At 35.5% G+C, this 66,494-nt stretch overlaps 2 protein-coding genes across 4 annotated transcripts in view; one reads left to right on the plus strand and one right to left on the minus strand.

The window, feature by feature from the left end:
- The window catches only part of LOC109859099 (protein Wnt-10a), a 15,805-nt gene extending 12,095 nt beyond the window's left edge, over positions 1-3,710 (minus strand). Inside the window, exon 1 of the mRNA XM_020436999.1 lies at positions 1,678-3,710. Within this exon, the coding sequence (XP_020292588.1) occupies positions 1,678-1,781 (104 nt within the window). The 5' untranslated portion in view covers positions 1,782-3,710. The remainder of the gene's footprint in view (positions 1-1,677) is intronic.
- A 26,769-nt stretch (positions 3,711-30,479) lies between these two features.
- LOC109859095 (protein Wnt-6-like) lies at positions 30,480-59,047 on the plus strand. 3 transcript variants are annotated; one of them, XM_020436994.1, is made up of 6 exons: positions 30,480-30,785; positions 30,921-31,331; positions 43,649-43,869; positions 55,622-55,741; positions 56,094-56,293; positions 56,599-59,047. In XM_020436994.1, exons 2-6 carry the CDS (start codon positions 31,264-31,266, stop codon positions 57,058-57,060), a joined length of 1,071 nt encoding a protein of 356 aa, XP_020292583.1. In that variant the 5' UTR covers positions 30,480-30,785; positions 30,921-31,263; the 3' UTR covers positions 57,061-59,047. The 3 variants fall into 3 exon arrangements, with proteins under 3 accessions (XP_020292583.1, XP_020292582.1, XP_020292584.1); XM_020436995.1 differs by having other exon boundaries at positions 30,518-30,543; XM_020436993.1 differs by having other exon boundaries at positions 30,480-31,331.
- The last annotated feature ends 7,447 nt before the right edge of the window (positions 59,048-66,494 follow it).

Genomic DNA, 66,494 nt, shown 5'->3' on the forward strand with positions numbered 1-66,494 from the left:
ATATGTTAGAAAACAATCTATAAAAATAGAAATTCAAATTTTCCTTTGCGAAAACTGTTGAGAAGTAAAAAACTTTCCTGGAGAAACATATACGAGTTACGAAAACCTAGAGAAGACTGAAAGATGTGCTTATTTATTGCTCTAGCATATATAAACATACATAACATTGTATGTGGGAAAGCATCGATTTCTTATCTTATTTTCCTCTTACATAATCACAGTTCAAGTATCGGCAGCAGAGCAGGACGTTGAAGTCGTATCTTATCGCTTTAACATATACAAAGTTTTAATGTGGATATCATTACAAAATAAAACAAGAAAATTAAAACATATTCAGTTATTTTAACTCGTAAAACATCTGTTGTAACGTTTCTGAAGAGAAATTGAAATTTATAGCGTTTTATCTACTTATTTTTGTGAAAAATCTAAATGACGCATATATGCGTTCCCCGGCGTCAAGGTGTTAATATGCTTGCTTTCTCTCTCTCTCTCTCTCTCTCTCTCTTTCTCTCTCTCTCTCTTTCTCTCTCTTTTTGTTCACGAAAAGAACCTTCAGTAAGATTCTGGCAAAGGTGCGATTATTAGTATTATACGATCAAAGGGCCATAATATAAAGTTCGCAGCAGGATGTTCATCGTGATGTTATATTCAGTCACAAACAGCCTATTTGCAGTTCATTATTGACCACCTCCGTAGAACCGTCGATAGCATGGTGGCCTTGAAAGAAGAGAGCCTATTGACAAATTCTTTTCACAAAGAGACTCGAAAGAGTGAATACATCAGGGATACAGAAGACACCATAGAGGAAAAAAACATCGAAGAAGCCCAGCTGTGTTACCGTGCTCGTAAATTTTCCTCGACGAAATTAGACACGGCACCTCGTGTTCGCAGTACAACTTGGTTGGTCTGCGACATTGTCATAGTCTTTTAATGTATCTTTCGCCATGTGGTAAATGTGATGTATCTCATGGATTGCGATTTGAAGCGCTCCGTCGCAGCGAACAGACAAAGCGGGCGAGAGAGTGACGTTTTGACGTCTGTATTATGGTCCACATCAGCGTGCTGGGAGTATCGTGTAGATCGAAGTACAGAAGGGAAGGAGCTCTCTTGAAGAGTATTCACGGCGAGGGCGATAAAATGTGAAGTGAAGGGAAAGAAAGAAGATGATGAGAATGAGAGAAATATATGTACTTCGAAAGAGATGTGTTACTAGTCAATCACAAAGAAAATATAATGTAGATAAAACGTTCAAGAGAAAACATATTGATGATGACGCTGAATAATGAACACGTATAGCGAATGCTTATTACGTAAGATTCATGTACATAAATGTACAAACATTTTATGAAACAGACTATGTATATTACGTTTTACTTTGCGATTAAAATCCAAGAAAATATTCCGATATAATTTTATATCTACAAGATATTTCATATATATATACATATTTACACGAAAAGAATATATTACATTAGTTTATCACATTTTTAAATTAAATAATAAGGAGAACTATAATTATAAAAAATACATTCTAAGATCAACACAGATATAAAATCGTTAACAATGTTAACGAGTGCTCTGATCTCAATGCCGATACTTTAATTTAATGTACTTTTTGAAGAAGAAGATTTGACGTTTATTATTAAATAAACCATCAGATTATAGAGATATACTTACTGTCGATGTTCGAGAAAGATCAGCAATAGAGCAATGGCCAGGCCGGTCCTAGTAGTGATCTTGAGCGGCGGTCCTTCGTTTGGTTCTGCACGAGACGGAGGCATTCTGTCATCGCCACAAAAACGTCTTCTTTTTTTTTCACGGTTTTGCCCACTTTAAAGAGTTGAGTACGACCCCTTGTCCAGGGTTGTACACACCCCTAGCACCCGAACGGAAGAACCCCTTCTCGTTTGAAATGATGCTACTCCTTTATCTTTCTTTCTCTCTTTCTCTCTCTCTCTCTCTCTTTCTCTGTTCCTCGTCCTTTCTCTCTTGCTCTTATCGAGGTAGCCTTTCTCTCTCTCTCTCTCTTTTTCTCTTTCTCTCTCTCTCTCTTTTCTCGTATTCTTTGGTCCTTTTCCTACTCTTCTCGCCGCGGTGCCTGTGATCAGCAGCCTGGCACGCGTCGAGGACTCCACCTCGCCCCGGGCACCGGCGCTTCTCCTTTGACGTACCGCACGATTCGAGAGCTCCCAGTTTCGCCGTTTCGAAGGGTCGTTCCGAAAACTACCACGGAACAATGATATTCCGCGACGATCGGACGATTCATCGAGCGTGTATACGCGTTTCGATCCCAGCTCTCGTGATCGCTTATTGCTCGTCAGCTCGCTCGCTCGATGACGAGGTACGTTCTCGATGTGTAATCACCTTCCTTCTCGTGACTCGTTCGTCTAATAATGACGCTCCGCTATACTTTGACGAACCACTTACGCGTACGTTCTTATTAGAGCCTTTGGAGTTTGTCGAGAACAAAATCGATGTTCGATGTAAAATATCTCAGAGATGATTTTTGCTTATTCTGTTAGATATATTTATCTTTGGAGAAGGAAAATACTGTAAATGTTCTCTGAACAAAATATGCGAAGAGAAATCTAGCAATGTCCAGATTTCGTCGAGGTACACGATGAGAAAAGGTCACTATCACTAAAATTCTAGTTGCACTTGTTTTACTTCCGTCTTTGGCATTCTCTTCGGCGCTGGAGAAATTCTTCAGCATAGCTTTGGAACGCTTTTTTTATCCAATTTACACCTTCGCGAAGTCGTAATTCACCTTTTCCGGCAATATCTATCCAACAATCCGGTAATATTCGGTCCATTGTATATTCACCCTCCTAGTACACTTTGTTCTTCTTTTGGTTTCTTTCATCAATAACGGAATTTCGATAAGTCAACCAATCTGTCGACACAGTGGACAAAAGAAGAAAAGATAGTTTGATATCTCACTTGATACTTCCGGTATGTGCGCTCACGGCAAAGTGTCAAACTCAAATAAAAGAAAAGTCGCCCTTCGGATTCTCCTACTCCTCCTACACGCGAACCATTACCATCTCCCCTCTACCTCGCCTCTCAGCTACAGGTCCTTTTCCTCTTTCTCCTTAACCACACCGCCTCTTCCTCTTCTACTGTGAACTTCCTCTCTCTCCCTTGTAACCGCGCTTATCTCTCACTCGTGCAAACAATCGAATAGCAAACTTCCCGCGATCGTCACGCACGGTGCGACGGTGACGACAGATCCAGGCGAGGTTTTGATGATTGCGGAAGAGGAAGAATCAGGTGGGAATAGAAAAAAAGACATAAAGAGAGAGAGAGAGAGAGAGAGAGAAGAGAAGAAGGGAAGGAAAGAGAGAGATAAATCTGATCCTCTTCGAAAGACTCCACGAGTGGAGGTGTCAACGCGTTTTGTCGGATCGTGTCTGCGGGGTGAAGATTCCCGCTGAGAAAAGGATGCGATCAAAGGTGAGCCGCTTCAGTACTTGAAGAAAAAAGCACTTTGGTACTTGAGAAAAAAACCTGACAGACAAGACAGTGGAAATGATAAGAAGTTTGGCAGAGGAAGTGGACAAGTATGACGATCGAGAGCAAGTGTCCGATCAAGGAATGCGAGAAAAAAGTCACGCACTTTTGTTCTCCTCCTCTCCTTCGTTCGTTGACACCGACACGAAGCTATACCGCAGAGACTGAGAGATGGACAGAATCTGAATGATTCCGCTTGGTCAAGACTCGACGAGAAGCTGTCAGGGAGATCGCTCTGTCTATGATGAACTCGGTGCGCAGTGCGCATGGGAACCCTCCTCGCCCTCCTATAGGGATAGTATAGGCTCGAAAGAACCAACTACCCCCTCCACCATAACCATCACCATCCAGACACGACCACCACCACCACCGTCAGCCACTACCCCGAGATTTTATATGAAAGACGAAGAGAAACGAACAGAAACTCAATCATCTGAACAAAGACGCCAAGACCAGGGATGGAAAGAGAGAAATAGCGAAGGCAGGAAGCACGTGAGACAGAGAGAGAGAGAGAGAGAGAGAGAGAGAGAGAAGGACAAAAAAAGCGTGAATGCTTGTGCATCTCTTTTTTCCCCTTTTTCCTGTCTTAAATTCTTCCTTTTCTCGCCCTCAGCGTGGTTCTCGCTCTCGAAAACTTGTCTGGAAACATCTTTCTCCTGACCAACAGGTATGCTAGTATTAACGACCTGAATTTTCGCATGTCGGAGAGTGTTTGTAATACAAAAGTTTTATTTTTTTCTAGTTTGTCTTATATAAATTTAGAATTGTTATTGAACTGATATTTATAATTATTATTTTAACGTGTAAATTCAATTTAAATTCTATGTGTATTAATTTACACGTTAAAAATATATATTTCGCACACGTACAGCATTTGACTCTCAAAGTCATAATTCTTAATCTATTTTTTTTCTGTGTGTTCGATCTTCTGTACATTTATAATTACGTATTTAATTAATACATTTGTTTTAATTATTTCTTACAATGTTATTATTTATTTAACAAAACTTACGTGTGCATTTTGACACGCATACTTTGTTTATTACAGATAAGTGAATCATATCCAAAGGCGTTCCTTACGCATTTTTCGGAAAATCATCACTCTCTTACTATATCAAAAGAAAAGAAAACAAACAGGAAGGAAGAAAGGTTGCTTGAGATCACGTGATGGGATAGTGGGAGGAGCGAAATTCCCCTACTCTAGCGTCACTGGAGGAGTCAATCGGTATAATTGAAGCCTATCTTCCTCCCTTACACAAACTGCCGTCCGCCTACTCTCATCTCCCCTCCCTCTCTCTCTCTCTCTCTCATTCTCTTGTCTTTCTTCAGATTCTAGCTTGTATCAAGAAATAATATTTCAACTTGGAAATCTTTTGCTAACGAGGTATAGAAGTAATTATTGCTCCCTCGCATTTCAGAAGTTTTTAAAACTCATCATTGCTATATTTTGTACATTGAGAGCTTGATGAATATCGTGTGATATACAATGTAAATTACAAAAAACATAACTTAATGATTTTTTACTTATAAAAACTATAAATATTACGGTGTGTGTTTTGAAGTAAAACAACTTTTAATTGTTTGAAATACTAATTTTATTTCAGTCGCACTTGTGTGTGATAATTAAAAAACTGTATTGATATTTACAATCTGCATATATATGTATATACACACAGTTCGTTTCTTTTATTGTTCAAGCAGACAAGCAATTGCAAAACAAACGCGAATAGATAACCAAATCAAAATAGTATGCGACACGCCGGTTTGTTGTTTTCTCTACAGCTAATTAACAGCACATATCTGATATTATATCCGTACAAAAATTCTTGGTCATCGCGATCAGAAAAATCATACCAAGGGAGGATTATGTCCTTCTTGCTTGCAAGCAGATCTCGATCTCTCGTCGTCGCGATGTGAAAGTTGTCGCAGATTTCACTGATATGGTTGTTGAGCTGGCAATTAACTGCAACGACCCTAGCTTGTACGCCGCTTGTGTATTCACTCCACCGCGCCACGTGATCGAAGATCAAACGACATCCTAGGCACAAAGCTCAGTCAGCTGGGGTCTCTTTCGGCAATCAGTAACAACAAGAACAAATCCGTGGTGACTCTCGTTTCGTGCTCACCCTCAATTCCGTTCTTTATGCTATGCTTAATTAGGCCCCATACGCTGGCAAAAACAGCTGTACGACTTATTGGGCACAGTTGGCGAAATAAATAGTTTTAAATAAACAGATCTGCAGAAGTTAATTTTATAGATAATAAAAAGCAATTTTGAGACTGTAATTTGTATTTTTATTTTACACATTATTTTGATACGTTTATAAAAAATAATTTATAAAATATGCGTCTCGAAAAGTCGTTTGATTGAATTTATTTTCAATTTTCAGCACTTTTAACTAAAGTAACACATCAAAAGACAAAGAAATTTGATAAGTTAAACTTTGTTAATCTATTTGATGCAAACGATTTTAAATACCTACATCACATTCCGATCGCAAAAGCGAGTCAGCGCACCATTATTGTTGCGTTTCGAAACTAATAAATGCGGAAAACAGAAAAAAAAACGATCTTATGGCTCTTACTGTTACCTTGTATGTCAGAAAATATTAGACAAAAGATAAAAAAAAAAGATGGCAATTTATCGTGGTAAATCATTTACAACACATATGCTGCCATATGATTCTTTATACCTCGCGAAAAAAAATCAGCCATGTCTATTCATTTCGTAGAGGGACACTCATTGCCGCTCCCGCGATATCTTGATAACCTCGTGCTTCCACACAAACCCTGCTGAAAGCGCGCTTCTTTTGACCGATCTCTCTTCTCTTCCTTCTTCATCTTGTCTCTTTTCGGAGCGTACATCTTCTGTCATTCTATCAGGGTGCATTACTTATCGGGCTATCAAGTGTCTTGGCCGTGATCATGGCACGCGAGCGCCGATACAATCGGAACGCTCGATCATCCTATCACCGCGCAATGCACCGTCGCTTGGCAATCTAATTGGCCAGCTTGGAAAAAAAAAATATGAAGGACAAACTATGCAAGAAAAAAGAAAAGAGAAAGAGAAAATAGTTGTGAGCGTTATCAATTTCTATAGATACAATTCTTGTGAGATAATTTCGCGATTCATCGTTCGAATGCAAGAAATGTCGGTTAATTAAATGTTCTCGTAAATATTCGCGTACTCGAGTTCGTGCGTTATTGGCAACGCAGCATTAGCAAGGGAGTGATTTATGCCACGGTAAAAGATTGAGATTACTTTAGCTTGCTTGCCGCATCATGGCCGTAATTTATAGTACGATTCAATGCTAATGGTCGTTTTCTCGACAATGCGCAATGAGAGAGAGAGAGAGAGAGAGAGAGAGAAGAAAAAGAAGAAGAAGAAGAAGAAGGGAGGGAGGAAGAGAGATATCTTGCCGCATTTATTTACCTATTTGTGCATACAGTTTTCAATTTGAGCTTAAGAAACATTAAGTGTCTCTCGCAATCTGAAATTATGGTAAAAAGTGACGTATGATTAGTACTTACTATATGACTCTCAGTATATGTCAACAAACAATTATCTATAATATACTGTAAATTGTATGACAAAAACTTTGAATATAACAGAAAATATTTTACAAACAATCATAGGTGAAAGCATTATAAAAACAAATATAAAAAGTAGGTATTCCAAAATGACATTTTTAATTGTAATATTTTTTAATTGTAATATTTACAAGATAATATTTCCAACTTGTTCAATACTAGAAACAGTTATAAAGTTTGTAAAGTTGGTATACATATATATATATATATACACACATATAATACACAAGTTATGATTTATTACTTCTACTATAAACAAATTTACTATAAACAAACATATAAGTGCCAAAGATGTTTGTAATACGGGTAAAAATGAGTCTATTTATGCTGCTCATACTTCGTGCAAATTTTTGTACTTTGATATATAAGAAAAGAAAACCGAAATAAAATTAAAAAAGTGTAAACAACACAAATAGATTCAATGTATGTGATAGTAACGTATAACACAATAATTGATTGATGCACGTGCAAAGCATAGTTTTGTTTTTTTTCAAAGTAGCTATTATTCAAAGAGAAGAGAAAGCAAAAGAAGACAAGAAAAAGAGACGCGATGAAATAGCAGTGTGAAAATTGTCGATAATTGCAGCCGATCCCCTTCGATCTTAATTGAGACATCCGTCCGTTAGCAAGAATGTAAGTATAAGAAGGTAATGAAGAAATGATAATAGATGCGCTATCTTTATCCTTTGCGTAATATTTCGTAATAAAAATCAAAAGCAAAACCCAGATTATTTTGATTTTTATTCTGCTTATTTTGTTCTATAAAAAATGAATATCAAAAGCTCTACGAAAAATGTTCTTTTACCTATGTATCTCATATCATGAGAGAAGCAATTTTGCAAGAAGATTAGTTACTATGTCGAGTGAAAAAAATCGACTAAGTTTACTGAATTTATTGTTTTATCAAACGTACATATGTTGCTTATAAAACGTATATTGTTTCAATTTAATAAGCTCAGCAAATTTTTTCTGTTGTCCATATATATACTTAATAGCAGAACAGTTTTTGGAATTGAAAGCTTATCGGATGTAAAAAGAAAACTTTATAAAAGAATTTTTCTTTTCTTATTTTACCAATAGTTACATTTCAAACGTGCTGATGACAAAATACAGTTTTGCTTTTGGTTAAGCATCATCCTATTTAACGTTTTTTGTTTATGGCGCGTCAGACTGCAAAAGTTTTAAGTAAACAAAGAAACTCGTAGTAATTGTTCGCGTTCTTCGAACGCTCGTAAAAGATAAAATTTTTATATAATGATGGCCAACAGAATTCTCGAGAGAGAGTTTCAATCGCCATGGATACGCTGAAAATGATGAATCTGCCCGACGTCCCTGCAAAGCACGCTGAGGTCGATGTGGGGAGCACTCTGGAATGTTTTAATAATATGCATTCCGGTAGAGAAACGAACTTTTGAAGTTCCGAGGGAACAGGAGAAGGGCTGATGGGGATGAATATATATATTCAACACATTGTATAATGATAATAATAATTGCGACCCTCTGTACAACCTGCGTAAAGGATATACCCAGTTTATTCGCGGTCGATATTAACATTTATTTACTGTTGTGGGGTAAGTTGCCGTCCGTAATTATGGACTTTCACCGATTGCGTGCGGGCTAACAGGAACGATGACGGGTTAGTGAGATAAGTAAGACAGATAAGATAATTTACAATAATACGCGCGAGCACACAGGATATACGTCTTAGAGACTCGCGACATAATAAATTTCTTGATTGTTACTATGTGCAAGCTTGGGAGTACTCACATCTCGCCAAAGAAATATAATATACGCAGATATTTTTTCTAAGTAAGGCGTGTATCGTTGGCTAAGAATATTTGTGATCCTGAAAGAATTGTTTAATATGAAATTGACAAATAAAATTTGAAAAAGAATACTACATTAATACTACATACATTTTTTTTTTTACAATTATAGTTCCTATATGTATTCTTTTTTGTTTTACATCACATACAATGAAATAATTAGATAAATTATCTTATTTAAATGTAAATTATACATATGATCTAGCAATCATCAAAAACATTTTGCGGCACATTCTATTTGCCTATTATGTCTATTAACTTCTTCTTAATTTTCTACATGCTTATAACATAATTAATATTAATTATGTTAATATCAATTGTTATTTTTTCTTTCTGTTGTAAAATTGTTTTTTCTGTCTCATGTACATATATTTAATAAAACATAGAATTTATTACTCGTTTGTATATACGCGTATTACAGCGTGTGTGGTACTTTCGCCGTTAGAATATCGCATATACGGCATACATTTCAATGGGAAAATCGAAGCAATAGATTAACGATGCGTGAAAGGTACCGATTGGTTAAGCCTTCAAGCGCGCGATGCAGTCGACTATGAATTTGCATATGGGGGCGTTGGGAGGAGCGCCGCTTTATTGCTTAGCGCTTCGTGACTCGCTTACAGCCAATAATTCCATTCGTTCGATTAGTGGGATAGTTATGTAACATTAGATATATTTTTCTCTCACAGTTCAGTGTGTGTGCTATGTTGTAATAAAATTTAAGAAAACGATTTTATTTAAAATTCTTTTTAATTAACAGAAGAATAACATATAGTAACATTTACATCTGAGAATCAATTTGTATTGTAATCTTCTGTACGTAAAATAGTATTCTGTAGTAAAATGTCACAAAAAGGTCTATTGGTTTTTGTTTTGTGTTTAGAAAAAGTTCAGACATAATTTCTTATAGTGTTTGAAGCGCAAGAAATCCAATAATGTTAGTTGAAATTATAAACAGTTATTTAGAACATATAAAAACTCTAGTTTAATTCGGAAAAATACGTAGTAATTATTAGCGAGACAAACCGCTAATATATCGTGTTACCGATAATATACTAAGTATACAGCGTGATACTACATCACATGTTTTGACAAAAAACATATTGAATATACAGAATAAAATATAGAATATATTATGAAAATATTATATTATATACGGCACAGCAAAAATAGTGTCATTTTATAACATCTTTTATTAAAACATTTCTAAGTTTTTGAAATCGGAAAAGAACACTAACAAAATTTTTCTCTTTTTAACTAATCTCTTAGAAATCTGCTCTCAATTTTCCGCGGTGTTTGCTACAATGCTTCAATAAAAGAATTTAAAAAAAAATTAAAAAGATCATGAATTTATAGTTATAGTGTAGGTCATAGTTTTTGTGGTCTTTCTTTCGCGATAGTTTAGTAAAACTTCATTATAAAAATTCTCTAAAATATTAGAGTTAGATCTCTTACCGAATTTGCATAAGTGAGAAACAAAAAAACAGATATCGCTATAAAGCTGGTTATACATACGTATAATAAAAACACTTTCTTACAGAAATATACGTGACTTTTTAAACTCCTTTTTTTATACATATATTTTTTGAATAAGTAATATAAATTTCTAAAAGTAAATTTTTAAACAAATATAACTCTATCACAATTAAAAAGTAAGAGTTATAAACATAAATCTTCAAAGTCTTTTTTCAATTGTGCCTACTAATGGGATCAAATATAATATCTAACTCCGAAAAAAAAAACGAATAAAGAAAACTATGCACATGCTGTTGTCACAGGTTTATTCTTTTAATCACGGTTACTCCGTTTGTTTCTGCGCGAGCTTACATAGTTAAAAACGTCTGCTAAAAAAATTGCCCTAGACTGTTCGACACTATAAATGTTCCAGAAAGGAACAAAAGTGCAGATCCGGTAAGATCGTTGCGACAATGCCTTCATTTATGATATATCGTACTATAATCATTCTTGAAAATCTACTTTTTGAAATAATTTAAAGAAGAGAAAGATGATTTACATTTTCACAAAAACACAAGCAAAGCGGTATATTGAATACCGATAAAAATAAGAAACATTCAAACAAAATGAGAACCAGAGAAAAAGATGTTTAATAATCGATTAATTGATTGCGAGTAGAAACTTTTGATTGTATAATAGTTTTGTGTGATTCAATATTTTATCATCATGTCGGCAGTTGAATTTTTACAATACCGCAAATTTTTATAACATTACGAATTAGACAGAGATGCGACAGCTTTTTTTCAGGCCGAGAGGAAGTGCGGTAGCTCAGGTACATCGTACCTTTCTTCGCTGCACACCGTCGTATGAACAACGCTCGATGAAAGGTATCTATTGCAATGTGTAACGCTCGATCGCACGATCGACAGGCCGGATACACCGAACGTATCATCGCCGTCGTTTTTCCGTTAAAAGGCACTTGTTGGAGTGCGTCCGAGCGTAATCAATCTGCTCGTTAAAGTAGCCCCAATAATCTGCTTTCGAGGATCATAGAGGTTCCGCCCGTTCACCACGTTCCATCGCAGGATGAACGTTTCGTCCAGCACCATTTTCAGCTTCTAGAGCTCGCGTTCATCTTTGCGCATTCATGCGTTTACACGCGAGTCCATAGAAAGATCGGGAAAAATCACAGTCGAGAAAACACGGTTACTTGAGAAAGGAAACAAGAACAAAGTCTTGGCAGTGATGACGATCTTCGACCTGGATGTCTTTTTTTTCTTTGCCGAGGCGCAATACGCACAATAGACGCTTCGATACGCGGGGAATTCTTTTCGCCGATCTTCGTTATAACGACTTAAGCGATTGAAAGGGTCTTCAAGGATGATTCTTCCGTTTTACGTTTTTCTTTGTACATTACGCGATATTATACCATGTACGTGTGCGCGCGCGCGCACATACTTATGTTTTTTTGCAAAGAGAGTAGAGAAAGAGAAGGCAAGAGAGACAAGATATACACCAATATTCATGATATCATCAATACGATATCGTGTTCGTTCTCTTTTCTTCTGACATTGATCATCAGATGATAGGTTTACAATCCCGTACGACTTGAATAAATCATCAAGCGAATTAGGATCGTGCCATTGAAGATAAACTCAACGACAAATGTATCATAGAGAAAAATACAATAAGAAAAAAATTCTTTTTTTTTTATAGGTAAATCTCTTTTGAGAAACTCAAGTCATTGACAAACTACTGGTTACTTGGAAAGCAAGGTATAGAGATACATTTTCAAGTATGGCGCTTTCAAAATAATTTAATTTCAGAACGTTTATCAAAAAAAGAAAGGAGTATCTTATAATCTTATATTTTTGTCTTATGTAAAGAGATGATAAAAAAATATAAAACACATAAAAAAATAAATTAACAAAGAATTAAGGCTTATATAGTTTAAAACTAAGCACGAATTTTAACATAAAAAAAAAAAAAACAAATTTGAAACTAGTAATTGTTTTTGATTGTGCTTTCTTTTCAATACTATTATTGTATTTATAATTATTTTATAAGCACTTATGTGTACAACTTTTATTTCTTAACTTTTTTTATGTTGTATTTTTAACGTTCCCGTTGATGCGATTTTTGCGAGCACACACTCGTTCTTCTCCCAATACTTATTCTTCGTTTCCTTTTTTGCTTTTTCCTTTTTTCTTCATCTTTGTTCAATAGTACTCCTATCAATCGATGCACGGCCATCTTTCACACTGAACGCAATTTTATTTCTTAAACATTACAATAGGTTAAGTTAGAAAAGGATGAGCATTCCAGAGATAACGACAACAACAACAATAATAATATAATTTAATAGGTTTAAAAAACAATATTTAAGATATTTAAAACTGAGTCTCTACAGAGCAAAAGTATTTGTTCCTTATATCTTCGTAAATATTTTTACTCGACTTTACTGTGAAATAAATATGTAAAAAAAAAATGATTGATTGTTGCATTTGTAAAAAACATCTGCGGTAAATATCATGCGTTTGCATAGAGATGCGTCTGCAGGTGAAAAATGGTGGCTGCAAGCGCGAAGAGGAAGGCCGTTGCGGGTCATTGCGGTGGGCCACCATGCTTGCCTATTATGGCAACCGAGCCATGGGGATTCGAAGAGTGGCTCTCGACCAACAGCAATTCGAATAAATAAAAAGAAAAAATAAGATATACGTGTGTGGGTGTGGCGGCAGGCGGGACCCGGGCTCATTGCCACCTCCGAAGCTGTCGGATCTCGCACTCGCCGATAGCTATACTATAGTAAGCGTACAGGAGATTCGTTGTTTGATCGTATATATATAGCACTCAGATTATCTCTCTTTCATGCTCAACCATCTTCGTATATAGCGACTACAAAACGTTTTTTTACATCACACGCTGACATTTTAGACCTTATAATACTCACTCACGTCCCGAAGCAATATATGTTTCGCTCATTTTTTCGGAACTTGTTTTCTTATCTTCTATTTTCCCCCAAAAGGAATTTCTTGGATTTTGCACTTAACATATATCTGTGTATGAAGTTCAGAACTTTATGACTTAATAAAGATTATATAAAAATTAATACAGCCATTTTATATATGTCTTAATGAATAATCAATATTTTAATTCTGTTTTATGTTTCAAATGCCTGTAAATCAAAATATTAAAATAGAGAGATATATATGTAAATATAAGATGTACATCGTGTAAAGACTTATTAAGATACTATTTCACATTGCCGATAATTCTTTCGTATCATATTCCAATCTCAAATTCTCATTTGTTCGTGAAAGATGTTAAATTTATTTTTCTTTTCATTATCGCGTGCTTGGAATGACAAATACGAAGGATCGTCGCAAGATCTAGATCGTGTAAAGGGTTGAAGTTGATAGAGTATCCTTTCTAAGCAATCTCTATCCCTTCCGAGCAAACTTATGCCTGCGACTTACCGATAACCATCTCTTAAAGCCACCTACGACAGTGAAGATTAGAGACGGTCGAGTAAGTGTGCACCGAAGAAGGCTAATCGCTGTTGTTCTACTTGTGGCAAAGTCCGATTAAAATCTCAACATCCACGCCGCAGATATTTGTGGACGTTTGTCTACATCACGTATGAATGTTGTTTAATTACGTAATGTCGCTTCAAACAACGAGTAAACAGAAGTGAAAAGACGAAAGAAAGAAGTGTTGAAATTTTTATTGTTGTGTGTATATAAATACACAACAATAGTCGATAAGTATTATGTTGACTACATTATTGAAAAAACGATAAATTTGATTGGTAATGTTGTACGTAGTTCTCAGTCACGAGTATTATTTATGACGAAAACATGTATTGGAGAAATTGATCGCTTATTTTTTCATTATCGAGACAGACAATCTGTAGAAGAAAAAATATATGCTATCGTATGCTAGAAAACAAAGTTTTTAAAATAAATAAATAAATATATATATATATATATATATATATATATATACATTTAATACATGTTTAATGAGAATTTATATGCAATTATGTTACCAAAGAACCATACTTGATGCGTTTAATGCGCTTAGTGCAACTTCATGTAAATTCTGATAAAATTTTATACTTGTTTTTTTTTCTTTTTTTTTTGTAAATTTTGTACGGCAGTTAATTCTAAAATATTAAACGTTGGTACTACCGTCGAGGACATTCCCGTATTCTCGTCGCGTATCTGAAATGGTTTCTCTATACTTTTCTGGAATTTTAAGTGCATGATGAGAAAAACACGCATAACGATATGCGCGTTTTTGAATGTACGGCGAAACGGAAGGGACTCGGTAAAGCGGTTTTATTGGCTCGTTTGTTCTCGAAGGTGGCGGTTTCTTTGTCGCAACTAGTAACGATCGTTTTACTACCGGTTTCAGCGATTAGGGCTATCATGACGTTACGCAAATAAAGAGAAAAAGGAGGGGAGACGTTGGGTGATTTAGCGGTCGTAAACGATCGTAATCAACTGGAGGTCGAGCTTTGCTGGTGTATCAGGCACTTTAGGGTGTTCAAGAATTACAGAGAGAAATATATTAGCTAATATAATATAAATACTTTATGTTCCGCCTGACAGAAAACACTTCGTTCAACAGGATTTGCAGCCGTTTGTGGTTCGATAAGCCTGTGATATGAGCGTCGCTTATCGAACAGTCTCTTTTTATCGGCGTGTTTTGCTTACAATCTTTGTCGAGTACTAAATACTTCGTACGTACATATGTCGGTTTGTATCGCATACACGCGCCGCTTTCTCTTTTCTTTTTATCGTGATTTTTTGGATCACAATAATAATAATAACAACAACAACAACAACAATAATAATAATAATAAAACAATTGTTTAAATAAATTTTATAATTTAATCAATCTTTTTTTTAATTTGTTCAAAAATGTGAGTAATGTAGATGTTGTATTTTCATGATAAAATATTAATTGATTATATTAAATTTATATTATACTAGATTATATAGTAATATATAAATTTTTTTTCTCAAAACGAACGTATCAAGATTTTATTGTTAATTTGCGATGCTGCAGATTAGTTCTGTCTCCTACATGTTTGAGTCAAATGTGTATATTTTTGACAATTTGAGTCACACGTACACACACATATAAAATTGTATTAAGTTTGAAATATAAATGATCTAAGAATGTATATATACAGTATTCGCAGTGCCAGGTTTCTTCGTGCACCAATACACTGCAATTCGCGACGATTCACCAAGGCGAGCGAGACGAAAATTGCTCGAACAAAGAAGTGTTAATTGCGTTATTATGAGCGACCAGCTTATCGAGAGCTCGCCCATCCACCGAAACGATCGCGATCTTATCGCGTCACGTCGTCCATTGTACGATTATTAAATACGATGATGCAGCTCTATTATTCAGACATCTCTCGATCGGTGAGAGCCGATCTCTGATCTCCTTCCCCCTCTCAATCTCTCTTAACCCCTTCGCCCGCGTACGATAGAGTTCCACGAAAAGATCAACGAGATTTCCTGCGCGGCCGCGCGGTGGGTCCCTTGACGTGATCCACGATGATCTCTGTTTCGACAGCACTATAAATAATGATATATGATAATTGCCTGGTTTTATTTAGGATGTATTAATATCAGCAGACCAATATGGTAGTAGTATGGTAATATGGACAAATTATATTTTTACTTTTGAAGAGAATGATATTATAAATGTTACAAGAGAGTTTTGACGTATCAAAATAAATAATGTGCAAAACTTGCGCAACACAAGCGGAAAGGAAAAGAAGAAAACACATTAGTTGAAATTAAATTTTTTTGGCATTTTTCAATGTTTACCCGACAATCCAAATCGATCTTATTCAGTGGCGACGTTTACAAGTTAATCGGATATATCTCATCTGTCATAACGTTACTATGGTATCCGTGGTGACAAAAATTGATGACAAGCGATACACAGGCAAGAAAACCCATTACAAAGTCAAAACGCACCAGGTCGTATCTTAAGCTTACAACGATTTAAAGCGGTGAAGATCTCGATCGTTGTATCAGGGAGAGACAGACCACCCGTGCAATCATGTGTGTGCTCTCGAGATATAACGCGTTTCTTCTTGAATCTCGCCGGAGGTCAATCGCGATCTACGATTCCTCCTCGATCAGCGCACACGAGGCCACAATTCTCTCGGGCCTGTCCCGAGGGAATTGTGGGACTCGTCTTGATACGTTGGCAGATCTATCGTCGTGAGATAGCGAGCAAGATTTTACTTACGGTGATCTTCACGTATTAAGCTACGTCCCTTTTTACACGCAATTACCAATTTAATGTATTTTATACAATAAACATTTAAAAATGATGTCTCTATGTGTAAAAAAGGTGAAGAGAAAATTAATTAAAAAAATAAAAGATATTCAGTGCATAGAGAGATTTGATATTAATTTAAGCGTCTTTTCAACAAAAAGCGCTTATTATATGTTACATAAAAGTCTAATCTTTCTTTTGAATCATCTTGATCACAAAGGGCTTCATTATGCATTATATGGCACTTGTACGAAAAGTAAACGAATTGCACACTCGCGACGATAATCTCTCGTGCGTATTTTAATTATTTATTCGAAGGCTCACAAGTCACGATAATTGACATCTTAGTATATATGCGTGTGTCTGCTAGTTTGTTTACACGAGTCTATAAATAGTCATAAAATACAATTTGTCTCCTCTTCTATGTCTCGATTGGATTGAATTATGCCACTTATGATCATGAAATGTAAACCAATCTTGCGAACACAATCGTGTGCCAAAAATTAACTTTTAAACATTGTAAAAGAATTGTGTATGTTAAATTAAGAAATTTTCTTTAAAAAGGAAAGATTAAAAATATTTTATATTAAACTAACGTTTCTTCGTCACACAAGATAGATTTAAATTTATAGACTATAATTATATAAAAAAAAAAAAACAATTGTACGATGCTTAATTGAGATTAACATGTGTGCTTGTACGCGTTCGTAGCAGAAACACGTCTGATTATAAACCAACAAGAAGATTATGCGCGTGTGTTACATACACGTGAAAACGTATCAAATATATTTTTTCTTTTTATTTTCCTCTTTTTTTCTTTGCTCGCGAAGAAATCCCGATCGAGACTGGCGTTTATTAATGTTTATTAACGTTTTGTTTATATGTCACGATTAGAGCTAATCGATTCTCCGGCAAAATGAGGCATAATATAGAGCCGCGATAGGTTCATAAATACTCATTTGTGCGAAGCAATTTTGCTCCTTGGATTTTCACCGCCGCCCAAGTTGCCTTCGTTACGCTTATATTAATGTCGGATCGAATATGTGAATTTTGTGTACATATAATCAACCGGCGGTTATTAAAACTGCTGACTATTATTTATTGCGCCGCGACGATGTCTCGCAGGTATGATTGTATAATGTCACAGACATTATCGTAGAATGATGTCAGCAGGCAATGATAGAAAAATATCTGCGATAAATATATGTAGTTGCAGCTTTTAAATAAAGGATTTGCAAATTGGAAGGTTACTAATTGTTTATTGTTTAATTTTTCTTTAAATTACGATAACTATACTCACATTATTTTACTGTCTATCTTTGTACATTATTTATGTTCTGTTTTAATAAGGATTCTGATGAAGATGCAGAGCTCGAGATAGATGAAGCGATATCTATAATTCAAACACGTTATATCAAAGTGCTAGAGAATATATAGAGAATATGGCGGCATGTTTTTAAGATTAGAAATTTTAATATAGTAGCACGTGCGGCAATATAACGTATTTTAAGATAATTCTGCGCATGAGCAACCTGTAATGTCAGAGATAGAAACTCCGTAGCAGCGTGTTGATTCACGGACCGATTAAGGATCGTTAACGTGTCTTAGATTGCGCGGTTCGTATGTGTACATACATCGGTGGTATATTACACACAGATCGGACCAATCTACGATTCGTTCAGGCACAATGTTTGACCCTTTCTCACGCTACTGCATTTTCACCGAGTCAGAAAGTAATCGATGTATCGATACACTGTAAATGTGTAAAAACACACACACACACATATATATATGTACGTACATATGTACATATATATGTATACATACATAAGGAATAAATGTAAATATCACACTATTATAATAATGTAATATAAAAATCATAAATTTACACACAAGCATATTTTTTTATGCTGTATTGTAGTATAAATATGTTTTTGGTTAAAGTTGTATATAAATGACATAGTATAATGTTATATATGTTATATTTACAACGTTAAAACATGTTATGTTACGTTTACGTTATGTTATTTTACATTTGCGTGTAAATGTTACAATACGTTTGAAAAGTTATAACTATTGCTGTCGATCTCAATATTACTTACAGTGACCTTCACGTAGACGTTCCTACATTTTCTTTTCTTGTTGTAATTTTATATCACAATTTTTATAGTGCACAGCTGTTTGATTGATATCGCAGATTTGTCGCGTGTGATCCACTATGCAGATACACATTCTCTAGAAGAAATTTCTTTTTCTGTAATATATATTTAAGAGAGCACACTGGAGAGTGACAAATAAAAAAATTCAAGTGTCTTTAACACGTAATTATGCTGTGTTGCTAATATACTTAAACATTTTAATTGTTCACCAACTCCAAAGTTTGTTTTTTTTCGAGATTGACTTTTTATATGTATAAATCTATCTTCCGTTTTTACATGCATTACAACTTTCTTTCAGTGTACTTGATGATCGTTGATTCATGAAAGATAGAGATATCATTCTTAATTTTCTCTTTCTAAATCTCTTCGAGTTTCCCCTCTTCGATCTTTACTTCTCCATCCCATTTTACCTCTGCTCTGCTCTGCTTCTTCATCTCCCACTCTTTATTTTTTTTTTGGAGCAGCATTATCTCATAATCGACCGGATGATTCTGCCGTCGACCAGAATAGCATGGCCTGCTGAGCACACGTTTGAGTTCGTTAATGTTCGTTCGTGAGAGTGGATCTAATGAATTTGATGACTCCTTTCTCCGTTAATCTTGCCTCCTTCAGCCGAGCATTCCTCGTTCACTCTTTTCTTTCTCCTCGCCTGAAGCGTGTTTCTTCAGTATCGACATAATCTCTACATTATCTTTACGATTCCAGCAATAAATCGAATTTGAGTTTGAGATGAATATTTTTACAGGATCCGACATAGACTATCATGTTTTTATTAATAGAAAATACATGTATTTTATACCAATATATATACATATATATATATATATGTAGAACGCGTGTAGAGACTCGCTGAAACAGACTGAGGGTAAGTGACGGCCACCGTGGCGATTGGAAGAGGGAGAGGGGAGCCCCGTAATTAACAATCCATTTTGTATTCGGCTCACCTGATCGCGTCGTGTGCGGTCCGTGACGTCATAATTCGGGGCCCTTCGAGGCGTACCGCCTCCTTAATGCGGACCCCGACACCTCTCGGCTCCGCGATCCAGCAACGCACACTCTCTCTCTCTCTCTCTCTCTCTCTCTCTCTCTCTCTCTCTCTCTCTCTCTCCTCTTTCTCTTTTCTCTCTCCCTTCTGCATTCTCTTTCGCTTCTTCGAACGGTTATAAACGAAAGAAGAGGAGAGAAACCAAGGAGAGATGCAAGAAGATGAGGAAAAAGGAGAGTGAGAAAGAAAGAGCTTTTCCCTCGCATCCTTCGTTCTCTTCGTCTTTGCGATGCCCCTCAAGAGATGCCTGGATGGCATATACACCTCGAAGGCGGTCAAGGGGGATATAATAGCTCGGCCGGACTTCACACGATGCCGACTGGTACGCCGGCCCGGAGGATGATACAGAACCTCGTGAGGCCCACGTAAGGAAAAGAGCTACCATCGTTCTTTCGATCTTCGCGAAGAATCTTCTGCTCGCTCAATCTTCCGGGGAATGTCGGTTGTGTTCTAATCTCTTACTTACTACATACATAATTGATTTCATCGAAAAAGGCAGACTTGTATCGTGGCACGTGTCGACAACTGCCGATCGAATATTACCGATTAAATAAAGATATAAAAAGTGATAGCTTGTGCTTAACTAAGGAAGCACTTTCGTGCGTTACGAAAACAAGACAAAAATCACAAGTTTTTCAATAATAGATTCTTCCTACTTTAAACGTCACTGTATTACAGTCGTGTCAAGAGGAAGAAGAAGAAGCAGCTCAAAGAGAAAGGGAGATTAGATTGCTTGAAGGCGTTAGAGTGAAAGAGAGGGAAAAAAGTAAGGAAAGAAGAGGAACTCCTCGTGCAGAAGAGTCGAAGGGTGGGCTCCGTTACGCGTCTTTGTATGAGGAGCCCCTTGCCGCCGCTGTCAGCCCGCGGGGGCCTTATTTCAAGACCGTACCGAATCAGGCACGACAATCGCCCTAATATCCACACGAATGCTGGTGCCGGAGGCCTCCACGGTGCAACGGGGCCTTCGCGATGAGTAAGAGATCTTTCCGTTCTTTCTTCTCTTCTCGCTCTCTCCTGTCGCTTTTTTTTTTTTTACTTTCAACCTCGCGTGTCTTGAATTTTGCTGAGTTTTGGCTTGTCCCTTGAAACTTACTTGAAGAAAACAAATCGTTGGCGAAAATGTTTCCAACTCGGCTGAAATTTTTTGATTTCTCTCTCTCTCTCTCTTTCTCTCTCGCGCGCGCGCGCGCGCGTTAAAAGTGTACATCACACTCGCGTGTTTTCAATAATTGCTTGAGTCACGCAATTGTTTCTTCCTACAACAAGCAGTGATATTTTATTTTTTTACTTTATTCAAACTTAGTTCGGATGTAATGGTCTCACACGTTGCAGAATATTTAAATGTGCACTTTATTCACTTCTTCTAGTTGCAAAAGTAGATTGTTGCCACAAGTATCGGTTTTTTGTACAACAACGAATTTACTTAGATAAGTTTTACTGAATAGTAAGAGCTGAAATCTTCGGCTTAAAGTCGCATGTCAAAGACACGATATTTCAAGCACACTAATTCCTAATATTATTGCTTGCGATTAATACCTATCGTTACTGACCATTAATAACATTGCATTATGAGAGGCTTGTGCGTGGGGGGAACTGCGTCGGGCCCTGCGGCATAAAAACACGTTGTTGCTGACGCAACCACGACCGCATTGTCTGGGGATGCGGCGCGTCATTAGTGGAAGCTTCAACGCTACCATCGCGCGCTTCCCGTCGGCATTCAGCGATTCGCCTCGTGGATTCGTTCGTGACGAGCTCCGTGCGAGTAGGTGGCTAGCAGCTAGCAGGCTTACAAGGAAGGAAAAGAAAAAAGGAATCGTTTAGAGGGGTAATAGGAGGCCCATAGGCCTCGTGGCTCGGTTTACCGAACGCGCCTGCCACAAAGCCCGCAGTGAGAGAATAAACGTAGTCGTTACGGTGTTTGCGTCGGCATTTAATTGTTTGCTCTATCCTTTCAGACCGAGTTTTTTCCATCCTCCGTCTTCTCTCGACGAGAACTTTTCTTCCTTTTTTGTTCTACGCTACGTGATGTATAACATCTGGATTAGTTTGTAACTGTCAGTGATCAAATGATAATAAACGCGAATCACTAAGTGACATACATATATGTATGTTATGGACGTCATTACATATACATGTATAAAGTTTTCCGTATTTTCTCAACGATAATTGTGTGAAAGAATTATTTGTAAGAAATGTAAAGTGACATTAAAACATGAATAAATAATGAGTAATGTATTAGTAATATAGTATTTTTTTGTCCATTATTTAGATTGAAATCAATGTGTAATTGCCATTGCACGTTCTTGCAACCAGAATTTCGAAAAATCCTTTTTTTTAATCCGTTCACAATGAAAGCGAGTCGTTCATCAAGGTGCGGCTGATAAACGGATTAAGAATTTTGTATCTATCTGGAGACTATTTTTCTGTTACTGCCGGCTACAAGATTAGAGATACGTATAGCTTATATATACACATATACATTCTCCCAGCGAGTTTATCTCTCTTCTATTGCCGACTTTAAACCTGTCGTTGGAGAACTTGTCGTTGTGCCTCCCTTTGTGTTTGTTCACATTTCTCTGAAATTTCTAATTGTTATATAGTCTTAATTGCTGCATCCGCATGCCTTGCTCGCTCTTCATTTGCCGCGTACTGTTTCCGTTATCGGTTCTGTTATCGGCACTAACATTGTGACTAGTTCCGCACGAATTTTAAATAAGAAACTATTTGTCGGTATCGTGTCTCTCTTTCTCTCTCTCTCTCTCTCTCTCTCTCTCTCTCTCTCTCTCTCTCTCTCTCTCTCTCTCTCTTCTCTTCTCTCAATTTCTTTTTTACAACTCGAGAGAATTTGTTGTCAGTTAGCCAAATATATCGACAGTGGTTATCGCTGTCAATACAATTGTTCGTGGATACACATTTATCTTCTGTAAATTGGAAACGCTTTTACCTTATTAAGTTGATCACATATTTTATATATTGTTAGCATACGTATGTAGATTTTATATACTCATTCCGTCTTAGTAAACTTTGATAATCCATTATATATATAAATAAATGTTATTTCATGATTAATATTTCTGTTCAAAGGTATCACAAATGTTAAAACATAAACTATAAAATAATTTTATATTATTCTAGCTTAGTAGCCACAATTTATATAAAATATTTATGTAATTTAATTTTGTTCTTGCTTTAACTTATTTCATATCGTACATTTCCGAGCATTTAAACAATTGAGCTTTCGATCATCTTGTTTTGTTACGAATGTTACTTTCATAACTCGAAGATTGAAAAAACAGCGTTTGCGCAAAATCTAGAAACGTGGAATTTTCAAAAAAATCGACAAAACTGTTGCAAAAGAGAGAAAAAGAAGAGAGCCATGGTGCCGCGGTACCGTGGTGTAATAACAGAGCGCTGCATACAAGCCGAGCTAGCTGATGACTTCATTGAACTGGACCCGCTTGGGCCTTAGGTCCAAGACCTCCCTGAAACCACCTCAAATTATAACGCTGGCTCAAGCCCGCTTTTGATGGGCTCGAGACACCTTTTGGGCACCTAGCAAAACACAAACAGACTTGATCATAAAATCTCAATTTTGTGCAGAACGACAGAGATTTTCATTTTCTATATTTTTTATATTAATTGTTTGTTTATATTAACTCATACAAACAAAAATTTTTAATTTTAGACAAATAAATAAAGAAAACTGATGATGTATTTAAACAGTATGTATTTAAACAAGCGCTTCAAAATCAATAGCAGGATGTGTGTAAATTAATAAACAAATTTTTCAATAAAAAATCAATATGTTTTGGCTTTTTTTTTAGCCATCTTCAATTGAAAAATATCTATAATTATTAATATAATATCGTAATATAAATAAATAAATACATCATGTTTACAAAATTTCCGGCAATAAACCAGAAAACTTTCTCAAGAATACACGATCATGAAAAGCAAAACTCTCGAGAAATATTTTGAACGACATATAAAATATTATCCTTATATATACATATCTGCATTGATTTTATAAAATATGGAACACTCACTGTTAAAATACATACTCGCCTGTTTTGTCACATTGTAGTAAACATTGATATATTGATCGACGGTCCATCTGATTGTGTGAGAAGATAGTCGCGCGTGATTTATCCGTACAAATGATCATCTCGTGATAATTTAAAACATTTAAAAACACAATTTAAAAACATTGTAGAAATTTGCGTCGAATAAGAGTAATACAACATATAGAGAATGTGTGAAAAAAATTGAACGCGCGCGAAGTGAAAAAAATCAGAAAAAAGAAAGAATGAAACAGAGAAATCATTTCGTAGCCCTAAGAGAGAGAGAGAGAAAGAAAAAAGAGAGAGAGAGAGAGAGAGAGAGAGAGAGAAAGAGAGAGAGAGAGATATGCGGAGAGACTCCATAAATGCCGTGTAATTGCTACGGCGCGTTTACCTCGGCATCTGTTTACCCACTTTGATCGCAAAACTCACGCCGAGCTGTAAATGCCTATTCAAGATCGCTCGAATCGGTTTCCATCTTGGTAAGAGCGTGCTTATTACTCACAGAAAACAGGCTGCTGATTGGTATCTGCCGCGTATTAACGACGCTGCTACGAACATTATTTCGCAACTGCTCACCGCGGTGGCCCCTTTGATAATAAGGAAAAAAACTGCACTGCTGGATGAGATGTATAGTTTGGTTTCGATGTCGTGCGAGAAAAACGTGTCGAGATCTTTGGTAACATCTTGATAACTATATTATTCTAACTCGATTTTTTATACTTGTAATCGCATAAAGACCGAGCAGAGTGAAGTTAAATATCTTCAAGTTAAATGATATCTGATGTCATTCTTAAAGGAAACTAGAAATAGTGACATCTAAACGTCAGTTCTAAACGCGAATGCAAAGATTAGAAAGAATATCGGAATGTAAATTATAAAGTGAGATGCAATAAATCGGGCGAGATGCGGAAAAACGAGCAAGTTTATTTCGTCTCGCTGTTTCTTTATCGTGGAACCGATTGACATCTCAAACTAACTCTTACTATTCAGTTTACTCGGCCACAAGAGCCGACTGTCTGCAACACAGTCTTACGAAAATTTTGACAACAAATGTCTATAGATCTCTCTTCATTATTCTTGCTTCCGTATCTTCGCGTCTATTTCATAGATATATATGTTATGTATTGAATATTCAGTAGGTATCTAGATTCAAATGACTATGTTAATATTTATACAATTAAAAATAGCGTCGATATGTAAAACTGCCGCAACTGTTTTCTCGTGATTTGAAAGACTAGCGCAACATATATATATATATATAGACACGCACTACGCGCACGCTATTGTTATATTTTTATTGTAACGTGTTGTGAACACAACTTGTCACCGCGCGATGACAGCTAGTGTATACATATATATTCGTACGACATAAATCGAGAAACGTCTAATCAGCGTCGAGATAAGGAAAAGCGACAACAATCAATATCGGGAGAATCGAATGTGATTATTTACACACGCTTTTTCTAGTAGAAGAAGAAAATGTTTTCAAGATCGCGTCACCAAAAGTTTATTTACATGTTCAAGTCATTGATAGCGGAGGTAAAAAAGTTTTTTGCTATTCTCGCGCAATCGGCCGAATTGATTAACAGACACGTGATTTCGATTATTGTATCAATTCCTTTCTATTACTTACCACAAATGCTTGGCATGCCAACGTGACGAATCGAATGGCTTGCAGAACAAGGATATTGAGAGTTAAGGAAAAAATCCTACCGGAGAACACATTCTACTAGCTTTGTCGTAACGCGTTCATCACACGTGATGATATTAGCGCGTTTCATATTTTTCTCGCTACCTTCCTCTATAATTTCATCATAATAAAAAAATCTGTTTCGTCTTTCATAACGTCGGCCTCTCTCTATCATTTCGACAAGCAGCAGTAGCATATTCAAGCAGGTTCTCAAGAATTCACAACTTATGTGGCGATCGGGTGTTCAGGTGAAACGGATAATGATATTTTAACGAGAAAAAATTGTTGCACTGGATGCACTGTGAGCGCAGCCCTAATTTGCTGGGTGAAGGCTAGTGTGCACAAGTGACGCTCTCAATAATGAGACCGAGACTATTGTTCTGACACTTTTCTTTGGTCACATTATCCCGTAAGAAAATACGCCCGGCTCATTTCGCTATTATTCCACTTAAATATCGACATCAATTTTCAATCATTTTGTAGATTGTGTTACTGCACGCTTTTTAATACAAATCATAGCCATATAAGTGATACAAATCTTCATATTGTCTGTCAAATCAAGTAAATCTATACATAACACGTCTATGTTCAGAGCTATCTATAGCTTTACATACATACGTACCAGAAAACGTATGTGATTTTTTTCTTTCTTTTCAAGTAAAACTGATATTTTTCTATGTCTCTAAACGATATTTGTAAAATTTTAGAAATTTATCACAAATATTATAAGTATTCTTGTGTTTTGCACATTATGTGTTGATATATAAATAAACAAAGTAGTTTTGTTAGAAAAGATAAATGCAATTAGTACTTACAAACGAATCATTGATCGCGAACGAAATTATTATGCAAGTATTGCAAATATTAAAAGCTTCGCATAAATGCTCAAAGAGGTACAATTGGGATGATAGGAAAACGGAACAAGAAGTGGCGGGATAAGAGAGAAACGATCCTCCTTCTCTTTGAAAACTGGTCTGATGTATAGTTGCGGTCTTAGGAACAGAAAAGAGTTGAAGGAGCTGCATTCCCCGGTAATTAGTTTCACCCATAAATTACTGGCTATTTTGCGTCTGTGTTGGTCACGAGTTGGAAATACCCGTTCTCTCTCCTCGTTCCCAATACGCGTCAAAACTTCCCATTTTGTTTTTCCTACGCTTTTGCTTTTTTATGCAAAGCGATTTGTCACGCAAAAGTTTTTCTTTGCGAATGACAGACAAGAGATACTAAAAACCCAAGTTTTTAAGACTCGCAAATGAAAACTTGCAAAATTCGAATCGTATTCGAATTATATTTTATGCAAATTAGCTTTTGTCGAAAACTTCTATGCTTTCCGAGAGCTTAACAAAATACATGTATGCACGTTTATTATTTGGATAGAAAAAAAGTTTTATCGCAGCGAATTTAAATGAAAGAAAAGCATAGATCAGTTTTTGATTTGTACGTGCAAAATATCGCGTACAAATCTAGATACGATCGAAGGTTTAGCAGCGAAAGGTTTCTAGGTGCCACGAGATCTAACTTTATGGGAACGAAACGGACTCATCTTTGCCGTAGGTCTGTGAACCTGTTCTGGACCGAACGGGGCGCCGAAGAAAGGGGCATAGGACCCCGCTGCTAAATGAGCTGTAATACGGACCCCCGCTGAACCCCCTCTCACACCGCCGGACCTCTTTAAACCTCCGAAGCACTTCCCCATCCTTTCGTCGTCGCTTAAAACTACTCACGCTGTTCCTGGGGTCCGCCGGTTATGATATGACCACACGAGACGACTTCTTCTGCCGTCGACTCTTCCTGCAATATTTTTCCTGCTCTCTTTCCGCGGCTGTATTTTATTTTTATCTCCTCTGCTCTTTCATCGCCGCTATTATCGTCTCTATCACTGAGATTCCATCAATGGACTGTCCCATTTTCTGAGAGCATGCGCTCAAAAAAAGAAACGTTTATGGAAATGATGTAGAGAGAAGAGTTAAAATAAGGAGAAATTAAACTATTGACTTCCTTTGAAAAAAATACTTTATTAAATAATCATTTTTGTTAAAGAACAATAGCACCTATATATTAACGATAAAATTGTAGAGAAAAATGTATAACGTACGTAAAATTTTGCGTATAAATCTTATACAATTCAATCAAAGATAGATGTTTCAGTAACGTTCTTCTGCGAAAACGCACTGTTTCCGTTATTGCGTAAATTAGGTCATAGTTTCTTTTCTCGACTATTATTCTGGGAAATAATAGGAAGAATAGTCATGACATCGAAAGCTGTTGTAGTCGCAGAAGTGCTCTTCGGTCAACGAAGCAATTAACCTGCTCGGCTTCGTGGTCGAGCAACCAGGCTAATCATTTCGATCAACGCTGCAACACTTACGATTGATATACGCGACGACATGTGCCGAAAAATACAACTAACATGCTATGCAATTAAATATGCACATATAACTTGTTGAATTATTAAACGTGAAGCATTTCTGAAGGTTTCGCGATTTCGGTTTTACTAACTTTGATTATAAAGTAAACACATATATATTATGTATAATGTATATACGTAATGATTGCTAAAAGGCAATTCGCTGCTGCCGAAATATAAGCACCGCATTAGAAGCAAAAGTTGCATCGATCATCAAGCTGTGTGATGTAATAGAAATTCGGAGTATTCGATACTTTCTGAAACGGTCAAGTGCTCGAGACCTGGTAAAGGTGCAGTCGCGAAACGTCCGCGCGGCTTTGTCCGTGGCGGCGGAGATGAAAAGATTGTAGCGAGCCACACGCCGATCGCTTAAGCCCTCAATAGCCCTCTACGATGGTGCCCGCAGCATGTACCGAAGCCATGATATAGGAAGAAGTAAGAAAAGGAGGAGGCGAGATAGAAGAAGGAGCAGTTTGCGTCTGTCGAAAAAAGAAAGAGAAAAAGAAGCGCGGGGAAGACGCGAGACTGGCGGTCAGGTGGCGGGTCGACGGGAGAGGCAAGAGACTGCTACCGAGAGCGAAGAGCTCGCCTTCACAAAGCATCAGAATGGGACTTACCAGAACCCCCGTTATTAGTTCTTACTCGCATCGTATTCGAGTGTATTGGTAAGGCCACGAAAGAGATCAGATCTCTCGCGTTAAATCGTATGTACGTACGCATACATACACGCATCTATCTATCCTTATACATGCGCACGCTCCCGTATGTCTCGTGAAGACGGACGATGGCGTAGAAAATGTCAGTGTCATCGATATCTGCTTTTCTCAGTGGCGCTTCTCAACCTGAAAACTTATCATCCGGTAAAAGAGTTCTCTTTGTCGTGCACCTATTGACGTGAATGAGCGAAGAAAAGAAAGAGACAGCGACACGTTGGGCGAGATTTACTTGACAAGATGCAGCGAACTTCTTATTACGAGGATGAGAGAATAAAGAAGGGTAATCCAAAAAAAAAAAAAAAAAGAAAAAAAAGGAAAAAAGATATGAACAAGCGTTGAATCGATCCCTGGATAATCTCTCAATGAGAGTTTTCCATTTTTTAGACGGTAATTTACGATTGCACAGGTTTTTGTTCCAATTCTATTTTGCTGGTTTGTTATGATTAATTATCTTTACGAAAAAGACGATAAAAGCATAATAATATTATTATTAGTATTTTTTTTTTTTAAGTTACTTATAAGTTGTGTAAGTTACGGAGTATAAGTTGAGAGGAGAGTATAAAATATTACAAAAAATATTTATTGCAAATATATGAGCAAACTTGTTTTTAATACAAGAGATATGGTAATATACTTGACTACATAAAAATATTTACATACCAGATATATGTATTGTATTTATACGATCTCATCTCATCTCATCTCTTTCTCACGTTCTGTAAATGATCTTTTTGTGATTTATCATCTTATACCGAGCATCGTGGCACGTCGAAATCCGAAAGAATCGGCAAGACATGATCGTGCCTCTCTTCGTGGGATCCTAGTGCGGCATGACCCAAGTAGAGAGGAACCGACCGACGAGACGGCTCCTTGTGCCGACGAGTTTCGTAGGCGAGTTAAAAGAGGAAAAGAGGGGCTCGGTTGCGTCTCGTTGCCGCCGAGCGGCGCTCACCTGCCTAGTCCGCAACAGTCTCATACAGTTCGTTCAGACCAGGAGCCTCGCCTCGCAAGTGATCGCAGACGGCCAATCTCGCAATCTCCCCTACCATCTGGATTTTCCTACCTTCACCGACTCATAGGTTTTTCACCTTTCTTTCCCCCTCCGTCATTTTTGTTCTTCCGTTTACTCTCTCTCTCTCTCTCTCTCGTCTTCCGCTTTTGCTTACACCTTTGCACGGTGACATTTTTAAACTTACTATTCTTCAACCGATCTGCTTCTGCTTGAGAAAGAAACATAAGATTGAAAAAACATCTTCAAAGGGATGGCCTCTTTCCTAGAGATCGCGTCTTTTGCGACGACGAAATTAAAGATGAATCCGTCACCGGTGACAGTGGCGGTGGTTTCGCGACGACGGTCGTGGTGGTGACGGTGATAGTGATGGTGCTGGTGCCGCTAAAGAAGAGGAAGAAGAAGAGGAAGAAGAAAACATATGCTGGTGGGGGCAATTCTTCTTTACTCTCACAACTCTGTTGGTGGGGGTAAAGCAACACTCAAAGATTGTGGTGACGTAGTTCTGGTAGGAACGCAACGCGTTTTTGTCTACATAACAAGAAAGGAGCACTTTTCTATATTCCTTATTTGTGTCACATATAATTGGTGCTTTTGGGTGAGAGAAAGAGAAAAGAGCAAGACGAAAGTATAGAAAAAGAAATAAAAAGAAGAATATTTCGGAAAGGCTGAGAGAAAGAAGGAATCAGCGAGAGAGAGAGAGAGATAGAGGGAGAGAGAGAGAGAGAGAGGGTGAAGAAAAGGTGGGAGAAGAAAAAAGAGGTAAATAATCCTAGAGGTAATAGTCCCAAGGACTGGAGAAGTTAGCGTTCCTCTTCCGGATTTTTAATCGCGAATCTTTTTTTTCGCGATCTTAAAAATGTTCTTTTTTGACAAGGCGACTATCTCCGATAGTCTTCGAATATCTTCAGTGCGATACAATCATAAAGACCGAGCGTGCATCGCGATCATTACAACTATGTAATTCCGAAGATGCCTTTGCTTCGCAAGATATATCAAGAAACGTAATGCTACGAATAATTTTTTGATAAGTAAAAGCGACGATTAAGAAAAGTACTTTGTAGAAGTGGATCTCTTCATAAGCAGTCGTGTTCTTGCACCAACATCGATTCTAACAAAAATTTAATGTTTAATCACAGAACTGCAGAAACATCAGAGAATCAACGAGTCTGAAGAAGATCTATAGCGTTCTGCGAGCAATGTACGTTGCGGTGTTGAGTTTTGCTTTTAGACGAGCTGATAAAGAAATCGTGCAGAGGAGACAGTGAGTCAATTGCGTGCTAATAGTCGGTATCACAAGGTGCATTAAAAATCGAGGAGAAAAAGAAAGAGAGAGACACCAATGAACTACTTGACTTTGTTGTCAGTTTGAAGAAGGTGATATTTTGTCGTGATTCCGTGTGATTCCATCGATTACCAGTGTACAAAGCAGAAGCAAAGAAGAAGCAGACACGATCGGTAATCTTCGAGTGTGCAGAGGGGATGGAGATGCGCCCCGTTCTCGTGGCGACCTGCCTCTTCCTTGTCACTCCTATCACCGGTTCTTTTTGGTGAGTACCATATCTCGTTCAATGTTCATACATATATAATGTTCTTCCATTCTTCTTCTACTGTCAACGCATAATATGTTTGCTGCATTTTTACAAATCTACATATGTTAAGTTAAAATTAAGCTCAATAGTGGAATGGAATAAGTGAAGATAAAATAAGTGACGACTAAAAGCAAAAGTTAAAACAAACATAAGTGTTACGACATGGTAAACCATTTTCTTTTGCACTAAAAAATAAGGAATAAAAAAAATTCTTTGCGTGACATATATTGCAATGCAAATCATATGTATTTAATATATTTTACAAAATTTTGTTGAGATATCTCAGTATTTACTTATACTTCGTTTTTTTCATGATAGTTATTTGTTTGTGTTAAATTCTTAATCAAACATTTGTTTATTAGCTACGACAATCTGATGACAATCTGTTACATAGCAGCAGAGTGTTACACACACACACACACACAGAGAGAGAGAGAGAGAGAGAGAGAGTTGTTATATTTAATATCAATATTGTCCGTTCGACTGTTATATTTAGCTCAACACATAAGCGTTACAATGAATATTGTGTAGGACCGTAGAAGACTTTATGATAGCTCAACACTAATAATGAACGTGAAGAACTGACGAGTGTCCCAATTTTGAAACGCGTCATCTGGGTTATCAATTACGTACGCGTTGTGCGTACGTAAGATGAGTAACGAGCACTCAATCTTTTTTTGATAGTCATTTATGCTCTTATAAACAGATTCTATAGCTCTTTATTTTGCTCTTTATAAAGTACTTATCAGATATTTTGAAGTAATATAATATACGCGTTGTTTAAATATTTCTTCATTTTTTAACTCTAAGCAAATATGCCTATTTATTTATTTAGCTATTTTAGTTTTGCTTATGCCTGCTGTGACTTAGTCGCAGTTGACAAATGATACTCTAGAAAATGCTGAATGTATCAACTAACAATCAGTAAAGCGCGAAATTACATGTTAATTTCGGTGGCTATGACTGAATTTCAATTTATCTTGACAAAGAATAATAAATTACTAGATAACGGCGACATTTTTTATATTCTCTACTTTGTTATGCAAATATTTACACGGTGATAAAACGTTATCGTGCCTGTGTCACTTGGAATTACAGCATCCGGACCACATATCTAACGAGCTTAGCGTGAACTTTGCGTACCTCACAACTAATGTGTTTCATTATTTTATTACGCAAAGATGTCCGCGTGTTTAACTTCTGTTATTGCAATTATAATACTATTATTATTAATACTATAAATGATTATTATTACTATTTTTACTGTATCGTACAATTAAGTAGCACGATTAATTTATTAACGGTGAGCATTAGATAAATTCTATTTAATAAATAAATCACGCATTGTGGTTAGTGTCCATTTTCTTTGTATATCTAATGTATTTACTGTTGATAGTGAGAAAACTGCTCTTATAGGAGCGAAAAGAAATGCTTCTCAAGAACGGTTAAATATTTGTTTTCGATTTAAGATAGATTCCTCAGCCCCAGAGAGAACGTTGAGGAGTCGTCATCTTATTGGTGTTTTTACTCTTACCTGTTGTAATCGTCGTTCTCACAGAGTGTTTGATAAATATATTAAGAGAATTACGTGTGCGCGCGCGATTTAGATAACAGGTATTTAAAGTCAGGTTGGAAACTCTTGGCTCTTTCTTTCTGCATACACAAACACACACGCGCGCGCGCGCACGCACGACAAACGCACGAATGCACATACACATGTTTTGTTTATCACCTGTCACGTAAGTTAGTCTACTACAATACTATCGCATTAAAGACACATGCTGTTCGCTTCGATAGATGTATACAGAGCCGTATGTATGCGCCAATATATTTATGATTTTTTCTATTTCTTTATTATATCATATCTTGAATAAAAGCATATTGAAATATTAATTGGGATGTCAGTGTGCATAATATATTTAAAGATCGAAAAGTTTTTACAGAATAAAGAAATGTTATGTATATACAAAATTAGATAGTGGAGATCCACAAAAATACGTTTTCCCGTCGAGATGGCGAGACGTCATCTTAATCATGACGGAATGTCATTTCTGTTCCGAAAATATCACGCGGTTCATAAATCAGTCGCTTATACGATCGTTCGTCATCGCGAGTCGCGCATTACGCCTTTCTCGCGAGTCCTAGTAGAGGATCCGCGAGAGGACCCGATTATCCGATTGGAACCGGATTCTCTTTCGTCGATCGGCATTCCTCGGTTTTTTCACGACGAACACTGCTCCATCTCCTTTTCGTTCTCGTCTGCTTGCGCTTCTCCGCGTCCTTCTGTCTTTCTCACGCGCTCCTCTGGGAACGAAGAAACTCGCGAAGGAGTTGGAGGAGAACTGGCGATTCACGAGAGGACAAAGACGATCGTGTGGAAGAGTAAAGAGGTAAAGAAGTGAGCGAGGATGGACAATGGTCTCGCTCAATGCGTCACCCGTAAATCTCGTTGAGCGCGTATAATTTGTAAGTCGGCAGGAACCCTCTTTGCTCTTCCCATCCTCGCCCTCTTGCGCTCGCCCTCTCTTCGTCCTTCGGCAGTCGTCGCCTGTGTTTCTTTTTCCCTCTGTCGTTTCGATCTCGTGATCCTCAGCCGAGTACCGGAGAGAGACACGAATTTTGTTCCACGTTTCTACGCTCCTACGCAACTTTCGTTCCAATCGCACGTCTTACGAACTCTTGCATTTCCTCGAAGAGCTACATGTTGGGTGTATATACCAAGTTTTTCTTGATGGGAAAGACAATGGGAGAAGAAACAATTTTGCTCTCATTTGCAAAACTGTCAGATAATTCTGTGTTTTTATCTTTTTCTGTCTTTGTACAACACAACAAAGAATATATGTAACACTTTGGAATAAAATTTTAAAAGTATACACACAGATAGAATTACAATTGAAGAAATTAGAAACAAGGAGTGACAGGTACTAACATTTTTTTTTATAAAAACAGTATAGATTTAATATAATATAATAGGCAATATTTTAACATTCCTTTACATTTATCAAACGCATACGTCATATTTGCTTTGATAAATGAAGGAAGACGCGGGAAGGCCTTTTGCCAATGCACAATAGTAATTATTTCAGAAATATCAAAACGTATAGACGTGCATATACGGATGAGACAGCCAACAGATAAGTCCGCGTCTGTTTTGAGGTAGCACTTGTTAGTTGCTCATCCACAATATCTAGTAGTTAACGCTAACAGATAGTGTTGCCTTCTAAAACTAACATTTTAGTAAAAAGAACAGACTATGAAAACAATTTCCTGTAAATTTCTTCTTGCAATGATTTTTCCATCATGTTGTTTCGAGACGTATCTCGTTTTAACGGTTGTACACAGTTGATCATTATAGTTTTACGCGATTTTTTTCTCTGCTTCTACAACACATGGATTTGCATTTGAACTTTTATCGAATTTCTGTGAAATCACCGTAGAGGATTACAATGATTACCAATTATGTTATAGACCGTTCTGATTTTCATACTAGCGGTTGTTCGGTCGAACGTTTCGCATTAATAAGTACCTGCGCTTTCAGGCGCCGCTCGCGGAGACGAAACGGCGCGATTGAGCGACGGATAGTCGCGCGCGATTGATCGCAGGTGCACGTCTCGCAGGCAGGTAGATTCGAGAACGCGCGCGATAGATCGGTCGGTGGTCGGCGATAATACGATAGCTTGCTCGTGAACCCGGCCAATAGGCCGCGGTGGGCAGTCCACGGCTACCATCTCGCTGGTTGGACAACTCGATTCGCTCCCCCACCCTCTCTCACCTGAGCCATTCTCTCTCGCTTTCTCACCTGCCATGTATTCATAAACATAACAAAAAGAGACGTGAGCGCGCATGCGCTTAGGCTGTGTACACATCAAGTAATATACATAAATCTAAATTATTTTTATTTATTAACAATTTCAAATATACATATCTTATATTAAATAAGTCCGCATTTCAGTGATGAACAACGACAAGTTATGTTATAAGATACTTATGTATCATTTCTTTTTGTAGAATTTTAACTAAAAATTTCTAATGTTGAGCATTTGTTTACTCGTTATTTTATAACTTGTTTTTGAAGCTTTTTTTGAATAAAAAGTTATAAGAATAGAAAAATAAGTTATTTACTTATAACAAAAAAGTTATGTTAAATTGTATTTAATGTAAAAAGTCTATAATTATATGGTTTTGAATATAACGTTATATTATAAAAGGAATATAATTTTGTTTCTCAAAATAAAAGTTTATAGTTCAATAAAAGTTTATAGTTCACGGCATACTATCTTGTTATGTGTATATGCAACTTTATATAACTTTATATAATTGGAAATTTATAATGATGTGACTGTTGAATAAAATGAAATTAAAATATATATGTATATATACATATATGTAAAATGTATTATATTATTATATATATTATATATATTATATATTTTTATTTATACATAATAGTATATACATATAGCGCTTCGTAATATTACGGCCGCATAAGTGCATAATATTATGTCAAAAACAGATAACAGGTTAACTTTAAATGTATACCAAACAATATGTAACATAACTAAACTTGATGAAAAATTTATTTATTTTTCATTTATTGTTGTTCGATAATAGTACAATATTATTTAATAATAATAATAAAATTATTATTATTATCATTACATTAATAATGCATAGTTAGGCAACACATAAAATTTATAGATAGTGATGCTTTATAAATATTTATAAATCTACACTTGAATCTGATTTGAGTCAAAATTACTCGTGGGTGGCAAATTCTTGATCTTTCTAAAGAGCGTCACATGCTGCTAATGTAAACATGCATAATTTATCTTTTAAGCTCCTTATCCTGCATATGTTTGACATGCATCCGCCGACGTGTGGATGCAGGATTTCTGAATTAAATATAGTGTCCAACTCTCTTCAGTTCCAATACGCTTAATCATCCGCCGAGACGACTGCGTTACGAGACGAAAATAGAACAAATATATAATGTGCGCATTCGCGTACGCGCTACGCAACTTAATACATACAGTAGGTACTGTATATATATACAGTAGGTTTTTTGAGAGAAATATATGTTCAACATAAAGATACAAGTATTTTCTGTCATATATTATACAAAAAATTTTATTAAACCTGTTTTTCATAAATAAATTTCTTCACATCATTTTTTCGAACGTTGTGTAATAATTAAATTTTGCGACGTTTTATTGTTTGTTCGTCATAACGATAAACATAAGTTTAAAGTTTTCGCGAGCGGCACGCTAAAGAAATGTTCGATTTGTCACGACGCGGTGCATGTCAATCGACTGCCAGGTCAAAATACAACGGCGCATAATAACGGCAGTGAGCCGGCAATGACACGGACATCAGAACGTAGTGGTTAACGACGGGCGTCCGCGGTTGAGAAATAAGACTTCTCTCGTCCTTCGAGCACCTCGTGCTCGCACACTGGCTTCTCTCTTTGCGCGAAATGTAGCATGGCGTGACGCAACAACACGTACCACGTGCAAGCCACGCACAATGCTCGTAATAGTTTTCTTTCCTTCCTCTCGCACTGTATTGCTTTTGTTTTATTTCTATTCTTCTTTTTACCTTTTTTTCTGTTTCTTTCTCTTTCTTATTCTTTTCTTTATTCTGACCTTTCCAAACATATATATACATTGTGTGTATATATACAGATATATATGTACATATAATGTTGTTTGTACATATATACCGTGCTTATAAATTACTTACTTTACTGGACATTTCGCTTACTGGATATTGCATTGGTTATGATTTTGCTACGCTAACGGCACGGTGTTAATGTGACTTTATGTCGAGCACGTGACCTTCTTTCAATTTGAGCTGTCAGTCTTTCTTTTCGAATTTACATTATTTTTTTTTTTTTTTATTTACTTATTACTAATAATATGCACATATCTTTGAACAAGATATATCTGAATAAATCATAATTCTTACTTGTCCCGTTACAAACACAGATATTTTCTATATTTTATAAACTTATGACGTTTGTAAATAAACTTTTTTGAAGAATCCTTTATCTTTTTTAAGAATTTTTCTTGTTTCTTTCACAATATTAAAAACTAATCAAGATATGTATGTACGCGTGCACGTGTGTATCTGTATATATATATATATATATATATATATGTGTGTGTGTGTATGTGTATATATATACACACATACAGAATGCACATGTAATATGTATAATATATATTTATTATTAGTAATTGATCAATTTAAATATATAATGTGTTTAACGAAGTGCATATTTTATTGTTAGAATGTGATCGTGAGATACGATCAATTTTGATGGAACGCAAACGTGAAGAGAGAAAAATCATTCTTTTTTTTTATCAGAAGAATTTAAAAAATTGTTTTACTGACGCTTGCATCAGGATATATTTGCTATGCGTGGAATTTTAAAATCCTAACACTATCACGTACATATATGCACACACTATTCGAACTGTATTGGTCACATTCTATTATCGGTTTTATTAAGACAAATCCATACTGCGAATAATTCATTATAGCTGCTGAATTTCAGAGTTCTCGCACCTGAGAAAGCTAATTAAAAATTCGCATAATATAACGAGATTGTATGTTTTCTTTCCTTTGTTTTTTTTTTTTTTTTTNTTTTTTTTTTTTTTAATTCCCTTTTTTTCCTACGAACATCGAAACTTAAGGCGAATAGTTCGCGTTTCGATAACACGAATCTCTCTTTTTCCTTTGCGATAAAGTCGCGATAGAAAATTTTTTTTTTTTTTTTTTTTTTTTTTTTTTTTTTTTTTTGGACTCTCGTTTCTGCGTCCATGCTTAAACGAAGCACGAATTCTTCGAGATTCACAAAAAGAACTGTTAAAAATATAACCTGGTCCCAGTGACCCTTGCCACCAATTTGCTCGAAACATTCTCAAGTTGGATCAGTTTACTTTTTTTTCTATCTATCGTTTTTGTTGGATTCTTGGTCTCATGCTATCATATCGTCCTGGCTCTACTTCTTTGTTCCTTTTTTGTCTATCATAAACTTAGTCGTATTGAAAACGTTTAAATATATGTATATGTAGCTTAAATTTTTTAATTAATTATGTTAAAGTTAAATATATGTAGCTTACTTATAAAGAGTTTCTTAATGAGAAATCTACGTATGAGTAACATATTTACATATTTACATATTAACATATTTACATATTAACATATTTACATATTTACGTATATAGTGAATATAAAATATCAAATAATTACTCGGATCTTTCATTGCATTTTAGAATCATATTGTGTTTTTTTGAAGAAGTTTCACATACGCACCAAACTTCTCAGACATACAATCTATCTCTAATTTCGATAGTGGTTTATTTTTTTGTCACACACACACACACACACACTTGGACTATTATGTATGTAATATTACATACATAATATACATAATATTTAAGGAATCCGGAGTAACTTATCAACTTCTTTTTTCCAATCTGGTTTCTTCTCGCAAACTTGCTCGTCGAAGTGCTTCCTTTTCTCTTTCTCATCTACTCTATATAGAATGTTTCTCTCTTTCCCTTACTATACAACCTTCTTCTTTCCTTACTATACAACCTTCTTCTTTCATCCTGTTTCTCTCTCTGTTCGTTGTTCGTTCTGTAAACCAGTCAGCTGAAAGAGGCCAGAAACGTTGCTCTCTCGTCACTGTCTATCTGAGCAGACAGCGTGGAGCTGCCTTCGAGCAAAGTGAGGGCGTCTAATGAGGCAATAAATAAGTCGACCGTCCTAACCGGCCTCTCCACGCTTTTCGTTCTCGACGACGTGTCCATCCCCAAGTTCTTTTCTTGCCTCCGTGTACGCGAGGTGAGGCCCATCTTCTTGGTTCTAACTTCGGAACTCTTTTCTTTTCACTGACGTTCCGCTCTCACTCGATTGTCGTCGATTATACCGAGTCTTGTCTCGTTTTTCCGTCTAGTAGCGAGTCTCGCGGAGTGTTTTTACGAAGGACGCCTCGCAAAAAAATCACAAACGTACGATTGACGGGACTGTTAAACCTGTTGTGCATTTAAATTCGGTGCGTTTTTCGTTGAATTTTGCTTCAACTGTATAGGAGACGATATTTATTTATTTTGTTTAATATTTAAGTACTTGATTTTTGATGAAATAGTAACGTTTTAAAGATTTTAGGTTTTTTATAAGTATATATGCATATGTATCTATTTTTCTTTACTTTTTGTACATGTCAAATATATATATGTATATATTTTTTTTATATATATATTTCTATATATATACTTTTCTTTGTTTTTATACATGTCTCAAATATATATATATATATTTTAATAGTTTATTTGTCGTGCTTTTGACTGCTATTTTGAATGAAGCAAATTAAGTTTGCAAATGTTACATCCTAGAAAGTTACGAAATCGCAATCGGCAGATGGAAGACGAATGGCAACGTAGCTTTCCTGACCACTCCAATTCCCATTAACTCGCCTTCGGCGATATTAATAGGCGCGGGTGTAAAACGTCCGCGTAAGCGGCGCTCATCAAACACGACGTGTTTGCAATAACGTCGTAACTTTATTATCCGCCTCGGGGATTGGTCTTTTAGTATCGACGCACAGCAGTCCTGCCGTTTATTTGACTAACGGGGTGAGATTCGCGCGGCCATTAGGAAACGGTCTTTGAAGTCAAAAGGTCAGATAAACCTTCTATTGAAGGTTGATTTCTAACTTCTATTCGCGCGCGCCGTGGCGTGCTCTCTCTTCCGGCGGAAAGTTGAAAATTATAGAGATATTATCAGTTATTTTAATTATTAGATGTTATCGAATAATTAAAAACTAGAGCAATGCGATGATGAGAATTTGCGAAGTACAGTTATTTTAACTTGTTTTGCATTTTTGATTCATCGGAAACTATCTTTAAATTTTAAAGGCCATGTGTTTCTAAGACATAAATCGTTCTTGTAATTGATTGGAAGTCATAAAATTTATGCCAAACATTGACATATTTATTTATTGACATATCGACTTATTTAAATACAAATATCGTTTTGAGAGATACGGAGATTTATTAAAAATACAGAAATTGTTTATAAATTTAGTCTATCTTAGTATATATTATATATCGAGTTATATATCTATATCGTTATCACTAAAATGTAAACAAAAGAAAATATTTTAAGATTCGCATAAAACGTCGAGAATTGAAAATTTATTTGCACAAGCCATATATAAAGCTACGTGTAAATGTTTGCTATCTTCCCCACAGGCGTATCCACTTCTACTTTTACCTTTTCTCATAAACATCATCACTTTTATGACTTATCACAATAAAAAACCTATGTTTAATACAATGTTTAACTTCTTTTGTACAAACGTAATTTCGCATACTTCTTTGAAGAGTTATATCTATGTCACTCGTCTATTATCTTATTATCTTATTATCTCGCCTAGATGTTTCGTTGCATTCTTGTGCAGATTGACGCTCAGCCGAGAAATAGTACATGCGTGTTAGTTCCAGGAAGGCAAATCCGCAACTTCTAACAGCTGGTCTTGATCCGACAAAATACATGAGAGAATAGCAAACCAACCAATATCTCTTGTGAAAAGCTAAACATTCCATATAATTCTATAGAGCAATATGTTTTATAAAAGTATTTTCATAATAAATTAGCGGTAAATTAGCGTTTTCTGGCAGGAAGAAATCTCGTAAACGATTGAAGAAGCTTCGATGCTTGTCGCGTCTGCCTGTCGACTCTATCTAGACAGAGAGCCTTGACTGGAATATCGACGAGTCGAAGTTCCTGCCGCTTGTACTCTGTCAGTAAGTCTGATCGTCCCGCGAGACGTTACATGCGCCATATTTTGCCGCAAGCAAGAGCGACGCTGCTCTTCTTTTTTCTTGTCCTTCCCTTTGCCTTTCTCCATCATCGTTTCACTCACGAAATCGCTCTTCGATCTCTCGATCAGAGGATTTCTCGCGAATTCTCGTTCACGTAACGCTGTTCTTGCTCGATTCTCGATTACAGTCGCAGCTCGAGATAGGAAGCCTCTTCACCCAAATGACAATGTTACTTTCTCGTGCACGATTCTACGCGTCGTATTACCTTCAGCTTCTTATTCACGTTCGTGCAGAACGAAAACGTGAGGGGAAAGATCGGGTGAGGGCAACATCGACGATGTACGGCGAGCGCGCGAGCAACCGTCCTTAACGGAATTATTGCCATTAAGGTCGTTGCATTCCCGAGAGGCCGTCGTGTACGCACCCCGGCATTCTATCGACGCAGAACTAATGATCTTAATTAACGTTTCGTAACGAAGGTCGCTCGGACTGTCCTCTTTCTTCTTCTTCTTCTTCTTCTTCTTCTTCTTCTTCTTATTTTTCTTCTTCTTCTCTTCTTTTCTCTTTTCTCTAATTCTTCCCATCGTTTTTTTTTTACAAATCCGCTTTTGTGCTCATCTTCCGCGCTTCTTCCTTTTCTTCGTCATTCTCATAGTGCTCTTTTGCCTTTGAGTCGTCTTTCTCGTCTTCATAGTTCACATTGCTTCTTCACTCGGAGTTCATTCTATATCCATTCTTCTTTTGTTTTCACTGTAATCATCTGACTGTTCTCTCTCTCTCTCTCTCTCTCTCTCTCTCTCTCTCTCTCTGTCTCTCTCTCTCTTTCTCTTTCTGCTATGTTCCTATATTTCATCTCTTTTTTTCACACTCTCGCCATATTCATTTGTTCTTTTTTTCTGTTTCTAGAGCGTCTTATTTCTTTGTTTCTTCTCTCTTCTATATATTTCTTTTCGATTCGTGGTATTAGATATGTTGCTATAAATCATATCATATAATCATGCGCCATAACTTAATGGTGTTAGCGTGTTCAGGATTTGAGAGTATCGTACGTACTGTTCGCGACGTAATCATTTTTTTTCTTCTCTTTTTTTTCGATTTCCTATCTGTCATTGTTTTTGCCAAAATACTGCAAATTTTTGTTCTTCTGTTTTGACAACGTTTCCCGACTTTGTGGGAGATATATGTACATATCACGATTCTGGTTTGCTATTTTTTGTCATCTTCTTCGCCGTTTTGTGGTTTCTTTAAAATAGAGCAGGAACTCTAACTAGAAATGTCAGAGAATGAGATGACTTTTTACATACGCCACTAACTATCGTGATAAAGTTTTTTACTGAATGATGTTGAAGATATATAAATCCGGAATGTAAAAAAAGGAAGAGCAAAATCTTTGAAAGAAAAACTTATCATAGAATTTCTCGGTGTAATAATTGTATACTGCATTGACCATAATTGCATGACATCAATACAATTACTATGATTCAGTTGTCATTGTCGTAATAAATTACAGACGTTAAAATAACACAAGTATTACACCACACAAGTAAGTGAAATCTTTGTAAGAATCCATTATATATTGTACTAATATTATTTTTTTGTATTTGTCGATCTAATTATACAATTTATTCCAAAGCATTAATTATATTCATACAGACCACATATAAAAAATTTTTCTCTAAAAATATGCTGAGCACGATAAATTTCTTGCACCGAAACAATGCTAACAGGATGATTTTCTGCAGCAAAACTTGATTTGATTTATGGGACACGATGGTGTGTGCGTAAGGAGAAATAAATTCTGATTCAAACGCGAGCGATTAATCGCGAGGATCAGTAATGAGTCGCAAGACACAATACTTGCAAACGCTGTACTATCTCCTAGAAAGTCTAGAAGAAACGAATAAGCGACGTATCTCGGAGAAAAAAAACGTCCGCTTAATTTTGCTCTCGCACGAGACCAATTTTTTTTCATTATATCGCACGCAAAAAGATATTGCGCGATACTAAATAACTAGCAACTTGGTAGACGTCACGCCGCGAGATTTGTAGCTTACGTAAATTATTCTGACCGTTCTCTTCAGCGCGTGTCGTGTTCAGGAAACGATGCTGCTCTCCATGAGGTTTGGTTTGCGCGATGTAGTTCGCTTCCAGCGCAAATACATAGATCAATTAAAACGACGCAAAGGCATTTTTATTTTATATTCCTTCGCGTTGAAGTTGTTTTGAACTTTTTCGAGGAGATTACATGTATTATATTTGACCGTTTTTAATCATTAATTGTTTTACTAGCGATATTGCAGATGTGAACAGATACAAAAATTTTACATACACACGCACGCACATTTGATAATAGTAATTTTATATTAATTTTATTATAGTATAATAAAACTATTGACTAATTAATAATATATTTTTAATGGAATATTTTTATTATCTTTACAGGACCGTAGGAAGTCAATTGGTGATGGACCCAATGCTTGTCTGCAAAAAAACGAGGAGGCTAAAAGGAAAGCTTGCTGACATTTGTCGCAAAGAACCGTCTCTCTTAAAAGAAATTGCGAAAGGTATTCAAGTAGGAACTAAGGAATGTCAATATCAATTCCGAAATCGAAGATGGAATTGCACGACTATCAGAAGATCGCTCAAGAAAATTCTGCTTCATGGTAAGTCACGAGTTGTATATAAATTTATATAATAATTATATTATTATTACTTTCAAAAATAATTAATTCTTTCGCTTCATTGCGTGACAAAATATGATCTCTGTGGACGTCGCTGACAACTCGACATTGATATACAGAGTGCTTAATAAGACGCACAATTGCGTTTTTTGATCTATATAAACTTGTAAAATAAAATAATATAATAACATATATGTTCTTTATATCTAAATGTTCATTTTTCGAAAACGTACATATACGTCTTTTAGAGCGAAAAAGTTAAATTGATAAATAAGCTTTTTGTTCTCGTTATAGAGAAATTATTGTTGAGAAAATATAGCTCAGGTTTGTTTAGACCATTTTACAATAATTGTTGTAGGTTATTATTTATTGTTTAGTTTTTGATAGATTAATTCAGCAAAATAGGCATGTATTCCTAAGATTTTTAACATACATATATTCAATATACATATATTTAATATACATATATTTTGTGGAAAAAAAGCATTTTTCTTCATTTTTTATAATATATTAGTAGAAGTATTTAAAGTCCATGCGGACTTAGCTTCGCAGTTTTTTGTGCATGTCAACTCCTCGATCACGTAAATCACGTGAATCCAGTCGCATTATTTGTGATTCACGGACGCAAGGTCGAGAGCAGACGCTATTCCATGGCTTTCGTTCTCTTTCGTTGAGAAAAGAATCCTGAGTCCCATGAAGCTTCTTTCAGTAGCGAGAAAGGGCTCCGCGCACGACAATGCACACACTAGCGGCAGATTACAGGGCGCTACTCGTTCGATATTAGGCGAACCGGATGTCGATTACACACTCCCCTACGGGTCTTGAGGGCGATTCGTTACGATTAAATGCTTGTGCCCGATCAGCACACCTCCAGAATAGGCTACCCTTTTATAGGACTTTTAAGGACCTTTCTACGTGCGGAGCTCTTTAAGGAACCTCGTAGTGTTGTCTGATATTGACCACTCTATACCGATTTGAGCGTATTAATGATCGTAAAATACGCTGCACTACAATAGTAGCTTTGTATTTTCATTTAGAGGATAATCGACCATTATTCGGATGGAAAATGATACCATATCATTTAATATTGTTTTCTTTGCATTATTTTATTTTTATATTTGAATTATGTTAAGTTTTCACATCAGGTTTATTTAACACATATATGTGTATTTATTCTTACATTTTACGGAAAGATATAAAAATTTAATTTTATTAACCTTCAAAACTAAGTGTAACACTTAATATAATTAGAAATAGCTAGTAATTTTTTTATATTTTGTCTGAATTTTTACGTTAGTTTTAAGCCAGAATTACAAACAAAGAAGTGGTAATTAATTAATTATTTCAAAATTAACTTTGATGGAATATCTTGTAGATGTTTAGTGGCTAAAAAAGGAAGATAATGTTTTTAACTATCGGCACCATTTTGACGTCTACGAGATCAAACTATGAGGTGGAACAGCAAATAGCAACAGGTCGTAGTATTCTAACAACAACAATAACAACAATAATGATAGTGATAATGATAATGATGATAATGCGATTGCCATTGCCACAACGAGAATATTTACCAATTCAAGTGAACATGTATGAAATAAAAAGTTCAACGAATTACGTTGTTATAGAACATTTATGTCCTCATGTCTGTGTATTATTGTATTATCTGCTAAAAAATTTATCCTTTACAACTTTTTAAGTTTTTTGTTTTATATCAAAAGTGAAAATGATTGTTGTATATCTGAAACATAAAACAAGAATTTTGTGGAACTAATAAAAGCTAGCAAACTAAAGGAGCAAATATATATTATATATATAGTAATACACAAGATTATTAACTTATAAATTATTTTTCCCGTTATATTATAATTCAAACATACGTATTAAGTCTTTCCTATTTTTTATATTGATTATTTAAAAAAAGATTTCTTTTACTCTAAAGACAGTTTTTATATATACTCAAGGTACAGCTATATATCTTCTTTCTCGTTAAACACACAACTATATATATTCTCTTTCTCGTTGTAAACTTAAACCCGAAACGCGTTCGACGAAGCTGTCCGCACGACTCGTTCTCACTCGATTAGCTGTCTAATATATTAATTTCGGGTGATTAGCTACGACAACTAAATCGAAGGCAATGTATTCAATAGACTGTACTGATTCTAGCGTCCGCTATCAGATCGGTGTCTTTTGGTAGCCTGACAGATTGACACTGTCCGTCAGATATTAGTGGCAATATGTTCCCTTAATTAAAGCTTCACTGCCACGACGGACCGCAGCCGATCATCTTTTGATTTCTTTTCTCCCTTCTCTTCTCACTCTTCTCTTTCTCTCTCGTGTTCCCTTTTGCGATCTATAGATTGCCCCGTCAATTCTATCGATCCGTGATTCGATGCAGGTTCGTCGGAAGCCACTCAGGTAAGATATTAAAACGCGGACGCGCGCATGGAATTCGCGCTTGACGATGGATGATTGAATTAAGCATGACACCGCCAGAGATGCCTGACGACCGCCATTCGATCGTGAGATGCAACAGATAGTATATTATTAACGAAACCGTCAGACCAAATAAAAAAAGTAATCGTTTAATTAAGAGAATTAGCATCGCACTCGGTGCTTTCTTATATCCTTGGATATTAAAATGTCCAGAAATATTTAGATAGATAGATAGATAAAAGAGAGAGAGAGAGAGAGAGAGAGAGAGAGAAATATTTATGAATACTGTTATTTGCTGTCGTAAAGGCATGTTTTACATTATTTTGTTAGGCAATAATTTTTTCTATTTATTTTGTTATTTTATAAAATAAAATTGTCTGCAATATTATTTGCAACTATCACATATATACGTGTGTATATATATATAATTCTTTTTTATATATAAAATAGCATATCACAAAATAATAAACATTTATGTACAAAGTAATAAACATTTATTTACATAAGCAAATAATGCAAATATTAAGTTATATTTAATAGAATCTTTTTTTTAAGATACTTGAAAACTACGAGATCTATATTAGATGTACAAAAATGGAAAACCTGCAGTTTCGATATTTAATTACAATACTTCTCGTGATATATTTCATAATATCTTGTCTTACGATCAGATTGGCTAAGCGGTATAAGTTGATGGAATAATCGAATACAAATTGCACTTAAACGCATCTCGACAACACTGATATGCTCCGCGTGACTTCGCTCGAAATAAAATCGACGCGTCCTCGAACGCGCGGTAATACCTAAGATTAACGACGCGTAATGTTCAATTTTGAACGCATCAGCACCTTAATTGAATTCTAATTAACGTAGTATGTAATATTACGCGCAGGATGAGACAGCGGGATGCTACTTGAAGTGTTGATTAAACTTCTCCTGAGAATCAATTGGAATGCAAAATACGATATATAGCCAGTAATATATATCATTTAATTAAGAATCATATATTAGTATTTTAATAGAGAAAAAAAATATAAAATATATCTTATTTGATTTTTCTTTTTATATTGCACGAATATCTACTAGTACTTTAAGTTTCTCTTTATGATTTATTTATTACTTAATTCAATTTTTCTGTAGTAGTGTTTTAGACTACTTGTGATTTGTACATTTTATATGTAGAATCTTTGTTTCTTAATTACAACAATGTGTACGGTTCTTTCTGAATACGTTACTGACAGCAAAAATGGCACAGATTGATGAGAAAAGTATCAGTATGTTAGACAATTGTAGTTTTAGTATTTATATCTGTGACCGCATTTGCGAAAAGCTCGTGTTGTGAAAGTAGCACATTGATAAATAAATATAGACCATTACATACCTGCTTTGTATTGTAAATATTTTTAACTATTGTATCACAAATAGTTTTAAGAATAATGTAATGTAATATGATATTACGAAAAGTAGTTAGTAAAATTATTTTATTTTTCATTTTGTTTAAAATTTTTTGCAGCATTACATATGTGTGACAACATTAGAAAAAATAACTTAGCAATGTGTGTTCGCATTCCTAATGTAATTTTCGCTGAATTTATTGTTGGTTACTTTGGAAAAAATCGTCATCTTTTTCTAACACAGGAGGTACCGTGTAGGAGTTACAAGTGCAGGAGTTATCGATTATGTCAAATATTCGAGATCATAGTTACATACGGTACAAAAACCAACAAGCCAAAATATATCTCGTATGTATGTCATTTTGGGGTTCCAAATCGAAAAGTTGAAGGACGTTGAGAGGTCGATGTCGCTTATCTATCGTTCGCAACTCCGGACGCTGGTTCTAGGAAAAAAATTCTTAACGGATGCCTCTTGGGAATGGGTGAGGAAAGAGAAGGAAAAAGCGGATACCACGCTACCGGCGGCGCCTATCTTAATTTCCGATTGACGTTTATTTATCTGGCGATGTTTAATTTTTATGAGCGCGATTCGGCCGATAGGTTAGACCCGAGCAGGTAGCTCCCGCTGTGTGGTCCCAGAGATCCTGAAGTCCCACAGATCTTTGGTATAACATTCGTGGACGAGCAGCACCTCTTAATTGAGGGGTGCCGCGTGTCGCGATAAGACGAACACGGGCGTCAAAAACCCGTGGAAAGAGCTACCTTTGGGGTAAAAGTAGGGGAAGAGAGAGAAAGGGCAGAGGAGGTAGAAATTTATTGTGCTGTCCCGCGCAGAGATCTGGCTCTCTCACAGGTACGATCGTTGAATCGATGGGCTTCGACCAAATTAAGAGAGTGGTTTCCTTCATTCATTCTGAGATTCCACGGAATCCACGGAGTGACGAAGAAAACGGTCGCCTAAAGTGGTCGTCTTCTCAAATCAACAAATTGTCGTCTTTCTCTTCTTCTCTTTATTTGGAGTTATATATATGAAAAAAAAGAGAAAAAAAGATGGGGTTGAAATCAGCGTAATGATTTTATTTCTTTGTTATTAAGAAACTCGACGGTCTGCATCGTGCCTTACTCCAAATACGTTTCAAAGTATGAACTTTTTCGACGTGTCAGAATGTTGTAATGAACCGTATATCGCGTGATGAACGTCTACTTATCAGTGAGTACCATAGACTGATCATTTCACTCTTCGCGACGACTTTGTTTTGCGCGAGTTTTCCTACCATGAGATTACATCTCTTTTTCTTTGCTGTTTCCCAACTCTCTAACGAGGATGCTCACCTTGGAGCATTAATAAACTCTCTGCATCTCCGTTCACTCGCGATACTTGTGTCTTCCGCGAGAGCTATCGCGAAATCTCGACTTGTTTTCCTGCTTGGAAATTATAATGTAAAATCTTTTTGAGGAGGAAATAAAGTTTGTGCAATTTATTTTTATTGTTATTCTGCAACATATTGTGCATTTTTATATGACTCGTAGTTTCGGTTTGTCCCTTAAACGGATTAAGACAGTTAGGATGAAATTTGCGCAAACGCGAGGTAGCGATAATCAGGAGGACTGAAACGGATTTAGCGGCATAGCGCTAAGTGTTTCGTCGCCTCGCGAATGCTGGCGCTAACTAATGCGCTCCGTATAACATTCCCGGTTTGCTCTTTCGCGCCTCTCTCCCGTTTCCCATCTCGGAAATTTAAATAACGTCACGCGTACGTGTCAAGCACCTACTAAAAGGCCTTTAAAAGATGTTTGTCCTCTGCATCGTTCGAGCTTTGCGAGTCTGTGTTTATGGCATTTTCGTGCTCATTCTCATAAATTTTTCTTTAGTAATGTCTGTGTGTCTGTCGATCATCGTCAGTAAAAGATCGAAGGTTAAACGCGTATAATAATAACATTTATTTGCAAAAATTGAAAAAAATATATGCGTTCAATAACGATATTCCAAATATGAATGTAAAACTTTTTTTTTTCAATAAAAGTACGTGACAAAGTCTTACTGTAAAACTTAAACGTATCTAACTATTTCAAAAAAAATTATAAACCATGCATAAAAAACACATTTATTGTGACTGTATATGATATAATCTATATTTAAAATGATATAAATTGTTTTTCACCAGCATATTGTGTTAATTTATTCCGATAGTAAATTTAGAAAACGTAATAGATTATTGTTCGTACTTCATACTTCGTGTCCTTTGTTCTTTCTCGAGATGAAAAAAAAATTCTGCGTTATTTTGTTAACACTATTAGTTTTTATGTTATATGTGAATTCTCGAAAGAAGAACAATAATCGAACTCTGTACCTGAAATAGCAATGAGCTTGTCGTATCGCGAGTACACTTAGAACTGGTATTTTTTTTTTTTTTTTTTATAAAGAATTGACAACAGCAAACAATTTAGTGTCTTCGTGTTTATTGTACTTTGGCTACTGTACATTTAATTTTTATTGCTGAGCGCGAGAGGGAAGATGAAGTAGCGGAACAGCGGAGAGTCGACGAAAAAAAGGACACTACGGGATGAGGACAGATCTGTTACTCCGTTAGTTGGTCTGACATTTGAATGCTTCGTCGATTCTGCGGCGTCGAAGAGATATAGAGAAAGCAAGAACAAACAACGAACGCTGTTTCATCTTTACTTTTTCTTTTTTTTTTATTTCTTATAGGTTTACGTCAAACTTAAATGCATTATTACGTGTTTTACCAATGCACAAAACAGAAAAGACTTTTATCTTATTTTAACAATATTTCATTAATTTTATAGAACATTATTAGTGATATGTATTTGTTTTGGTTATTACAATATCAACATGAAAATAAGCAAATGCACAAAAAAATTAAGAATGCAATTTCCTTACACATTAGAAAAGAAATGCTCGATAACGCGATCGACTATTGCCGTTTCCTTCGATCTGCTCTCTTTCGTCTATCCTAGCGATATCTCGTCTGCGACGATGAACCGCGTTCGATATATCCTAGTAAACATAACTTGAAAACTCGGGGATGCTTGAAAACAACAAGAATAAGAAAAAAAAAGAGAGAGAGAAAGAGAGCGAGAAGCGAATATAGAAATTCCTGTAAGAGCGGAGAATCCAACGGCGATATGGCGCAGCGGCGGTTTAAAAATTCGCTGGAATCTCGAGGAAAAGGCAAGCGCGTCGGAGAAGCTCTTGCCGCAATTGGTCATTCAAAGATTTTTACCGGCATTCATGCGTCCGTTTCTCGCGGTATTTATTGGCAAGGTTTTCTTCCCTGGTACGCCCTTGGAGAGGTAAAGAGACTCTATGCCTCGCGAAGATCTTGTACTCGTACGAGCGAACCGATTTCGTGCGCGCGTATTTCTCTTTCCTTTTGTCTTTCTCCGTTACACTCGCCTCGCGCTATCTTTTTCTTTCAAGGAATATTCTTCATTTTATTTACGATATTCGTCAAGATTTATTGTCGTTTGCTTTTTCTGTTTCAACATCGTCTACTTTTTTGTGTTCATTTGTGTCGTCTAATGTTATTTATTTTCTCTTCTTTTGTGATATTTCCTATACAGTGTACAAATATGGTATACTTTTTGCATCAACGTTTACGGTACCACATGTGAAGCGCAATTGATGCAGCGTACATACATGGCATATTTAAATTATTATAAATTTGTATGAAGAAAATAATGTTTTTTGTACAAGTGTAGTTCTGTGTGTGTATATATATTGCGTGTACATATTTGTATGATTTTTTAATGATTTTATGATATATATATATATATATGTATATATGTACATATATGTTTTTTTGATGTCATTATAATATATAAACATTTTTTACTTCAAAATACATTTAAAAAAAAATTGTGACAAAAAATATGTTAAGAGTATTTGCAAGATTAAAGATAAGATATTGTGTTTATATAGACAAGAGCAAAGAGGTCTCGTACATATGTTGTATTAACTGAGATCTACTGCACATCCGATTTGGTAGATCGTTTTACGACTAAACAAATCACTTTGTTGAGAAGAATCGATACTATCTACATGCGTCTACTGAGTACTGCAAAGACATAATTCCTACAATAGCAGTCGCCAACGCATTGCTGCAAATTGTGCGTTTGTTTATCCGGCCAGTCAATTAATCACTTAGAGATTTAAGTACTGTTGCAGAAGGAAACTTAATTGAACAATTCAGTGAACTTAATAATCGATTAATTACACAACTGCTTTTTTATAAGCTACCTTATTATGCCACAAACTGCAATCTCACATATTGCGAACACAAACGCATGTGTGTGGCGCACTTATGCGGCCGCTTGATCCGTGTTTACATAAGTTTAAATATATTGCGATCGCCGTTTCAACATTATATATGTTTGCGGCAAGTGGAACGTCATTTGCAACATTCTTCGTCCATGTTGAAAAGAAAGAACGTCGCTGATATATGTTGATGCATTGCGTACATTAATGTGTGCGTCAACGATAGCGCTGACGCAAAGTGAATAATTGCTGTGAAACAAAGTAGTATCTTTTTTTTACGCAATATGAGAAATTCATAAATTTGTAAATTGCATGCTGATCATATACGCGAAAAATGTTCTTTCTCGATACACACGTTAAAAGTAATATTTGAAAAATAGTATATATTTTATACTTATGTGTGTTGCGTTTCAATATTACATCTACTTACATTGTAAGTAGAAAATTAATCTATCTACAATTTTTCTGAATCTCAATATTGTATTGAACAAAAAAAAAAATACAAATGACATTTTATGAATTTTTTTCTGAAATTATTTTATGTCACGAGGCACGTATTCACGGAATCGAGATTCAATACATGTTAAACGAACGCGGACAAATTGTTTTTCAGAAAGCGAAAATGATCGTGCTATGCAGTTATGTTTTATCGTCGGTTGAGTTATTTCTTCACTTGGAATGAAGAGAAAAGAAAGCGTTTATGCGAGAAAGAGCTGAAAAAGATGTGAGAGATGGAGAAAGAAGAAGAACACCACTAGCAATTAAACACGGCGTAAGTCTCGCTCCGAGGATAATGCCCCGGAATGCTGATAATTGGCTGAACCGTCCGGGCGATTCGAGACGAAGAACCCACAGGTGCAGCTGGCGGCGCAGTGCCGCGAGATCATCGGCTCGCGATCCCTCGTGTCTAATTGATTCGAAGTGATTTATATTATCCTTCGCGTCTGCACCTCTGGCATTCCCTGGATATCGAAGCAATCATCAAAACGCTCAGATAGATTGTTGTTCGACAAGAAAAAATATTTTAAGGTATAAAATAAGATTTCCTTTCTATTTCTCTCTCTCTCTCTCTCTCTCTCTCTCTCTCTCTTCCTCTCTCTCACTACAATAAAATAATCAATGCGTATTTTGATAAAAAACTTTATTGTTTAAGATAAGATGTATTTAAGTCTAACGTAACAAGTACTTAACTTTTCTCAATCTTTTTTTCTCTTTTCTTGAAGATTGTTCAAATTCAGAGTCGATCTCATTGAGATTCAATTAAGGTTCCATTGTGTTCAATTAAGACTCCTTCTGCAACAGTACTTGAAAAAAAACAAAAACAAAAATAATTTTAAAAATTATAAGTAACTTTTGTCCCGTAATTCGAATGCAAAAAAAAAAAAGATGACAACCTGGTTATGCGGGCGAAAAAACTTGATGCTTCCGTCATATTAAAGAGCCGAGGTGCCGTTTCAAGTTGGCCGAAATTAGATAGTGCGAGAGATCGATCGATCGTGGAAAGAGAAGCGGCGATCGCGATCGTGCCGAGACCTGAGAGAGAACAGCGCTATAGCCAGGCTTCTCTCTTTCTCTCTCGAAGTAGCTGCGATATCAGATCGGTCGTATAAAACTATCGTATCGTTTAAATACGCACTGAAAGGTGAGGCGATGCATCAGAAGATACATGGGCGATGGCAGGCAGCTTCTTCCCTTTCTCCGTCTTGTGTTCTCTCGTCCTGTTCGCGCTGTCGATCCGCGCTGAAGATACCCGCCTGGAATCCATGGGAACTACGGAGAACCAAGCTTAACGCATATAACCCCTCTTTCTACCGTATAGTTGGGTCCTCCATCCGGATCTCGTTATGTCTCATCATCGTTTTTTCCTTTCAGTCTCGATATATAACATATGTATCTGTTTTCGTGTTTTCTCAGTTTAGCATTTCTATCGACAACAATAAATATAGACAAAAATATATATACCGGTATTTTCAATTTAGAAATCCAAAAATTTTTACAGACAAGTATATATAAGGTAAAAAAAACGCAAAAATATAAGACAATTGAAACAATGTGTTGGTTTTCTTTTTTGTGGCGGCATATAGACCGATCGATGTTATCAACATCTCCGTCTACATCGAGATAATTGACAGAAGATCGCGTATCATGTTTCTGAAAAGAAGGACGAGATGCGATCATGAATGCAATTCCGCATTGCATTACTGCTCGACATTTACGATGGCTACCAATTTTATTATTTTCACAGAAATCTGCACGTAATTGGGCGGAAATTCCATTATGAATTAATTCTGACATATCGGCATTGACAGAGATCACATCTGTGCAATTCAAAATCTACAAAACGATTTTGATTTCGCAAAAAGTGAATAGCGATATCGTTAGTTTAACGAGGAGACATAGTCTCTTCACATTTAAATCTCACGTATCAGTGTAATATTTATGACAAAAAATTAATACATATGTTCATGTTTTATAAATAAATTATTGCAACAAACATATTTATATTTAAAAGTATATACAAACAAATCTAAAATTAAAAAACGTAATACACGCATAAACTACGGAAAGGAAAGAAGTAAAATCAAAAAATAAAATTTTACAGTCATACACTAGAAGGCTGTAATATATATGAATACGTACGGAATTCATACAAGATGCTACTTTGCATCACGTATATGTATATAAAAAATAGAGATAATTCATATGTATATATATATGTATATATGTGATGTAAAATAGCATCTTATATAAATTTTAGAATTGTTACTCAATTCAAAAACTTGTTATGTGTATTAATTTATATATTAAACATATACATTTTGCATGTACATCTAACATCTGAAATTCTATTTCTTGATTTAGTTTTATACTTAACAAAGCCATGGTATAGTTGTTGAAAAAATCTGGAATTTTTTGAAAATCCTCTTGCTCATGGAAGTTAGAGTTAATGGTCAATTGAAAATGGGCGGTGACAATTTAAAAAAAGGTGAAATTCCGTGTGATGTGCATTGTTCGGTTAATGATTGAGTGGAGGTGACAGGTGAAACCGAATATACACACATCACGAGAGAGAAGCTACATCGGGCATAAATCTCGGTGGGTCTCCATCGTTATATTTTATATCTATCGCAGCCAGACAAGCGTGAGTCTGGATTGTGAGACCTACTGATGAGTGTATGCTCCCAAGAGACCTTCGACAGTTTGACGTGCTATAAAATAATTTTCGATTCACGCTTTGTTCGTGCGTATTGATTTCTCACAAAAACATTTTGTATAGTCAAATAAAAATATGTGAAGAGAGAGAAAGGAAAATTCTAAATTGTCTTATTCGCCAGTCAACGCGTAATCTGAGTTGTTTTTTCGAGCAATCTGATTGCGCGACTTCTTTTGACTTAGCTTTTTCTTTCGCCATATGTTTACTTCTTTAATTTCCCTGCAGTCTCTTTCTCTTCGTTTAAGACTTCTTGTGGTTAAAAAACAATTCTTGCCAAGTTTTTACGTACTCAACTCGTACATACAAAATATTTATCGGTTGCGTCTCTTCTTGTTTCATGATTTATGTTACAAATTATGCTACCGTAGTAGTTCATTAAGTGATTCCGAATCTCCTTGTACGTGCTTTTAGATACGCGGGAGACGAGTTTTGTGAACGCCATCACCGCCGCCGGAGTTACTTATGCGGTTACCAGAGCCTGCACTATGGGTGATCTCATGGAATGTTCTTGCGATAAGATGATGTCAAAAGGTAAAAACTTGCTCCTTTATAATCTCTCTTCTGAGAGATCTAATTTGGGCATTGATTTAGCGTCAGACTTTGTAATAAGTTATATATATATATATACACTTTTTTAAAGAGAAACTTTTTTTTATTATTAAAATTATAGTTTGTTATTTTGTAATTATATCGTAAATTAAGAAACTACTTTTTTGTAAATCTACAGTTTAGAGAAAAGCTATTTTTTAATGAAATTTTTTTAACTACATAAATTTATGAATTTTGTATCTTGTGTGTGTGTATGTGGATTGTACATATTGGATAAAAGAGAAGTAGATGATATATGTTGGATAAGGAAAAAAGAATGACGCGTTTATTGCAGGTAACCGCTTGGCTAAATTTACGCATACAGTCGAAGCCAAAAAAACTTTGCCAACAGAGGGAGATTGGGAATGGGGAGGGTGCGGTGATAACGTGAATTTTGGCTTCAAAAAATCTCGAGATTTTATGGACACACCGTATCGTAAACGCGCTGACATTAAAACTTTGTTAAAGCTTCATAATAACGATGCCGGACGTCTGGTGAGTTAGTTTTATATATTTTTATTCTTTCTTCATAACTTATTTTAATGTGTACTTTCAAGAGGTTGGTTTAATAATGTCATAGGATTATAAATAATTGTATAGACAACAGAATTTGTAAATATAAATAATTTGTAAATAAAGAAAATAATCAATTCTTGTTGATAAATTAATAAATGATTGAGTTCGATAAATTTATATATTGTTGTTTAAAAAAAAGTTTAGTTAATTATGAATTTAAATAAAAACTGAAGCTAAAATTGTGACATTGCCTTTCGATACGCTATTTTACATTTGTTTCTTAGGCTGTGCGCAACTTCATGAGGACCGAGTGTAAGTGTCACGGGCTTTCTGGTTCCTGTACCGTGCGCACTTGTTGGCGCAAAATGCCACCGTTCCGGGAAGTCGGTAATCGCTTAAAAGAGTCTTTCGATGGTGCGGCCAAAGTCATTCCCAGCAATGACGGTCATAGCTTCATGACCGAAGGTCCAACGATAAAACCGCCCGGTAGATTTGATCTGATATATAGCGAGGATTCGCCGGACTTTTGTAAACCCAATCGGAAAACTGGTTCGTTGGGGACGACAGGTCGTCAGTGCAATGCGACTAGTCCTGGGATCGAGGGCTGTGAGCTCCTCTGCTGCGGCAGAGGTTACGATACCAGAATCGTCAAGGAAAAAATCAATTGTCAGTGCAGGTTCCGATGGTGTTGCGAAGTCACGTGCAATACATGCCTCGTCAAGAAGACCATTAACACTTGCCGCTAGTGACAATGTAAGTTTAGAACTTTCGTATAGTACCAAGAGATGTCAGAAAGAAAATCAGACTGACGCGACAGCTAGTTTTGCATGTTGTATAGAGTTATATAGAGAAGACTGAAAAAATAATGTCGAGAAAAATAATTTATATTTGTTGTGCAAGTCTCATCATAAATATGAGTGCCATAGAGATAAATCAGAAAGTTATATAATTTAAGTTACAATAGTAAAAATTCATCTCTGCACACTTTGTATCTTTGTTAACAATAAAAAAAGACAAAAATATTTAGCACAAGCAAGGTTATTTTTGATGGTATGTGTTAGTCATCTAATAACAGTTAATTATTTAATATCAGTTGTTGTGACATATAAGCATTTATCAATATGTACATGTATACATATTCATTACCCACACAGAACAAAAACTCCATTAGACGTCTATTAGACGTCGACAGCTCCATGTGATATCTAATAGACGTCTAATGGATGTCTGGATGGATAGATGTCTGTGTAGGTTAGTATTGATATGTTTAGAGTGTTTAGTTCATTACAATTAAATTTTTTTACTTTTTTGTTATATTATCGATGTTTGATTCACAAGTTTGATTCAGTTATTTCTTCTTCATAATCCGATCGTGATATAATTTTCTATAATACACAATATAGTATTTGTAATATATGTATTTACACACTATTTCTAGAATAGAATATAATCGTGAATATTCAATGACGACTGTTCAGATATGTGATTTATGATTTATCGCAACCGTATAAATCTGGATTAAATTTACGTACTATTTTAACATAGTTTACGTATTTACGTATTATTCTAACATATTTTATAAGAGAGATGTACACAGTGCTTTCTATATAAAAAGTATATCTCGATAAAGGCGATACGCAAACGCGTCGGGAAATAGGATTGAGAACTTCAGTAGTGCATGCACGAGCCAAGTCAGACACGAGTCGCAACTAATCGTAATTCGCGCGTTTTACGAGATAGTGTGTATCTTTGACACATCTATGAATAATGGCACATGGCTTTCACATTTATACTAACTAAAATAAATACTATCTCAAAATACTAAGTTACTTCCATAGTGAAAGAATAAAAATAAAAATATAATAAAGATAAAGATGAAAATATAATAGAGAGAACCAATTGAATCTCTGCTACAAGTTCATGCAAAAGAAAAAATCTTACATAATTTAATAAATAACCTTATAAAAGTTAAATATACATTCAACGTAAATTCGACAAATAAAGTTATAACGTTGGCAATATAGATTTTAGTCAAAGAGTGTTATTATTATAATCAAGGCTGATTTTTGTTGTCTTTTAGGTGTTTATTATTATAAAAGATTAATTTAGGGCAAAGTTACTTAAATCAAAAGTAGGTTTTTAACTTTAGCGATAAATTTTTTTTACAGATATCTTAAACTAGTTACACACTTTATTACATAAAAATTGTTTACAAGATATACACATTATTTTTTATATCTGATGTCTTACTATGTAGAATTGATCCTTGATGATAGTTGTTATCAACGTCGTCTACGATTTATTACGTCACACAAGGTGATTTTGTTTTACTCGGGCTTTCCACGTATCTCCAGTGCTTGTAATACATGTATTAACTTTTATTAAGATGTATAGTATACATTTATATAAAATATATTTGTCCAAAAGAAGAAGGGAGAGAAAGAAAAAGTGTTGTTTTTTTCATTAATTACATTCTCGGAATTTTGTTTTTGCTTTTATGCATGCGTATTCAATTATGCTGCTTTTCTCTCGTGTAACATATAATTTTGCTCTGTGCCATACAATTCGATGTTTGTATATTGAAAGTATAGATATGCACACACAAGATTCCTTTGCAAACAATTACTTTTTATCAATTTTTGAGCCTTAATACTTTACAGAACTTGCTCTTTTACGTATATAAGACTGAGATATTAAAATATGCACTATTATATTGAAATGTAAGTTTTGTAAAAATTTGTTACCCTTAGGCAAATCTCGTTTGTTATTAAGATTTATTAATTTATCGAATAATTAGTAGCGACGATTTATATATACATGTATGTGTTTATGTATATATATATATATGTATATGTATATACACATATATATATATGTATATGTTAAAAGACAAATATATGCATTATTATATTTCAGCTTATACAATTTTTTTTTATTTAACTTTACTTTGAGAGAATTTCCCGTGTTAATAATTATAGGTAAGTGAGAATTTTTTATTCTTTATTTAAATAGCGAAATATCTCGTAATGACTTCAACCCGGTAAAAAATTTTTTATGTATAAAATTGTGGACATATTCGGTATATAAATTTGCATAATTAGATTTAATAATAATTTTAATTTGTGTATAAGTATATATGATTATATATCAAAACTTTTTTAAAAATATAGTAAAAATATAGTTTTATATACAATTCAGAAAACGGATGACTCCAGATATTCAAAATTTCAAGAAGTGGACGTGGCAGTTGGAGTCAAAAACACAGTTGTTATTGTGTATAAATGTAATAATGATGATTTTCTTTATTTGATAGTTAATAAAAATGGCGTTTCGACCATAGTTTTTGGTCTTTATCAAATTCGTTCTACAAGAATTGATTACAAAAAAAAAAAAAAAAAAAAAAAAAAAAAAAAATTAACAAAAAATAATGTAATAAATTCTTGTAGAACGAATTTGATAAAGACCAAAAACTATGGTCGAAACGTCATTTTTATTAACTATCAAATAAAGAAAATCATCATTATTACATTTATACACAATAACAACTGTGTTTTTGACTCCAACTGCCTCGTCCACTTCTTGAAATTTTAGTTTTATATAATTTTTTGTATCTAATAGAGTTATTTTGTAATTATTTGTTATTTTGTAATTGTTATTTTGATACTAATAAAGTTATTTTGTAATTTGATGTGGAATATCTCTGAAGCCATTCTCTTAAAAAAGAAATTCTCCGTGTATAAAATTGTATGGACATATTCGGCATATAAATTTGCATAATTAGATATAATTATTTTAATTTGTGTATAAGTATATATAAAAAAAAAAATTTTTTACCGGGAAATAATATTAAAAAATATGATTATTACTATTAAATAATTGGAAAGTGGTAAATAGTTTGAATATTTTTGTTCGTGAAACAATATTTTTTTTTTTAGGTTATTTTGAAAAAATTAAAAGTGTTGTGTGTGTTTATGTCTAATTATAAATATTGTATATGTCTATAATGTAAGGTTATATACGCATATATTTTCTAAGATATATAAAATTTATAAAATTTAGTTTATTCGTGCACACATCAATTCTGTTATAATTTAAAAGATACGCATAAATTTTCATATATTTGTAGTATCTATTTATATTTAATATTGTTTTTGTATCTTTTATTGTAGCGATATTATTTGAGTATAATATATACACACACTTTTAAGTCTTTTATCAAACGTATAATAAAAAGTACTAAAAAATTAATTTCGATAAACGTCTGACACATTTCCGGACGACGAGAAATTTTGTCTCTTTATTCTCACGTGTTTGGAGATGTGATAATAAGGATAAATTGAAGAAACACCAAGAATTAGAAGGTCCCGTATATCAAGATACCGCGTGTAAAACACGGGCTTTTACCCTATAATTTAGGTTTATACAGAACAGTCGCACGGGCAGTAAAGAACTACTTGTCAGTTCTTATAAAATAGTTTTACGACCAACCATTAAAAGGAATTTCGCATAACCATAAAGGCCGTTACACGTTCGCGCCATATCGCGTGCCTTCTTCTCATTTCGATAGAAACCATAATTTTGGAAAAAAAGTTTTCTTCTTATTTTATTTTGCTTTTATATTTTCATTTTGTGAAGTCAATAGTGAATTATTAATTTTTTAGTTCTTGATGATGTTTTTTTTTAATTTAGTTTTTAATTTAGTTTTTTAATTTAGTTTTTTTAATTTAGTTTTATTTTAGTTTTTTAATTTAGTTTTTGAGCTGATTTTTTTGTTTGATGTTCAAATAAGGAAGAAAGACTTATTAATGTCAAAATAATAAAATTGAAAAATTTTTTTCCTAGAAAAAATAAGAAAAACAATATATGAGAGTTTTGAATAGTCCGTCAGAATCTAATTGATGATATTTATTTTTAAAGTCTTTTGCATAAGGCATCACAAATGTTTAGGATGCTTTGATCAATCACGATTTATCATCAACGGATATGTATTCCTACACAAGAACTACTCTAAAAAATTCCTTTTTAAAGAAAAGACTCTTAGAAGAAGCAAGCTTACACCCTCCAATTTAATACGTGACGCGGCATGGCGCGGCGTGCGAGCGCGTTCGGGTAAAAGTCTCTTAATAGAGAGGTCGACCTCTCGGAGTTACAAAAGTGGTGAGGCGCAATTAGCCCCACCAAGAAAGACTGTCTGGACTCGATTAGCCCATGGCCAAGAGATTGGTCTGCCGCAACACAACTGGGTGGTCCGGGCGGGGTAATTTTCGGCTGCCGTCGACGTTCTCCTTCGGGGGAAAATGGCCCTCGAAATTGGTCCCGAATTTACCGTGCGGCGTAGGTTCGCGACGCCATTTTTAGGATCTCTACCTTATCCTTTCTTCGTGTTTCCGATCCTTGTCTTTCCGAAGCCGACAAAAGTTGAGAGAAACGTCTTTTTCACAAATATACATATATATATATATACACATATATCTTTCTCTTTCTCTTTTTTCTTCTCTCTCTATCAAAGGAAACAAAACTTCCTCGATAATTCAATTTTAGGAGAAAAATATGATATACCAGTTACTGATGAAATGCGCGTTGATGAAAACACTGGACTATAAAAAACAGTACAAAAATGCTGTTTTAGTTTTAGTTTTATCACAGACTATAGTTTTGTGAAAAATAAAATGAATATGTTAATTTTATTATTGTTTATATTTATTTAAAAGTAGATAGAGTAACTAAAGCGCGAATATTATACTTTCTTGTACTTTGCTGTTTATTTTAAATTATTTTTCTACTCATCACGATGTTTAAAAAAAATATAGATCAAGTCTTGCTATAGAAAAAGCTCTCTCTCTCTCTCTCTCTCTCTCTCTCTCTTTCAAGCGAACATTAGTGATTAACCGTGAAAGTGTATAATTGAGTGTAAAGGATATGCTCTCGCGAAAAATATGCATACAAGGATTCGTATATATACAGTTTTACGTACGACAGAAACTCTCCCACGGCGTACGACTCGGACACTGTTCTCGGAACGATTAGACGCGGAACAATGGAACCCGCGGAACGCACGTGGGTCGTGACGCGCGACAAAACCGCAAAATGCGACCGTGATTAATCGGCACTGACCGCCCTCTCCGGCAAGAAACACGTCGTACCATGAGAACGCGCCGTGACTCCATTTTCTTCTCTCTCCAGAACTTCATACCACGCTTGTGCAACCCTCTCGCAAATGCGCGCTTAATGTGCGAGTACTCGCTCGCTACACGTCTCTTATGGAAATCGATGATAAATTTCTGCGACAACGAGCGCCTATCCCCGTCATTCTTGCACTCGGCTAAGTGCAATGTTTTCATTTTTCTTTACATTTTATATTAAATAGAGAAACAGTCAATATAAATCTACAGAGTTTATCTTATCCTGTTTACTAAAAAATAAAAAAGATACAGATATTTCCGCGTGAACATCCCAACGATCGATTAGACTACTATGCTCGCGCGTAGCAAACAGAATGCACTCGAAAAGGACAAGGATAACATCGAGCGTGTATCGTTGCGACACACAAGCAAATGACCAGAACCAGTACCAGAACTAATATACCTGAGCCGCGGGGAGAACTCGGGCGCCGGTCGCAGACGCTTTTACGCATACCACACGGACACACGCGCAAGCGCGGGTACACGAGATTACACGTGCAAATTGCAAGCTGCAAGTGTACCGGAGGCAAGACATCGACGCGCCGGAGGTGGTCGTCGGCAGTTTCGAACTGGGCGCGCTGCTTCGACGCCAATATTAATTAAACGATCCCATAAGCGCTTAACAAACTGGCCATACGTTATGCGGTTTATTGGGATCTCCGAGCGCGACGTTAAAATGTTCCAATCTTAATTAGGTAGGTGTTTACAGGAGGATAATTCCACGGGGTTTTAAGCGGCTGCGCCGTTTCTACCGAACGCGGGCCACCGGGTATGACATGCGAAGACTCTCTTTTTTGAGATCTTCCTTGAGACGAGCCTTCTTTCTCCTCATCTTTCCGTTTCATTCTGGATATCACGACGATGTCTTCCTCTTAGCGGTCGCGCTTTTTTGTTTTTGCACTTTGCGAGGATGATCTTCCGATATTCTTTTCGTGTCTTTTTTTTTTCTGTTGCGTTTCATCGTTCTTTCTTCGTCTTCTCTGTGGAATGCCAGAAGCACATCTTGAAGGACGCAGGAGACACCGCCTGTTCCCGCAGTGGGCGGAGGAGGTCGTTGAAATCTTTATGCGATTTCTTTAGATTCTCAGAGTTTTTTCGCCATCGATATATACATATAGTAGTTTTGCATAATTATCTGCTTGTAATTTTTCTTCCTTTGCGTTTCTCACTTTTTCTGTCTTGAGCGAATCGGCGAAAGAAAGAGAGCGCTTCGTCGGAGAGAGAGAGAGTAATTTTCGGTGACTATACGATAATGTACGTGTTTTTTGACAAAAGAAATTTACGCAGTCAATGAAAAGCAATATACGTATATTTGTTTTGTTATAAAATTATATATATATATATATATATGATCATATATTCCGGTAATCTTTGTCTGAAATAACGGGATATGGTTTTACTCGACCAAATATTGTCCGAGGCGAATTAACATGTGAATTTGTATTATTATCATAAAGTACGACAGATCGTACAAACTCGGTATACACATATACTATATTCTAGTATTTTATTAAAATCTATTTGCATTTAATATGCGCTCATCAAAGCAAGTTTCGAAATAAGTTTCTCTTTTCGAAGAATTCAATCAACTCTTATCTTTGATGTGTAAGTATTCTGTATGCAGCTGTGCTACACTGGAGGCGTAAACAGCAATTTACGTTTGTTAGAGTAGCGTTTAGAAATACTTAGCGCTCTCTCGAAGCGATCTTCCGCGTTCTCCGCACAGATTAGGATAATTCTCGTATTAGGGCAGTGCACTCGTAACTACAGGAACGCAGCAAGTAATGATAGTATACAGTAAATAGAACGCATATCACGGTCATCGATTCTCTCACTAAATCACTAAGTAAATCATTTTGAGTCGCGCTAAGTTTCGTATAAAGATCATAAAATGAAATATTTATTTAAGTGCTTGTTCTGAAGTATGTGAGATATTTACATTAACCAAAGTATAAAATATTGTAGATAAATATTAACGTTTCGCGTTAAAGTAAAATTGGCGTGCAAATTCTTATTCCGAGATAACATTATTTTTTTAATTGGTTTCGCTCAAACCGCATTTGTGAGACGCACATAATACTGTATATTTTATTGTAAAACTTCTCTCGTTACGCCGATTAAAAATACGACTTTATCAGTATGGCACTCCTGAAAGATCGTTATGCGAAGGTGAGCAGCGAACTTAAAATTATAGAACTGTGCATAAAGCATGCACCTGTGGTTGCACTGAGTGTTGCACTGAGTCTAATGGCACTGAGTTTGTTAGCAATTTTGAATAAAATTATTTTATTTTTTATTTTTTTTTATTTTTTCCGTCAATGTTTTTTCTTTTAAAGAAGTTTTCTCTATTAATGTAGATATCTTGAAAAATATTTTCAATTATTGGAATAATCTAACTTACCAACTCTTGTTGAATTATACAATTTGCAAATTGGTTCTTACCGCGTGACATCTGATTGTTATGCTTCGTTGAACTCCTCCTATCTTCTCGCGTTGTATTAATAAATCGTGCTATGCAACGATAACGAGAACTTCAACTATCGTTTATTTTATTTAGGCAGGAACGCAAGGATTAAAGTTGCTCGTATACTTAATAGCCGCGTTCTAATAACCGAAAGATCGTTGCTAAGCACAACTTAGTGTTCTTCTAACGTGTAGTAAATCGACGCTTTACGTATTCTGCTATACGTTACGCTAATTTGGGTCCAATGTATCAATGAAATTTTCCATTTTATTCGGTAGTCAGACTCTCGTTAAAACATGTCGCTTCATGCTCCACTCGAGAATCGTTAATTAGAGTTGCCAATATCAATAAAGTATATGCGATAATATAATGTAAAATAGTTGAGTGCGCATCTTTGTGACGAAATTGCGTCGATCCCTAGGATCTTTTAACGCGGTCTCCCTGAGTGAGTAATTAGCGAGATTTCTGGATAATTATGAACTTGCCGAAAATGATATATGCAAAAGCCGTCGATAATAAAAGTTGGATATTTCTTTTTTTTTAACGAAGTATTATCTTGATCCCGGTTATTATGATTGGATATACATTTTTGAGATACCGCGAACATTAAATATGTGCCTGCAAATTCTGGAAAAAAGATCACGTTTTCAGACTTACGATGTCTTACTAAACTTTGTATTTTTTTTGTGTAGATTTAACTGTAACTTTGATTAAATTCTATTAAATATTAATATAAGTACTTGGTAAATATTCCATTTAGTATTAATTTTTTTAAATAAAGAGATATATTTTATATTAAGACAAAAAATAAAAATTTACTAAAATAAATTTTAATAGATAACTAGAAGAAGAGTGAAAATAAGTTAGTGTTACATCTTCTCAACGATAAAATGTGAATGTAAATTAATAAAATTGAAATTCGACTATCCTTTTTCTCAACCGCATTTACAGTGTGTAATATAGTACACATTTGAGATGCACAAAGTGTTTCTAAGGGTGTTTGAAAAAAAAACCATGCCGGAGTCGGTGCGGTGCGGCGCGGCGCGGCGGCGGGCGCGTCTCCGGCGCGTACGCGAGGCAGGACGATAAATATCTTTATGCGCGCGCTGCATGTTGCAAGCGCGCATGACATTGTGGGCAATGGTCGTAAACTGACATGTTCGTGTTTCCCTTCCGCGCCCTCGTATCGCGTCCCCCTTGACCTCTTTCTTGTACACGATGCCAGATTATACGCGCAGGATCGCAGCACCGACAACTTCATCCGCAGGGCGCCTCTGATTTATTCTTATTAATAAAAACTTTAAAGTTCTGTTAACATGTGTGCTGTACAGAAAAAGGAGGAAGAGGTTGTTCGCAGGAGCGCGGAACGGAAAATGTGAGCAAAGAGAATTCATCACGACACAGTAAAAGTACTGTTGCTGTATAGTCAAAATCGAAACCAAATCGCCATAAAAATTTCTTTTATCTCATATATTTATTTAGATTATCTCCTTTTGTTATCTCTATAAATAGTTTACACTTAAATCAATATATA

This window comes from Pseudomyrmex gracilis, unplaced genomic scaffold (genome assembly GCF_002006095.1).
Source record: "Pseudomyrmex gracilis isolate BER0280 unplaced genomic scaffold, ASM200609v1 scaffold_237, whole genome shotgun sequence".
NCBI classification, from domain to species: Eukaryota; Metazoa; Arthropoda; class Insecta; order Hymenoptera; family Formicidae; genus Pseudomyrmex; species Pseudomyrmex gracilis.

Bases quoted from the DNA above. Each gene is read 5' to 3' on its own strand.
- LOC109859095 (XM_020436993.1), top strand. From the start codon at position 31,264: ATGGAGATGCGCCCCGTTCTCGTGGCGACCTGCCTCTTCCTTGTCACT. The intron at 43,870-55,621 runs GTAAGTCACGAG...ACGTGCTTTTAG, and splicing joins CAAGAAAATTCTGCTTCATG to ATACGCGGGAGACGAGTTTT. The intron at 56,294-56,598 runs GTGAGTTAGTTT...TTTGTTTCTTAG, and splicing joins ATAACGATGCCGGACGTCTG to GCTGTGCGCAACTTCATGAG.